The 60,948-nt window shown below is 41.4% G+C and overlaps 4 protein-coding genes across 5 annotated transcripts; 1 reads left to right on the top strand and 3 right to left on the bottom strand.

Annotated features, from left to right (window-relative positions):
• Nucleotides 1-4,188: 4,188 nt before the first annotated feature.
• rps6kc1 (ribosomal protein S6 kinase polypeptide 1) lies at nt 4,189-25,259 on the bottom strand. The gene is made up of 16 exons (XM_084001209.1): nt 25,089-25,259; nt 23,969-24,004; nt 22,926-23,046; nt 22,613-22,728; nt 22,437-22,530; nt 22,295-22,348; nt 21,754-22,176; nt 21,271-21,395; nt 20,800-20,898; nt 18,793-18,840; nt 18,051-18,183; nt 14,779-16,422; nt 13,499-13,588; nt 8,473-8,555; nt 6,596-6,691; nt 4,189-5,840 (listed from the first exon to the last, which is right to left on the bottom strand). The coding sequence occupies exons 1-16, from the start codon at nt 25,188-25,190 to the stop codon at nt 5,739-5,741; spliced, it is 3,366 nt and encodes a 1,121-aa protein (XP_083857335.1). The 5' UTR covers nt 25,191-25,259; the 3' UTR covers nt 4,189-5,738.
• A 2,508-nt stretch (nt 25,260-27,767) lies between these two features.
• Nucleotides 27,768-31,488, bottom strand: moxd1l (monooxygenase, DBH-like 1, like; the record flags this gene model as incomplete). Its single annotated transcript, XM_084000264.1, has 11 exons — nt 27,768-27,890; nt 28,099-28,158; nt 28,291-28,387; nt 28,549-28,637; nt 28,748-28,920; nt 29,057-29,159; nt 29,285-29,440; nt 29,809-29,892; nt 30,062-30,214; nt 30,953-31,099; nt 31,213-31,488. The coding sequence occupies 11 exons, from the start codon at nt 31,486-31,488 to the stop codon at nt 27,768-27,770; spliced, it is 1,461 nt and encodes a 486-aa protein (XP_083856390.1).
• Nucleotides 31,489-35,386: 3,898 nt separating this feature from the next.
• On the top strand, nt 35,387-51,764 carry snx9b (sorting nexin 9b). 2 transcript variants are annotated; one of them, XM_084001118.1, is made up of 19 exons: nt 35,387-35,706; nt 37,116-37,202; nt 38,231-38,305; nt 39,401-39,523; nt 41,340-41,502; nt 42,775-42,828; nt 44,055-44,193; nt 44,524-44,608; nt 44,904-45,029; nt 45,180-45,297; nt 45,389-45,519; nt 45,638-45,741; nt 45,870-45,973; nt 46,159-46,236; nt 47,196-47,272; nt 48,383-48,472; nt 48,913-49,027; nt 49,132-49,223; nt 49,373-51,764. In XM_084001118.1, exons 1-19 carry the CDS (start codon nt 35,695-35,697, stop codon nt 49,418-49,420), a joined length of 1,821 nt encoding a protein of 606 aa, XP_083857244.1. In that variant the 5' UTR covers nt 35,387-35,694; the 3' UTR covers nt 49,421-51,764. The 2 variants fall into 2 exon arrangements, with proteins under 2 accessions (XP_083857244.1, XP_083857245.1); XM_084001119.1 differs by lacking the exon at nt 42,775-42,828 and having other exon boundaries at nt 49,373-51,179.
• A 770-nt stretch (nt 51,765-52,534) lies between these two features.
• Nucleotides 52,535-57,761, bottom strand: LOC311007927 (angiopoietin-related protein 7; the record flags this gene model as incomplete). Its single annotated transcript, XM_084001345.1, has 8 exons — nt 52,535-52,681; nt 52,756-52,951; nt 53,054-53,270; nt 54,496-54,630; nt 54,738-54,852; nt 54,956-55,075; nt 56,534-56,749; nt 57,606-57,761. The coding sequence occupies 8 exons, from the start codon at nt 57,759-57,761 to the stop codon at nt 52,535-52,537; spliced, it is 1,302 nt and encodes a 433-aa protein (XP_083857471.1).
• Between the last annotated feature and the right edge of the window lie 3,187 nt (nt 57,762-60,948).

Genomic DNA, 60,948 nt, shown 5'->3' on the forward strand with positions numbered 1-60,948 from the left:
GGTAACTCAACACTGATTTTCTACAACTGAACACTAGTGGGTTTTGTTTGTGGCTTTGCTTTTTCTTCACTACCGTATATTGATATTGTTTGGTCATGATCCCTTCCCTAAGGATGACACTGGACACTGGCTGCTGCTTGTTACACTACAAAACCACATTAAGCAATGGGCAGAAACTGTCTGGATGGAATGAAATATTAGAAGTCATCGTTTCTGAAAGTGAATAAAGTGAAATTTCCAGTGACACTAGCTTCTTTTTGTTGTGACATGTCACGATGCACAATCTTATACTCCCAAGTGTAAGTGAAAAGGAAAGTAAAGGCGTGCGTCAGAGAAAACTAACTGATTTACTGTCACTTTCCCTGAGTGTCCTCAAGTTAAATAAAGAGAGTCTATAAAATCAGCCTTAAAAAGAACTGCTCAAGCGCTGCAATAAATTATTCACTTCACTGTTTTTACAGTGCGGCTCACCTGCACCTCATATACTACTCTTAATGCTGCTGTTGACTCTGTGGCTCGTGTGTGTGCCTGCACAGTGGTAAAGATGTGTGTGTTTTTGTGTGTATGGGGGCGGAAGGGTGGTGGGGGGATAATGAAGAGGCATTGTGTCTCTTCATAATGACATCATGGCTCTGACAGAAGCTGGAGAAGATGCCCGAGGTCTCAGAGCAGACCTCTTCAGTTTGGCGCAAGTGTATATGTGTGTCATGTGTGTGTGAGAGAGAGAGAGAGAGAAAGAGAATGTGTGTGTGTGTCCATCCCTGGGCTACAGGAGTCCTCCTGGGCTTTGTGAACGAAAGTCAAACCGTCAAAGACAAAAACAAAACCTGACCACCAGCAATATGAAGCAGAGGGCAGGCCATTTGGCTGCTGCCCGCTCACTGGTGCCTCTGTGAAAGCGATGGGTGCGAGGGCTGAGGGGAGGCACATCTGAGGGGAGAGAGAGAGCGAGAGGTGGGAAAAGAGCACAGGGAAACAGAACGAGTGAGAGAGAAAGAGAGGGAGGTCCAGGAAGTTGCAGAAGGGGTTCAGGGGTCAATTCGGCCTGCAGGCCTGGGTGACGCTTTCAGGGCTCTTAACAAGAGGCCTGTATTGCATCATGGCGTCCTTGGCATGTCCTCTTAATCTTGCCTCTGACCAGACGGATTCTTCCCTGTGGCTTTGTACACACACAAAGACACACATATGTAAAACACACGCACCTTGGTTCTTTGTGTGTGAGGAGGAGCCAAATATACAGTGGTGGAAAAGTACTAGTAAAGTGTAAAAGTGCCCGCACAACTATTTCAGAATAACTCAGTTACTGTTGTTCTTCATTGTTGAACCTAAGAATTGTGCACAAGGAGAGTTTCACTGCTTTAAGTGGTTGAGGTGGAGTTAGTTTAACAAACTTAAGTTAAGTCGCAAGGGTCACAGGATGAATCCACTGTGGTGAAAAGTAAAAGTTCTGTTACATCCATCTATATTCATTATTTGGCTTTACAATCTTTCATTGTTTGGAAAATAGTGGTTAATTTGTCCTCTTTTGTCCTCACAATATTTCAAATCAAAAGCATCTTCGAGAGAACCACTGACTCCTGCATGTCTCAAACTTGGCAGAGGGCCCCGAAAACACTTGTTTAATGCATAGCGCTGTATTTCAAGTGTCTCCTTTTATGTGAAATCTGCAACATAAATACAGACAAAACTGTAACTGCTGATAGCAAAGGAAAAAGTACAATATTTCACTCAGTACAAATATAGAGAAGCAGAAAAAAGAATTACCGTTTGAAACATTTACTGAACTGCACCACAGTGGACAAAATAAAATAAAATGAAGGCTTGTTTTATTGGCTACTATTGTAATTGGCTCATACAAGAAAATATTTAACACAATGTGAACCTTCAGTGCGCGGCATATACAAAAATTCTTCTTGTAGCAGAATAAAATGTGCTTGGGGGGATTTGGCGGCAAAAGCAGTGAGGGCACATCTCCCATCTCCGCTGAGTAAGATTGACAGGTTTCTTCTCTGAGCTGAAGTGAACCTCTCGCCCCGCGCATGTGTGTAATGAGAGACAGGTCTAATGACGAGCACTAATCAGCCCAGACTCTTGACCCTGTGGCAGTGAGGCTGACACAAGGGAACACACTTCAACGCTGCTAACAAGTGCTCTGACCTGTGTGTGCACGTGTGTACAGATGAGCATGTGTCATTTCGGGTAATAAGAGACGGTGCAGGAATGAGTTCACATTCAGTTCACACTACACTACCCAGAATCAGGCCCAGATTAAAAATGCAGGGGCCCTTCGGCACAAAATCTTGGAGCCCCTCGGTCCTCAATCCTCTCTCCTCACGCCCCAAAGTTTTTAGAAATATAGATCAGAGGTTGTAATCTATTTGGAAACACCTGTGGCTTGTGCAGGATTTACACCGAAGAGCAATATCAACACCTGCACATTTTATCATACAGGATTTGCAACAAAACAACACAACAGCAACAACATCTATATATATTTTTCTACAATAGGCCTATATAACTGAATGGGAAACAGATGCACATACTGCCCAATGATTCAGATCCATCCACACATACAGAGAGAGAGAGAGAGATGAAGTCATAGTGCTCTGTTTAGATAGATCTATGACAAATGTATGCAACCTGTATCATACCGTTTTCAGCACAGACAGAATGATACAATGTCCCAAAAAAAAAATCAAGCAATGTCAACCACTTCTCAAAACACAATCATGTTACCTGAAATTAGGATAGTTTACAGTATTATGAGAAAGCCTACCTGGTTTGACGGTCTTCTCCTGGAAAATCCAAATCCAAATCTGCCAGTTCAGACTCCATCGCCAGTACGGAAGAGTTCATTCAAGCCCGGTTGTCTCATCCTTATTCTTCAGTTCGTAAATTGATCACAATTTACGAAAACGGGCTTTAAGTAATAAGTAAATAAAAGTAATGAACTGGTAACTTTGCTTAGGTGGAGATGAAGACAGGGCGGTTGAAGGTGTCTTCTGCAGGGCTGTAGACTCATGTCCATGTTGTTGTTGTTGTTAGCTAAACGAAACTTGCCGCCATTATTCTCTTCCGCGTTAGCTCGTCGCTAATGCTAACAAACCGAGTAGCGGACTTATAAAAACAACGTTTTCGTTTATCGTTATCATTTACTTTTTTGTCTTTCTCTTTGATGTTCCACGCCTCCGTCATTTGTTTGCAACGATGTTTTAGAAAGTATGTAACAACAGCCATCTTTGCTGTTAAATTCCCACGGTCGCCACTTGACATCTGACCTCATACGTCATCAGGTTAAATATGGACACACACGGACACACACACAGAAAAAAATATTTTGTTTCTGCAAAGTACGTTTGAGTTTATTGTTGTTGTTTTTTCAACATACACACTCAAAAAGGTTATGTAATAATTTGATTTAAAGAATAACAATAAAATTACAAAGTTGTTGGGTGTCTGAGGACCCCTACAGGTCAGAGGTCCCTGGGCACCTTACCTTGTAAAATTAAAATTTTCTTGAAAATGGGAAAATATTGTAAATCACATCTGTAAAGAAATTATCACAAAGGAGTAAGTATTAAAATGATCATATTAATGTACAAAATAAATCAGCTTTATTTCCAAAAGCCAGAATCCTTCCTGTATTACCATTTTTATTTTACTCTTGTGATGAGCCACAGTTTTCCACTCACATCTACCTCTGTACCAGTGGTTTATGAATGAATGTTGGGTTCAAATACCAACACTTTTCACTTTACCTGTAAGTTTGCCATTATTTTATTGTGAATATGCATCTCCTTCAAGATTTAACATTAGTGAATCGGCTGTTTCTCTGTAGTCCTCAGTGCACTTTTATGTTGGCTGCTGCTTAAAAAAAAAGCAGCTCAAAAGAGTTAAATAAATTAAACACAAACAGCAAGTATCAATGAGTGCTGAGTATTTATATCATACTATGTGTTTGTGTGTGTGTGTGTGCGTGCGTGCTGGCTCATATTACAGTCACGTTGACACTCAGGAGGAGTGACAGCAGCTTTCTAGGAGTATCATCAGTCCAGCTGATAACGGAGAGGCCGTAGCCTCAGAGCAAACACACACAACACACAGTGTACAAAGGGAGCATCACTGCTGTTCATGTACTCATCCAGGTATGTTTATTGTTTTCCAGAATGCACTGACAGACAGGCACAGACGTACAGCACAGACAAGAGTGAGCATTCAATAGAAACCAGAAAAAAAAATCTGATCTCACTGTGGTGGTTATGTCTGGTAAAAAGGGTTAATAGGTGAAGTATGGACCTTGTAATTTATAGATATGTTAGTTAACACTACAGTGCAGCTTCTACAGTGAGAGATTATCCAAGTATTGTTAAGAGAAATGTGGTTGTCTCCTCTGATTATACAAGCTATGATATATGGCATGTAATGTGACCATGAAAATGTTTACCATATCATTCAAACATCACAGATAGTATTAAATCAGGATTAAGATCTACATGGCAGGTTAGCAGATGTGTTGCTCTAACACAAAACACACAATCAAATAAAGAAAAATTTGATTGATGAGGCAGTAAGTGATTGACAAGTTGGACATGATCAAGGCTGGGAACACCTGGGTGTACCTTTCACTCAGCACAACATCCGTTAAAAGGTATATTTACAAAACACTATTTATTGTTCGATAGATTTTTCATCGTATTAAATATATTACATAAATCATATTCTTACATGCACAAAAATGCGATGTTGTACAGTACAGAGAGCTTCCTCTGATATTCATAAAATCAACTACAATCTGTAAAAGGACTGGTTTCAAAGACGTGGCTCAAGCCTTATTATTATCTTTTCTGAATGAAAAAGTCTCACTGTCCACACAGACAGAAGGCTTTCTTTGTTTAACTGGACCTTTATTTAGTTAGAAACCATTAAGTAACTCAGTCATTATATAAATAATTCTAAATTCAGAATCAAAACATATCTCCTAACTCACAAGTTTTTGTTCAGTCACCTTGCATAGTGTCCATCTGTTACCTGGTTGGCAGTAAAATGGATCGACAAAAAAAAAAAAAAGAAGTTAGGAAATGAGTATAATCAGTGTTGTATTTCTTTCTAGATCAGAACAACACAACCTCAGCATCAAAGCAAAACACAACCTGTCTCAGTTTAATCTCAATGTGCTCCGTGAGGAATGACATGAGTGTTATAGGTGGCAACAAATTGCACTGGGGTCTTTGGGAAAGGTGACTTCAGCCGGTGTCAGTTAGACTGGATAACATACAGTACTCAATTAATGCAATGAAAACAGGACCTAATGTCACCTCTCACTTCCAGTCGTGTCATTTTGGCTTGCAGCTACTGTATGAGGAGTGTAAAAGCAACAATGCTGTAGTGGATCATCACTCAGTACAAGCACTTACTGTATAAATTATTGCACCACACGTGTTGTGAAGTGTTCCCTGCACCACAAAAAGTTACACAGTAAACCCTCTACAAGATAAAGAAATTAGCCATTTACAGGGAAGGTAATACTGCTGCTTGGCAAAGTCTATAAAAATAAAAAAACAAATCTGGCAAGTACATGGGGACTAATGGCCATACACATAATGGGAGATGTGTGCAGAAATGCATAATCTGGATTTACTGTACATCTGCTTGTGTGTCCAGTCTGAAAGGAGTTCATTCAGGACTGCCAGTTTCCCAGCACGCAATTTTGCTTCCTGCAGTCCCACAATGCCCAGCGTCTACTTGGGCCAGTCTACTCTGGCAAAGAACGGGTGGGATTTAATATCATCCACACCTCCTGCTCCGGCCCCGAGTCTCTCCATTGGGTTGTACTGGAGCAGCTGCACAGGACAGAGATGAAAAGAAACACAAAATATTAATTTAACAAGCTACAACGCGATTCTTATACAGTATCTGAACAAGAAAACCTGATTTCAGCAGAAGCATTTCTCAGCCAGGGAGCTAAGTATGCTGCACCACTGTTATGGAGTGTAATGACTAATGAGCTGTACTCCCAGAGCCCAGACAACAGGAAGTCCAGATTAAAATTTTACAGCTTAAGTATCAAGGGATACTGTAATGCTCTAGAGTCTATATGTCCAGTCCTTCGCCGCACAACGACACTGGGTTCATGGCAGATTTGTACAAATTGAGCAGAGATAAATCCAGGCTAACCATGTTAATACACATCTAAAGATTGCCAGTTTTCGGGATTTGCCGTTAGTGTTTAAGATATTAGCATGGTGCAAGCTGTCATTAAGCAAATGTCCACCACGTGTTGCGTACATTTGCTCATCTGTCATAATCTATCACCAAACACAAATTCCTAGTCATTTTAAGCTGTTACAGTGATGCGTCGTGTTTCGACTCTTATTTTAGGAATATCTTTGGTGATGAATTATCTCTTTGCTCTTAACTTGGATTTTCTGCTGATGAAATGATGTGTTCTGTGTGTGTGTGTGTGTGTGTGTGTGTGTGTGTGTGTGTGTGTGTGTGTGTGTGTGTGTGTGTGTGTGTGTGTGTGTTCAACAAGTTTCACTTTTCTGTTTTGACTTTCATGCAGAAAAAAGCAACAAACGGCACACAGCGCTCTCACCTGCTCCAGCAGAGATCTGGCCTCCTCTGAAACAGACTCGGGGATGTTGAGAGCCGTGTGGCGACCGATTCCTGCTGGATGGCACCGGAGCAGAGACTGCGTAGAGGGGAGGAGGGGTGGAAAGAGGAGAGATACATAACCATTAATTTAAAACAAAGACACACTGGGAGCTGAGGGGACGGATATAATGACACCCGCAGTGCCTAGGTCAATGTGAGAACATGTGGGACTGGACAAATAGGAGGAGACCAAAGAGCCAGAGCACCTGAAACAACACTGATCGCACAAACTACAACAAGGGCATGAATTCACCACTGTTGCTCTTTCTCGGAACTGCTGTGTGTGTGTGTGTCAGAGAGTGAGACTCACAGAAAAGATGACATGGAAAAGTGTATTGTTTTTGGTAAGTTTGCTCTGTGTTTACACACAGTAGCCTTACTGGAATGGCCGACAGTTAGTCAGCAGTAAAGGTACAGCTTATTGATTTGTTTTCCACAGTAAAATTCAATAAGATGAAACATTTCAGTTAAAGAGAAACTGTTGCACTCACAGAGTAATAATAAAGTAAAACCCATCCCAGAAGAGAGTAAGAGGGAGCACCAGACCTGCAAGTACTTTTCCAACCAGAGAAATAGTCCTATTACTAAAATAATTGACAATAATGACTGTAATCACTGTAGACTGCAACTGCGCATCTTTCGATGCATCTACATCTACAAACTGAAAGGCTACAGCAGAACACGTGTGGCAGGAGAAAGACGCAAACTGCTTGTGTGTTTGTGTTGGGGAACCCTGTGTGTTTTTTCCATCAGTGAGGTCGGTTGCCTCTCCCTCTCTCTCTCTCTCCTCTCCCTCTCTCCCCCTCTCCTGATACGTGCTGCAGGAGTTCTGGCTAGGTTCCTAGCTGCAGTCAAGACTGCTCCAGGCAAGATCTTATCCTGCAAGGATCAAGAGACACTATGTACGCCTGTGTGTGTGTATCCTTGCCAGGACTGTTCCCAGACATAATCATCAAAGGAGACATCTGTGTGACTGAGTTTGTTTTTGTTGTTTTTTTTTCTCCTCTCAGGTAAGTGTGGATGTGTATTGTTTAACATACTAACACTAACCTAACACCCCAAGTCATGTTTGGGCCATTGAAGGGAACGACTGATGGCTGATACAAAAGTATGCCCACTGGCAATCAGTTAGAATTTATTCAAATTTAATAGACAATGAAAAATTGGATGGATGGGCTGCACCTGCACTGGGCGTCTGTCTGTGTGCGCTTCTGTGTGTCTATGTGTCCTTCAAGAGAGCAAGTTATAATTAGCATGTGCGTGTGTTTGTGTACATGCAGACAACAGTTGAATATGCAGGTGTTGTCTTGCAAACATGATTTTTTTCCCCCCCGTTTTCCCAAGCCTGTCTTGAAAGACGAGACGGTCCCTCAGACTGTCCTGATGCCGGAACCAGTCGAGTTGCGGCACCTTCGAGAGCTGCCCCAGTCTTCACCTTCCACGCCGATCGGAGGTCGACGTACTCCGAGCCCAGCGCTGCTCCAGGAGCCAGCAAACAGGGGCCCGGAGAGAGCTGACCCCCTGGCCCAGCAGATGGAGCTCAGGCTGGGGGAGAAAGTCACACCGACACCCCTGGCACTCCCCGAGAACCAGAGTAAGAGACGGCAGCCAAGACGCACCTCGCACACATACTGTAGGCGCACACACACACTCAAACAACTCACACACAAACAGACACGCGCACAGAAGCACACACAACCTGGCACGACCATAAAGAGTGTGAGAGAGTTGAAAGCCAAGACACCTACAGACATCCCACAACACCTTAGCAACAAAGATAACATTTTTTTTTTTTTTTAAATACTTTTTTTGACTCACCATGCCGGTCAGGAGCTCAAACAGGATGGCGCCCAAACTCCACCAATCACACGCTGCCGTTTCCTCACTGATACCTCCCACCTCTGAAACAAGACCAAAGCGGCAGAATAGACAGACTGAATCAATAAATTAACAAACACAGAAATAGCTTATGTGTTGGGGAAAAACATAGGTGAGAATAATCAACTAGTGATGAATAGAAAATGAGAGAATAATTAAAAATGTATAACTAAAAATCCTTTATTGATTGGTTTACAAGCTGCTCCAGGTATCCTGCTTTCAAACCCTCAACATTAAACACTTTCAGAATGACATCTTGGATTATTTAATATTTCATTGAACCCACACGATCGATTCAACACGAGCACAAAAACATGGACACGCTTCCTCCCTCTCTCTCACAAACACACATACACACAAGTGTGTCTCATAAAAGGGTTATTTGCATAATAAAAAAGCAGTTAAATTGAGGAAACCGTCTGTGCCGCAACTTCACACCATCTGCATGACCTGACCTCAAACACACACGCATATAATATAGACGCGCACACACACACTAAGACATGGGAAAATAGGAACGTGAGAACAAACAAACGTTTCCTTTCAGCTTTCTTTACCCTTGTACTTATTTTTAGCTTCTGAAAAATAATCATCACACACCAGAGCTGCATTTATCGATTATTTTATCAATTGATTCATCTGCTGATTACTTTCTCAAAAGATTCATGTTTGGTCTATAAATAGTGGCATATTAGTAAATCACAGTGCTGTTTTGAACACACCAAACTAAATTCATTTGACAATGACAGATAAAGATGCAACAATTTTGGCATCTTCGCTTGAGCAATTACTTTATCAGAATAAACTTCTGTGAGCTGACTTATTGCTAAAGCTGTAGCTCATGGCCACATTCTGTGAGATTCAGACAACCAGCTCAGTTGAAGGCTGTTGGGATCCATAGTAGCGTATTCAAGCAAGACGTAGAAACCAAGATTGATACATGTTTGCTGGTGTCACAAGTGTATGTTTCTGTGTGTGTGTGTGTGTGTGTGTGTGTGTGTGTGTGTGTGTGTGTGTGTGTGTGTGTGTGTGTGTGTGTGTGTGAGAGCTCCACTGGGTACCAGATGGCCTCTTGTGCCATTCAGCTTCCCTCCGCTCTGCTCTCTCCAGAGGGAGGAGGGCGCCTGGTCACCCAGAGGGCCGGGACCCTGGGTCACTGCTGCGTGTGCCCAGAGACCAGGCTCCTCAGCTGCGGGAGCGTAAGAGACAAAGACCCCTCGTCTCCTGGAGGCTGCTGGGAACTCCAGAGGCCTGTGTGGCTCTCTTGCAGCCAAGGTTAGAGAGGGCTATGATATGACTTGCACGTTTTGTACTCACACAAATACACACACACACGTACACAGCCAACTGAGCAACCAGTCTTCAGGGCTCCCCAGGACTAGTGTTTTGACAGCCAAGGAGAGAAGATCGTCATTGAACAGACTAGTGATACCTGCGTAGTTATAAGCTGGGGGGTGGTGGAGATACTGGACACACACACACACGTCTCAGAGCAAGGTCGATGTCATCACAATGGATTAATGTCTAAGGAGCTGCAGGGAGAGTACAGTGGAGCTGGCTACACTTACCGCTCTGTCAGAGCAAGGCAGGGAGAAAGGGAGACAGAGAGAAAGAGGATGGGAAAGGAGAATTAACTGCATCCACAGGCCATGGGTCACTCAAAGCCCACTGACAGAGCACTCTGTATGTGGACGTTTTCAAATTTGACGAAACTGCCTCCGAAGTGACATTTTCTTTCTCGTAACTGCACATCAATAACTTTCAAATAAATCAAGGGGAACGCTAAGAAAACAAAAGGATACTGAGGAGCTCAGACACACCACTACAACAATACCGTGTGTTCACCTTGTGGCCTCTTCTTCCCTTTCCCCTGCAACAATGCAGTTCCCCTCCTGCTTTGTATCTTAATCACACTCCATCTCCTCCCTCCTGGGGGCCATAAGGAACTTTCTCTCTTCTCCTCTTAGACCGACTTCCCTAAAAACTTAACTGACAGTCATTGTTGAAAGAGGAAGTAAAGTGTACGCAGGTAGGAAGTAAGGAGGGATCATTGTGCGATGTTCCAAGACTGTGAGTGTGAGTCTTGCAAGCTGGCGAGACTCTGTTGAAACGCAGCCAACCCTTGACATAGGTAAATTAATTATATATTAAAAACAGTTGTATGTGTCATCTGTACAGTGGAGGGCGGGTAAAAATATGTAAATAATAACGGAGAAGTTGAAGAGTAGAGTTTCTTCCCTGGAAATCTTTTCAAAACAATGAGATGACAGCTAAACATAAAAAGGGGAACTGAACTTTATCTTGCAATAGATCATCCTCTGGCTGAGCAGGTAAGAGAAAAAAACAAAAAAAACAGAGAAAACAAACGGCGAGTATGAAGTTTTAGGTCCCAGAAACAGACACGTTACCTCAGAGAGGAAGAATATTGAATTTCCCCTTTCTTAGACATTGAAGACAATTGGTTTTGGCCTTGCTTCCCTCTTAACAGAACAATAAACAATACAGATTTCTGGTCAAATTAGGTTGCGTCACACTGTCCCTCAACAGCTTGTTTTTTTCCCTTCTTATTAGAGAACAAGCCATGTGATGTTTATCAGAAATGATGAGATGGTGCGAAAATAAATAAGCAGAAGCGTAGAATAAAGAGATTAACACCCCGCTACTGTATTTTCCGAGTCCACTCCTTTGTTTTTTTTCTCGATGTGAACGTGTGTTTTAAAAAACATGTTTCCCTCCTTCTTATAGAGCTACACACACACACATATAAATGCACACAAGTGCACATACGGTCACAGCAGACCCCCTGCTAGCTTTCTGGCAAACAGTCATAAATCTGTCATCAGGAATGAAGCCATCGCTAGAGCTGACCCTGTCTGGATAAACAGCAATACATAACAAGGGCAGGAGAGACACACATAGTCACTAACCTCTGTGTTAGTGTGAGTGGGTGTGTTAGTGTTCACAAACACATATATCTACAGATAAAAACCTGTATCTAGAATCTGAGGAATTTACAAGAAAGTAAAAAAAAAAAAAAAAGATAAACAAAAAAAAAGAGGAGATATGACTTTGTAATTTGTGATCCCATAATGACAAAAAGGTGAGCGGAATGAAGGACAAGAAAAAGATAGAGAAAGTTGCCAGTGCTCGAGTTGGAACTGTCAGTTGATGTAGAAGTGAACCCTTCACTTAATAACAGCATAACACGCCCCCTGCTGGCCGCTGATGTGCATCACATCCATTGATCCACAAGGGATCAACAGTCGTTTAACTAACAGGACCTTTCACACCTGGGCTGAGGTCAGCTCACTTCCACTTCACGTTACCAGCACCACCCCCAATATGCATTACTGGGGACTGTTATTCTAATGTTAAAATCCACACTTAACCGATGTAGAATTAAATACTAAAAAGTTAATTAAGACAATGGATTAAACGTTTAAGTTTGCATTCTTAAATGATTAAAAAACAGATTACAGACTCTTTTTTTTCTTATTATTTATTCTAAACATTAACCTTTTGAACTGATCTATAATAATCTAGAGATGATCTGATAATTGTTACACCGGGGTAATGCTGAAGACTAAAAGTTATTATTTGTTTTTTCAATAGTGTTCCTAATCCGCTTTTCTTACCAAACCTACCAACACCACACTATAACTAGAGTAAAAAAAAAACTCAATGTTTTTAATTACATGACCAGATATATAAAACAGTGACTCGGCTTAGCTCTTTGGTTGTAAGCCACAATAAACATCTCCTTGTGTCGAGCTTTATTCCTGCGTCTTTAGGTCATCTTCAGCTGGCCACTGCCACATATGCCTCCATGTGCTTCTATTTCCATTAGTAGGCTTTTAAACAAGCTGTTGCTAAGGGGAAAAAAATGCACACTTTGGATATTAGATGGAGCATTTGTTGCTTTCAGATTTATTACAACGGTGTCATACTGTATGTTCTAGACACAAGGAGGATTTAAATCTGAAGTGACCTTCCTGGCTTGAGAGAGAGGATGAATATGAGAGAATAGCTTAATATAAGTGCGTGGGAGAGTGAATGAGTGTGGGGGTCATTGTGTACGTCTCTGAGTGTGTCCATGTTTTTTTCAGCAAACAGTTACCCATCCTGCGTATTTAAAAAAGATGTCATTAAACACATCAAATTTAATCTAACCAAGAGCCCAAGTGTGAAGCCATATGCTTAAAGCAGCAACATATTGGAAAAGTTATCCACCCATAGATGCCAAATGCATGTGTAGGCACGGACACATAACACACACACACACAAACACCCGCCACACACAGAAGTGCTAAGTAGGGACACGGACTGTAGTCTAGCAGCAGTTTGTTTTAAGCAGCTTTTAAACAGCATGCCAGAGCTGCCACAAGCTTGCTGGGGGCAACACATGGGGTTGCCACACTAATGGCACACTGTTGCACAACAGCACACTCTACAGGACAACACAAGTACTACAACACAATCCAGCATCCTCAAAGCTGCAAGTTTGTGAAAGAAAAGACATTTCCCACGTATTCTGCAGGTATTAATTAATGTGACTAGTAAGTAATCAAACCACATAACAACGCTGTGTAGTTTGTTCACCTTGTGTATTGTTTGCAAACGGCGCCTTGAACCTCATGAAACAACAGGACAGAATGGAGGAGCACCTTTGCATAGGGATTTATGTTCATCTAAGAGCCAAAAATAATCAGTGTTCATTTGTTTCTTCCCATTTCAGTAGTGTGTGTGTGTGTGTGTGTGTACACTATGCATGGTTTATTCATGTCTGGCTATGAATGAGAGTTTTGTGACCATGGGAATGTGGCCTACTTATGGCCCTGCATGCCTGCATAGAATTAACCCCACGTAAGCCTACGAGCTGACAATCCATCACACCCAAAATTAGGTTCTTAATTAAGCTCAGAAGCTAATGGTAAATAAGAAAAACAGAAATCTATGTATATCTCACCTGGTGCACAGTACATGTTGGCGATGGCCTCTTTGTCACAGGACTCCTCCACGTCACTCCAGCTACAAAAGTAGGTGATCTGAACATGACCTGAAGAGAGAGGAAAGATAGAAATTGTTCAGCTCAGAGTCCAAGTAGGAAACCTGCATCTAATGCTCTGCCTCTTGTCAACCCCTGACAGTCAAGTGTCACTCTGAAATTCTACTTTTCAAACTGTTTATTCACCTTTAGAGCATTTCCTTCCTCCGTTCCTTTCTGCCTCTCTAAATCTCTCTGCGAGTTTTTCAAGCACACAGCCCCGGTGATTACTCCTGTTTAGCGGCTACCCGTTAACGCTATCATTAGAACTAATGGTGTCATTAGGTAGCCGTGGCCATTAGCCTGGGCTAGCCAGACTGATGCACCACACTATGCTGTTGATGGGCCCTTTAGAACAATAATTACCACCAGGGAGACGAAAACAGCCACTCAGCTAATTAGACGCTTGTTGATAACGAGGTGGAGAAAGATGATTGTAGGACGACAAAAGAAGAAGTTGAGGGGGAATCTGTGACCTCCTGGTAAAACAACACTTTCCCTTCTGGAAGAGCCTCCATTTTGGTAACTGGATTAGATCATGGCTGACTGAAGGAGACAGTCGCTCTTTCAAATACACCTGACGAGATGCTGATGTCACACTTTAAATAAGTATTTGCTTTTTTGCTGGAGAAAACATCCCTAAAAACATGACGCAGTACAGCAGCTTCAGTGGGACTTGATTTTATACTTGTGAGAGAAAGATGAGCACGGTCTGTAAATCTCACTCTCACTAAGCCTTTTGGTGATAATCAAACAAACCGTTGATCAGCACATGATTGTGTGTTGAAACTCTTGATGAATTTAAACTTGAAACACAACGGCATGGAGCCCTCACTATGTATGGAGTATGGACAGATGCACTAATGCAACTGCAGCACCATAGTAAGTCTGAGAGTTATTTGTTTTCCATTTTTAGTTTTGCTTTACTTTTTAAAGGGCCAGCTGGTATGCACATACTTTGCACTTGGCTATCCACATTTTTTTTTTTTTTTTTTGATTGTGTCACCAATAATATTAGATTTCTGATTTTCCTGATCATCTTTCCATAGACTCCATCACTGAGAAACAATTTTAGGCACATATGTCATCTCTGTGTGTACAATAAAACACCCAAGAAGAACTAAACATGACTAGTACAAACGGTAGGAACAGTATGAATGAGTTTCTTTTCAGAAATTCCTGGCCCCTGTTTAATGTCTTACCTCGGTGGTCGAGCAATATGTTGTTGGGGTTCAGGTCTCGACAGATGATGCCCTCCTGGTGCAGAGAATCCAGGGCCGTCACCATCTCTACCGCCCAGCACCGCACAAACTCCTCTGGGATATGAACTTGGGATGCAGCCAGCGACAGTTCGTCCAGCTCTGCAAACAGCCGTGATACTTCTTTATCAAATTCGCTGCCACCTGTATCGCTAACAACTCTTGATGATTCACCATCAAGATCTAATAAACTCTCAACCACCGCACAGGCCTCGGACCCATTTGTAACAGAGACAGAGTCTGTGCTGGGGTCTGTGTTTACTCTTGCATCTGCCTCTGGATTCTCGCTACGAGGGTCAGTATCTGGAGGGCCTGCATCAAGGGGGAGGTCGTCGTTTTGGCATTCGGATTCAACGACCATTTTGTCGGAGGCCTCTTGCCCAAATGCCACGCCGTAGTCGTCCCACAGTGAATGTAGCGGAGAACAAGATGCAGCGCTGGTGTCGCAGGTTGCAGAGGCTGTACACAGAGATGAAAGCTCCTGCTCCGGCGGCTGCTCCTCTCCGTCCTCGGACTGGCTGTGGAGCTGTAAAACATCAGGCTGGATGAACTTCTGAGGAGAGGCCGTGGCCTCGAAGCCAAGGCACACTCCCGAAGTCTCTAATTCCTCCTGCGACGAGTCTACAGTCCCACCCACTACCGGGAGGTTGACCAAAAGATCTGGCGGGTGACCGTCGTCCTCCACTACTGCTTCTTTGAATGAAATGACTGGCACGGACTCATTGGAGCCTTTATCGCTGCAGTCCAACCACCAAAGCTCTGAGCTGTGGCCTTTGACCTCCTGAGCCAGCTCCGGAGGATCGTCGGTGACATCCAAGCCCAGGTCGGATGTAGAAAAGAGCGGTGCCTGCTTCTGAGGAGGGCGCTGCTCTCCCAGGTCGATGCAGGTGACCTCGCTTGCGCTGTCTTTGCTGTCGATGCGGAAAAACTCCATTGGCGTGTGCTTGGACTGATCCAGGGACAAAGGCACAGCAGGGGAGGGTAAAGGACTAAAAACGTCGCCGTGGTCGTGTCCCTCGCCAAGGTCTTGCTCGCTGTCCTGGGCGGGGCCACGTTTGGTGGACGGCTCGGTGAAGAAGCCAAGTTCCTGAGAGCTGAGAGGCGAAGAGAGGCTGTCGTTGCTCAGCAGCGAGCGGCTACGCGAGGAAGGGGTGGTCGTCGGGACGGGCACCTCCAGCGACAGCATTTCACGTTCACTCTTCTCTTCTTCCCCCTCTACTGTGTCTGGTTCTACTTTCTCTTGTTCGTACTCATTGCAAAGCGTCAAGTAACTGTTGGTGCACTCTTCCTCGGAGGTGGCTCCGGAGTCGGCCTGGGCCCCGGTTTGTTCAATAAGCCGGGGAGGAAGAACGCTCTTGCGGGGAGACGAAGTGAGGTTTTCTCCTTTCTTCAGTACCTCTGAGACTGAATCAGAGCCAGCGACTGGCCCTGAACCAGAACTGGTAGAAACGACATCCAGCTGTGGCAAAGCATGTTGCGGAGAGTGCACAGCCGCTGTGTGGCTTTTCTGGATGAAGGGGATGTCAAAGCTCTCGTCTGGACTTGAACTACGCAGGTACTTTCCAATGTGAGACCACAGTTTCCCACCTAAAGGAAGAAAGACCACGGCATTAAATTCAAAAAAGAAGATAGAGACGAAGGCATTAAAAAAAAAAAAAAACAGCTGTCCCATGTGCTACATTTTGCTCCTGGGATAAAGTTACATTGTTAAAGCGTATCTCTATAAACATAAGCAGATGTATCATTCATAGATGTTAAAAATATATGAACTGGGCTTGTTACAATGTAGCAACACTGTACTACAGAAACCACCTCACTATGAGGCCTGAATGTGTTTCAAGTATTCAACATGTTAATAAAAAATATAAATCGATATATAAAAAGTGTTTTAAAAAAAAGGGTCTTAAGCAAAAAAATACAAGACCAACTTAAAACCCCATACCGTTACCCCATTCATTTTTATTTGCTATATAACTAAACTGATTTCTAACTGATCATAGTACCACAAAGTACTGCCACAGAAAGAGAATCAGAGCCTGCGTCACCTGATTTGCCCAGTAACCTGTCCATGTCTCCTTTCCAACCACCATTCAAGAGATCAGTGTTACACAGCAGTAAATTACAGGCACATGAAAAAAATTCACGGAAAAAGAAAGTGGTGCTCTCTCCTGTGTGATTGATTTAATTTCAGTGTGATGGAAGTACAAAACAGGAATGTGCAAAAGGGACCTTTAGCTCCTGACTTTAGTTTCTGAGGGTCCTTGGTTACTGGGACTATTTGGTGAAAAGGGGTCATTAGTTTCCACTTAGGGATGAGGGACCAAGGTAAACAATAACAACTGTGACTAAAACCAATTTGGCTAAATGGGGTTGGGTTGGTGTGTATTTTAGGTTTCCCCGCGTAATGTTAGTGTTTTGACTTCTCTCTGTCTTACACACACATGCATGGACACAGACATGCACATACACACACACAGGGGCATACAGATACACACACAGCTGTAGTGTGAGCAATTGGAAGCCAGCATCTGTTGTGTGTGATGAGAATGGATAGGGAGTTCACAGTGATGATAATGATAGCGGGGCAGCTCGATGGCTTAGAAAGTAAAACCATCCATATGTTGTTTTGTCCAATGTCACTCAGGTCACTGCCTCCCGCCGTCTGCCTGTCTATCCTCATTCAACCCATCAGCTGCTAACAGCATACTATAGAGGCATAAGGAGCGACCCTTGGTTTTCTCAATAACAGTGGTGAAACTATGCTTTTCCTGGTATTGGATAAAGCTTTATTAAATTGTGTTTAACAGCTCCATATAATATTGAATACTGTCCACTAATAATAGCACAGGGTGGTTATGGAGTATACCAGATTGAATAGGTTATAGGGCATTAAAAAATATGGCTGCATTTCACTGTATGCGCTCAACCCACATGCACACAATCTACACACACATCCTAGAGTGAGTGGGATGTAAGGAGGCCCAGGTGTTGGCATAGCTAATGAAGCATGGTGCCACCTGGTATTCAGAATAATGACCTGTGACACACACCCATCTCTATCAAACATCTGTCTGGAACAAGGGCAGAGAGAGAGAGAGAGAGATAGGAGGCGGGGGGGGGGGGGACACCAGATAGAAGAAGGGGAAAAGACAGAAGGTACAGAAGACAAAAGAGGGAGGACGAAACGAGAGAGGACGAGACATGCGCATCTTTACCTTCAGCGTACTGCAGCAGAAGGAAAACCGTGTCTTCAGAGACGACGAACTTTCTCAGCTGCACCATGTGGGGCACGGAGTGAGGCATGATGGTCCTCTTAGTCCGCCCACAGTCACTGCTCTTCCTCAGACCCTAAAATGAGGAGAGAGAAGATGGAAGGAGGTAAGTAATTAAAAGTTGAGCGAGGAAAGTAATAAAAGACAGTGGATTTAAGGACAAGGAGAAGGAAAAAGTAAAGTTAACCCAAATAACGAGGGTATGGATCGGAGGATGAAGAAGACGGAAAGCGTTTAGGTTGGGTTAAGACTCAATGTTTAAAAAAAAAAAGAGAGAGAAAGGGACTGTGGCAAAGGAGAAAGCTCCCATTAACGAAGTGCCAACTATGCCCCATGGCAACCCAAAGTCACTGGATTCATCAAGCCACATACAGCGCGTGACTTTAAAAGAGCCACATAAATCCATCAGCGCTACACGTAAAGTTCACATTGGCCACGACGAGTGTGTGTAGGCATGTGCGCACGTGTGTGTAGTCATCTGTGCCTGCGCTGTGCGTTGGCATCTGGCACACGTCTCACACCTGAGAGCAGAGGAGCTGACAGGGACAGGCCCATTAGAATCAATTACACCGGTCACACACAGGGGCTTCTGGCACACTTCACACTTACAGTCAGGAAGACAAGGATGAGGAGCGAGCACACGCACATACACACACACGCGCACACACACACACATTACACTTACTTTCAGGATGAACGTCTCTTCTGTTCTCTTGTCCATGACCAGAAGAACCTGTGATGGAAGAGTGCCATTAATTGCCACGTATGAACAGACAGTCTAAACACAGTGTAAAATGATGCAGTGGTTATGTCCTCCAGAGCGACTGGGTCAGGGCACACATAAGGGTCACAGCAAGATAAATGTAGGTCCCTAAATTATGCCAGAAAAACTGGCATTAACATGTCGGCTCCTGCTGTGCTCAGCAAACCAAGTCCAAGTATAATAGCAAAAAAAAAAAAGAGGAGGGAAAAAAAAGAGCAGCAAAAAAGGTGACAGAATTAACACATATTTTCATAAATAAATTACACTGAAAACAAATTAGTTCATCCATTCATTAGGTGATTAATAGAAAAATGAAATTACTATAGTTTCTGATAATGTGATATCCTATCTCTCCTTTTTTCTTTTTATCATTTTTAGCCGGTGTTTCTTTAAGTTGTGGATAGATGTTTGATCGGATTAATTGGAAAAATTACACTTTTCACAATTTTTGAACATATCGTAGACTTAACAAGAGAAAACAATACTGATAAAATAATCATTCCTGAAAATAAACATTAGGTCCGTATTTTAAAATGGGAAATATGAGCAATCTACAAGCCGGACTGCCGGTCGTTTATATCATGTTCACATGAGATGCACACATGTTTCTTGAAAAATGTGTAATGCGCAATTTGTCACAACAAAGGCGTTCATGCTCATCAATCCAACCTTTAAATCCCCAAATTCCTCCCATCTGCACTCTGACTCCTACAACAACAAATAAAAGCAGCTTCTACCATCTCATCTCACTTCCCTTGACTCTCTCTCTCCCTTCCTTCCTAATGTCTTTCCTTCCTCCTGCTTTCAAAGCCTTCTTTTTGCTCTGACATCTCCATTGCTCTTCTGCTCCCTCGCTGTCTCAGGGGAGAGCTTGAGCATATGTGTGCGACCCGGTGTGTGTTTGTGTTTTGTGTGTAGTGTTGTGCGTGCGTGCGTATGTTTTCTGGGTGCGTTCTCTCCATGTGACCCTGGCTGGGACCAAACAGGTGCAGGCTAAATGGATATGAATGGAGCTGTGAGTAAACAGAGTGGCAGTGCTAGCCAGGGCGCTAATATAATTAAGACACAAACATCAGGAAAGGGGGGATTTGGAGAGGGGGGCAGAAGGGAGGGGGACACTAGGGTGAGGAGCTCTCTCCATCTGTCCCCTCTGTCCCCATTAAAAGTGAAAGGAGGAAGGAGGAGGAGGAGAGAGAGGAGAGGAGAGCCGCTTCATTTCTGGACGGCTTAGTTTTGCTTTGTGTGTGTTTTATTACTGTGCTTTGACTTGTCTCTGACATATTGTGGATTTTGCGTACACCTCTGTATAGTAACACGTGTTGGTGTTGTGTCAACATTTTCCTTGGGGTTTAGTGTGTGTGTGTGTGTGTGTGTGTGTGTGTGCGTGTGTGTATATAGGATGAGCATCATTGACTCAATGTTGTGTGTTGCTTTCTGAGCTGCCTGCCAAGTCATTTCATGGCTGAGTGGTGAAGTTGCTTCGCCAGCAGCTGGTTGAGAGGACCAGCAACCCAAACTGACCTTGTGGTAGCCATAACTGACGCTAAACATACACACACACGGCCCTTAGTATACCATAGCCAGTAAATCTATTACACTTTATTGCTTCAGATAAAAGAGATGGTTGAAGAAGGGAAGGACATCAGGAGGAGGAGAAAGTTGAAGAGTTGACCTGGGTTGGAGAAAAGGACTAAACAAATGAGAGTCTGATGAACCCAAGTGTCATTATTTTTGTTGGCTTAAAAAACATCTCCACATATTTAGTTTAATTTTGAAGGACAAAATTCAGATTTTGCATCCACTTATTTTATACACGGATATATTTTTGTTGCAAACAGGCAGGAAAAGGACACAGCGTTTGAATAACATAAAAATAAATATCACAGAATTTGGTAGCAAGTTATAAACCTTACAACATCATTAACTGACCTTATCTATGACCCCCAACACTCTGTAAGCCCTCAGCTCCTCCGACGGACTCTGCTGGCCTCCTCTGCTGGTGGAAGGGCAGCACTGTGCCCCCAAAGCCTTGGGAGAAAAAGAATGAAGTGTTTTAATGGTGTGCAATTCTCTCATTTGGATTACTTTCAGGTATTGTGACCTTTTGCAACATGTAGCCCGAGTAATATGTGATAGTCCCAAAGCAGACAATGTCTAATATGAACAAAACAGCACTGGTCAACACTTTGTATTGTTAATGTGCATTTCAAAAGGTGGATTTAATATTTTTTTTCACCACATATTTGCTGTGATGTTTTCATGTACAGTAATGAATCCCACCGCACTCCAATATACTGCTTCAAGTGCTTTCAGGACCATGTTGGATGCAAGGATATGAAGTAGATTTGCATAATCTGATATACACAGCGTGAGGGCCAACGACACTTCCCTCCCACTCACCGCTGTTTGTGTTGACCCTTGACCCATGTTGCTTCTCAGATACTGACTGGATATCTGTTCTGCACGCATCAGATACTCTGCAGTCTTCTTCTTCACTGCCTCTCTCCGCGTGGGACTGGGCTCACCTGAAATAAGAGGTGAGTGAAAACATTACAATAGTGTTTTTTTTCCCCTTCTTCAACAGAGCAGCTTCTTGAACTCTGTGGAGTTCAAGATTTCTGGCGAAACAGTGTTTTAGTAGTGTGATAAGCGAATAAACTGTCTCAGCAGAAAGACATCTATAGTTGCCTCTCAGTATTAAGAAATAGAGTTTAAAGCTATATCAATTTGTGTTACTTTGGATTAGTAACAGCAAGATGCTCGAGGGAACTGGTTGCAGAGTCTAAATCATGCCATACCTGTGGAATGTGGAGGATTTTAATGGATTTACAGAAACTGCCCAGGTCTTATAAAAAAAAAAAACCCTGACACCCAGCAACTCACCCTGCACTCCTTGCAGCAGCAGGTCCACTCCACTGCGATAGTAAGAAAAAGCTGCCTGGTAATCCTGCTCTGTCTCCTTCTGTACAGCCACACAGATGAGTTCGCCGGCTTTGTCTAGGTAGTCTGACTTTGAGTCCTTGGGGTTGCCACCGCCGGCTTTCTTCAAACTGCCGGAGAAGAGCGGCGTCCGGCCTGGCCAGCTGACCTCTGGGTTCGGGGCTGAGGAGGCAGGGACAGGCGCGGGAGATGGGGTACGGCGGTCGTGCAGGGAGGGCAAGCGAGGACTGCAGCTGCTGCTAATGTTGGTAGCTCCCCCCTGTGGCTGGTTTGGGGAGGTGCGGCCTGAGGCCATGCCATCATCTAGCTCAGCCAAAGAGTCTGTATCCACAGCCAGGGAGGTCAGGTCGCTGTCACTGGACGGCCCTGGAGAGGGGAGAACGCTAGGGTCAGTTTGGACAGATACATACACAACACATACGTACTCAATATATATTATCAACAATCTGATGTATTTCCAATAGAAAAATAAAAAAAACTGTACCTCCATACTCTGATGTGATGGTCAAATCCTCTGCACCACTGATGTCTCTTTGAACTGAAAAACATTTCCACACATCTCTGAGCAAGTGTGAATTTTAAAGCCACAGTAAATTAAGAGAGTGAGTAAGTGTCTGTAGCGCTACCATCAGAGCTGCAGTCTGATAAACTGTCTGCCAGGAAATCCAAAAAGGGCTCCGCTGGGCCGATCAGTTCTGAGCCGTCGTGGACCTCACCACCCTGGAATAATATTTCAAACATTGCAGTTCATAGTATTTCTGTTAAGGATGTGCTTTTTTGTGTGTGTGTGTTTGTATTGTACCTTGAAGAAGTCTTGGATGTGCTGACTATTGTAGAGAGCAGGGATATTGGCAGAGAACTGCAGCAGATCCTCAGAGCACTGTCTTCTCTCCTCAATCACAGAGTCATCAAAACGACCTGTGTGCGCACACAAGGACAGACACAAAGACAAAACTCCTTTTAGTTGAGTATTTCCAGTACAATATCACTGGGGGGAAAAAGGTTAAGTTACAAGAGGACACATCAAAATCAAATTAAAAAGATCTCTGTATATTAAGTCTAGTGCAAACATTAGGGCCATTATGTGGCACAGGGGGAAGTGAGGAGTTTCTTACCAAAGACTTTGGCCTTGGCAAAGGGGGGAAACAGCTCCGACTGGCTACATACATTCTTGTGCAGCTGCCAGAGATTCTGATGAAGCTTCCTGAAATCACTGTATCTCTTCCATACTGTTATCTACAGAGACAAAGAGAGAGACAGAGAGCTATAACAGATAATACACACTCTGTAAGGTGAGCTACCAGGTTGACCAACTATCTGAATAATTCAGGGATTCATTGTGTCTTTTTTGTGACCTTCCTCTTTACTCAGTGACTACTTAACTACTTCCTAAAATTCACAACTTTCTCACACAAACTTGGACGAATTAGTTCCTTCAATGTCAAATAAAATAAAACACAAAGTAACGTTTCTTGACTGGGCAGTCGGTGTTTTAGACAAACTGGCCATCACTCCTAAAACGGGAGCACCACTAATGGTGGTATGTGGGTTTCAGGCAAAACTCGCTGTCACTGTGTATCTAAGACACACATGCAGTAATTGACATCATGCTGGCTGCATTAGCACTGGTTCCAGGCAGGGCTGCATTCCTCAGTGGGACCCAATGAACGAGAGTTTGTTCGTGCATTTCTGCTACGTGTTCTTGATACATTTTGAGGAAGACAGCAATAATATTTAAAACACAAAACAGTTTTAAAATCTTTAAAATGGCACAATGGAAAGTTATCGCTCAAAATCTGGATTTAGAGGATGTGGCAAAGCATTCCTTATCATTAAATCTGCGGACAACAACAGCCTACATGTCAGTAAGAGACAGACAGTGAGCTTCCGATGTAAAAAAAAAAGTATATTGTACAGTATGTATGGGAAAGTCAAATCCCTAAATTCTTCAGGTTTTCACCAAATTCTTGATTATTTTTTGTAAACATTTTCAATAAATAAAGCAGAATTTTAAATGTTTGTCATATGGTCTAAACCAATTTAGGCTGAGGAAAATTCCCCCCGAGATTACATCAAACATGTTTCCAAAAAAAAGTCAACTGTTTGCCAAAGATCTGCACACTGACAAAATTACCAAATGAAAATAATAACGGCTTACCTCTTGGACATCCTCTGGGTTCTTCCTGGAGATTATCTGTGTGGAAGAGGGAGAGGAAAGCTAAAGGCTTTGGAAAACTTTTACAGTATGTGACTCCTGTTTAGAAAATCTAAGATAACCGAGATGGTCTTTGCTACAAGGACTTTGTTGTGGGACTATCACAAGTATGATCCGGCCCGGGACACAGCTCTGAGTGTGACAATGAGTGCTTTATAGAGCAAGTGACGGAAATCTCGAGAGTTACAACGAGACATCACCAACATTCATAACAAGCAGGATCTCAGGCAGGCGGAGACAAAGAAACTCAGCCTGTCCTTGTCCTACAATAAGTTATGGGGGATGTGCCCATATAGCCTAGCTGTGAACAAACAAACCAAGAATCACTGAACCCACAAATGATTGGAGGTCTGACTGAACTGAGGTGTGGATATTTCTTTTCATTTCATCATCAGAGGACTTTCTTTTCCTTGTCAACACTGGATCTGTGAGTTGCAGCCTCTTCTCAGTGGGGACAGAGACCCTATGCCTCATTTTTTCCAGAACTGCAAAGGAAGGTTGTTTCTATTTGAACTATATTTTTCGCTTAGCTTTAAGAGAAAAATTCATGGATTTGATGTCATTGATATGCTGGTTAGAAAGTGAAACCAGTCAATCCTGTAGCGTTGATAATCAGGATGCACCTAAAGAGTTCAATATCTCTCGAGTATTTCACTAGAAATCCTGTCACAAAATATATTGTCAGTGCAAACTTACTGTTTCTTCCTCCTAAACTAGGGCTCTTAGTTATCCAGCAGCCAGTTAACACCGGGTTAACACAGCGTTTGTATCGGATTCAGTCAATGTGGCTAACATTGCTAATGTATTTTAGCAAGTAGACAACCCACTAGAGATAAAAAACCTCAGATATTATAACATATTAATGTCTAAACGGGTCTGATAGTTACATCTACGGTGTTCACAAAAGCTGTCAGCTGATAATAAAGAGGGTTGAGTAACGTTACTCGTGTTTACATCATATTAGCTTTGCTAGCTAGCTAACAGCCAGCTAACAACAGCTCACATTAGCATCGCTGCTGCCGAGGTGCCCACTCTCCCTCTCTTCTCTTTCTCTTTCACTTACCCTTGCGGTGACTTTGTACACGGTGTAGCCTTTCTGGTGTTTTTTCGGGTCTGTGACTGTATAAAACCGAGCAAGTTCTCCTCTGTCCCGCTGCGATATCATTCTGATAGTGACAACATTGCCAAAGCTACTAGCCGGCTAGCCGTTCACATTCATTCCCTGACAGCAGAGTGACAGCAGGCCAGGAAATAAGTTAGAGCGCCCCCCTCAGGACAGACCGAGGTACTGCCTTCACCACCAGCCACTATTGTTTTGGACCAAAATAATATCATGATAGTGAATAAAAAGAACTTTGAATTTTTCCTTTAGTTTTTTAATGAATTACAGTTAATTAACTATCCTTTTACAACATATATTATGAACAACCTAACCTAACCTTTACTGTGTTTGTTGTGCATCTGGTGTTGTATGTATGTATGTATGTAATGTAAATGTTGTCTGATGTCTCTGTGCTGTTTGTCGGCTGTATGATTTCTCTTGCCCTCTTGGTAAAATAGTTTCCCTATGTGGGATCAATAAAGCTTACCTAACCTAACCTATCCTCAAATTTCTTGATTAAAAAAAAGGTTCAATTTCAACAGTAGCCTATTATGCCTCTTCTGTCTTCTTTACACTGGGCAAATTCATCCTGAGGGCCGAATTGGACCCTGTGCCAGGCCAGTTTTGGCCCACGGGCTTGACATCCCTGTTTTAGACAGTACGACACGAGTATAATATGATCTCTGAAATGTGTACTTTATTAAGTAATTGGCACGTTTATCAAGAACCATTCATTATGTTATGATGTGTGTCAGTGCCATATAGCTATTGAGTTGGGCTATAGTGCTTGCTGGTTTATGGCTTGCTGAGACACTTGAAAATAACAGACACCTTTAATTTCATCAGTAACACCTGTGATCCTGCAAATTAAACACTAGGCCTATGTCTTATTCATATTAATACAAATCAAGCTCATTGTCGATTGCTGATTGTCGATTACTGAAATGGCTCAGACTAAGACTATGAGGGGTAATATCATTATAGCCAAGCTAGATGTAATGTAATGAATGTAAATATTCCATTATAAATGTACTACATATAACCAACCATGTTGTGCTTTAATGAAACAAAGTTCAAAGTGCAATAGCAGTGTAAATCTGTAAATCAATATGACAGTTGCTGAATAATATGACTCCCAATCCATGATTAAAGGTAAATACCAGAGAGAGAAAAATATGATATAGAGATGAAAAAATGTAATGTGGTATGCACTCTGTCTAGTAAAGTTGAATATAGGCAATAAATTATTTGTCAATCAAAAGAGATTTATGAGCTGTGATTTCCCTCATCTAGACTGCAATGAACTGGATCTGTCAGTCATGTACTACATTTACATTGTTACAATCCAAAGCAGCAAAAGCATGATTCCTGCTGGCCCCATGGTCCATGATGTATAGATTCTGCTTGATGCGTTAGTAGTCTTACAAGTAACAGTCGGAGTCTCCATCATCTCCCTGATGGTGCCATTAAAAATCTGTCCAAAGTTGAACTGTCAAGATAAAAACACAAAAACATCTCTTTTTATGGTAGCTACTGCAGAAAGCAAACAAAAACTCAACTGCAACTTTAATGCAATATACACATACTGCAACAAACTCACACAGTAATATTAGTCACATAATTATTTAATTCATGGCAATCATCAGATCCACATACTTTGGTTATGCCCAAAACTGGAAACGTTCTGGGAAGAAGACGTTTGTGTGGAAATATTACAGTGGACCCAATGGTGGCTCTACTAGGTCTATTACCAACAGGCATCGAAGGAAGAGCCAAAAAAGATATTTTACAAATACTACTAGCAACAGCAATTAAATGCATTAAGGTGGTTGAAGCCTGACCCTCCGTAATATGTGGACTGAAAAAATAAAGGAAATATATCAAATTGAACAAATAACATACTCCCTGAGACTTCAAAAAGATATAGGCCTATATATTCACTAGAAGGTGGAGCCCTGCCATGGGTATACTGTTACGGTGAGGAATCCATAAAATATGAATCTGATCTATATTATTAATCTGATATATATATATTTAAATATATATATATATATATATATATATATATATATATATATATATATATATATATATATATATATATATATATATATATATATATATATATATATATATATATATATTCTATTTTCTTTTATCTCATTTTGTTTTACTTTATTTTTTCTTTCTGTAATTATAGTCTCTGTCTCCTTTGTTGTATCAACATTGTTATCATGTTCCTATAAGCACTACTGTACATTGTATTGAAAAACTCAAATCTGTATGTATGATGTGAATGAAACTGAAATAAAAAGTTTTTAAAATTTTATTTTAAAAAATTAAAAAATATTATTTTACTTTGATGGATTGGAGGTAGAGAAGAAACAATGTTACATTACTTACATCATCATCAGAGACCAAGTGAATATGTGGCATTGTATTCACCAAACTCTGGTACTGATTGACTTCATCCTGGTTTGTTGTCTCTGCAGACAACCTGTCAGAAATAAGAGGAGAGCAACTCTGACAAAATATCATGGGAAGATACACCTCCCTGAAAATATAGCCTACATCTAATGTATGGATACTGTAATCATCTGTAGATTCAGTCTTAGCACAAAATTGACAGCGCATCAGGCCTTACAGGTAGCTTGAATTTCCTAGAGCCCATCCATTTGGGTAACTAGTACACGTTGTGACGTTGATCGCAGGATAGTGAAACAGAAAGGCCAGGCACATCTCATCAGTGGTTGCTAACCCCATCTGAAGGAGCAAAATGTGAAACATGGCAGGCATTAAAAAAAACAACAAGCTTCTCTTTTTAATTGTGGATGACTTTAAAACAGATTGTATGATGGCAGAGGATTATAGGAGCCAGGCACTCTTTTGATCTGTATGTTTATCTGCAGCAGTTTTAAAATTACAATGCGTTGTTTGTTTGAATGATGCAGGTGATACAGTGTTTACCCACCTCAGTGGCTTTCGCACGATCAGTAGTGTTGTAGGTGCACTCCACTGAAATCTCATCACCCTGTAATGGGTTAAAGTGATGTGCATCATAAACTACACAGTACTGTTAATATCAGATTGTTTTAATAGCTAAAACAACTACAAAACTGCCTTTTAACATGTGGGCATAATGCACAGTATAGAAGAGACTTACCGGCTTGATGGTTTTGATTTTTCCAGAACTGATAATCTGCTGTATCTCAAAGTTGTAGTTTTCATCCAAGCCCAAGAAGTCGATCTGTTTTCCATTTCTACAGAGAACAGGTATGAAATAAGAGGACCGCAAAATTGGCATCAAATTCTATTCAAAACTGAATTTTATCAATTCATGAATCTTTTTTTTTTTTTTTTTTTTTTTTTACTTCTACAGCTTACATATTGGCTGATCTAAAGCAAATTATTAATTTCATACCTGTAATGGCCAACTCTGACTTTCCTGCCAGCCAAGTGAGTGTGCATCATCACAGCGAACACTTGAAGATCAGGCACAGGACCCATCACCTATTAGTGTGAAGTAAAGAGAATCAAGAGCACAGAGAACATCTTCTTAACTTGCCTCCAGTGACCACCTTTGCAATTGTAAATCCATATAATCTTTCTGCATACAGTACCTGAGAAAAGAGAGAGGTATTGCACACGCCGTAGGTGTGAAAAAGAGGGGCTTTTGGAGGGATGTTGTACTTTATGTAACTAAGCGGCATGACACCTGCAGACAGGATGCCCACATCATGTTGCCGCAGTTGGGAAGTATAGTGCAGTCTCAGTCCTGAGCTGTCTGTCTTGCCTGTACGGAGAGAGACAGAAGTTTAAAAATGTTGTATCTTGGTCATGTGATGATGAGACTAGAGAACAAACAAGAGATGGTATACTGTATGTCATGTCAGTATGATTGGCTGTTATAAAAATGTAGGGGTATGTACCTGCTACAAGTTGTGGGTTATTGTAATGGACCTCCAGCCTGTAGTATCTGTCTTTGTTATCACCACCAAAAGGAATACCTGCATTTTCCGGAAAGTCAAATACCTGTGGTTTCAGGGAAAAATCAGCTTGTATAAGCACATCGCTGACATCAAATTAAAACATAATGAATCAAGAAATGTTAAATGATAGGACTAAAACTAGAGCATGGACGCTTAATTTGTCTTCACCTCTCCTCCCACTGCCCAAGTGGCCACCACCCCGAAGCAGGAATCCACGATATCGCCCATGAAGCACGCATCGTTGTACGTTTCTGTCACAAAGTGGGGGCACTGGTACAGCAGCATGTGGTGGACGATGTCAGGGTGCTCAATCACTGGTTCAATCTGAGTTAAAGTGAGTTAAAGTTTTTGTACAAAAGGTTTTAAGAATGACAACTAAAGAAAATCATACTATTTTTTCCACTTTGGGAACTAGATTTATATTAGATAATGTTACCTCCACTGTAACGTTGGAATACAATGGTTTTTTTTTTTATTGTGACCATGTGATTTATTCTTTATAGATAAAGTGTATATCTTGTCAAAATTTTACTTCCAAACATATCACTATGAAAATTAAACTTTTATAGGAATAACAAGAGGAATGTGTCTAAAAACAAAATTATTCCTACTTTATGGGCAACAGTGTACATTGTAACAATTTGTTGTTTTTTGTCAGGGTGGTAATTGTAACATAAAGAAAGTATGATTACCTGATATATGTGATGTTTTGTCAGTAAGTTTGGAAATTTCATGACCGTGCAGTGGTAGTAGGTATGAATGGGAGGGATAGTGATCTGTGACAAAACAAAGATGTGGATTAATAAAACACATTTCATTCTGCAGCATTTCCATTCTTTCATCCAACCTGTATGTTGAATAGCCTATGTATGTGATACACTCCAGTAAAATAGCAATAGAGGGTAAAAGGATAAAGAGAATATAAAAGTTTACGGTTATTCTTACATTGTCCACTCTGACACTGAGATAGTTTTGACTAGGTGAGGACGTCTTGACCCTATAGTTCAGCAGGTTGACGTCCTTGGTGCCTCTGTAAGACCTATGGTAGCCGATCTCATCTGTTGCTCCGTAAGCATAGATGAGCTTAATGGTTTTATCCTGTTAGAGAAAACAACAGTGAACATGAAAGGAGTTTCATGAGTGGAAAGGAAAGGATTCAAGTACTGAACAAAGACAATGCCCTGACTCTGCAGTTTACTGTGCACAGCTACATGTCAACATGTGCAGCTGGGTTTTATTACAAAAACCGTATAGCATTTCAGGTGTTCAATGGGAAACAAAATGTTATGGAACTCAGTGTGACCATTGTGTTCTTATCTGAAACCGCCCAATCAACGCCGATATAAAGGGTCATTCAGGTGGACGTGAGACAAAACAACTGCAATAACATTCTTTACATGGTGGCGTGCAGGAAACCTGAGCTTTACATTGGGAATTGGAACAACAATACAAAAGACTATACAAATAATGAGACACGACAAAGGGGATTGAGCAAGTGATTCAGGTTAACGCTAATGTGAGGCGTTCTGGTTACCATGGAAATGACAGTCTCTTAGGTAATGCGCTTCATTAGTTTGATAGGATATTACCCTGTTTGTTTGGTGTTTTTTGTTTCATGCTGAATACAGTAAGGTTTGTGAGATTATATGAAAATACCAATCATCACCAAACACCAATTGACCTACTCAATGAAAAATAAAACTGAACTGGTAGACATAACAATCAATCACAATTTCAACTAAAAGAAATCTTTTCAGATCACAACAATAACTCCTCACCAATATGTTTTCTTAAAAGTTGTGTTGGTAAGGAGGAGGCAGTAACAAAATGACTTACAGTGATATGGAAGTCTTTGTCATCACAGGTCTGAATGGACCTCTGAAACTTCATGATGGTTTGACCTCCACTTTCAGTCAGAGACAGGAGAGTGTAGCTCTGCTGTTCATCCATCGAAGGCATGGTGTTTCCTGTGCCGTATAGATCCTATTGGACAAAAACAGAAGAAAACAACAACAATATTTGCCCATCATTGTGTCATGTCCGCTGTAGAAATTAAAAAACACACACTCATCCATGTGGTAGTGGCTGTGGCTTACAGAGAAGTAGCTTCCACTGGATTTGTATCCCCCTATGACCATATCTGCACCCTTCATTCCTCCGTTCGGACTCAGGCCGAAGCCTATCCAGCCTGTCGTGTTGACGGACAGTTCAAACACAATGTTTCCTTCCACATTATCAAAGCCCCACTTCAAACAAACCAGGTCATCACTGTCCAGGTACACCATGAAGGGCATGGAGGGGTCGGATGCCGCTGCTCCTTCGGTCCTGGCCAGGAGCAGGCAGAGGAGAGCAGGGAGCAGAGAGCAGCGCATGATGTCTCTGTGAAGTTGGAAATCTTCAAACTGAACTCACTGTCTGCAAACTTGGCGAAACTCCCTCCCACCTTGGACACACCTGCACTGCTAGATGAACTCAGGTGATACAGGCGAAAAAGTGCCAAGTCATTTCGCACTAGGCCCTTTGAGAACAACGGACACCACGCAGCACTTCTTACTGTGAATGTTCATATTTTAATTTCACTTTAGTTTAAAATGAAAGGATTTCCTCAAAGTTCGTTCTCAGTGTTCAAACAGAACAGTGACACTGGCTGTGGGCTCTGGTACATACTTACAATAAACTGTATCCTCTTTCACCTCCTCCGTCATATCAACCTGTTCCCCCAGTTTTTTTGACAGGCAAATGAGACCACTGCTGGACTCAGGTGTTTGATGTATGAGGAGGTGATGAGGGAGTAAGTGACGAAAGCCAGACAAAAGGTATACCTCCTATCCCCTTTCCCTCTCTTTGTCACCTTCCTATATGTATAACAATTGATTCCTATGGGAATGTATGGTGGATTTATTCTTTGAGAGTTGTATCCTGACTTTTCAACTCCTAACATACCAGCGGACACTTCAACTATCTACTGTGAGCTTAAAATATTCTGGGCACTTCAGATAAAGTTTTAAATTGATTTCATGTAGTTGTAGTTCAACTGACACTTCAGCTGCTTTCGTTCCTCACTTTTCTAAACGTCATCTGGCACTACAGGGCCTGAATTTGAAATTCAGCATTTCACCTCAGCTGACACTTTAACTACCATTTTACATCTCAGATTAGAGGGAGGCTAATTAATTGCTTTGGTTGATTAATTGGCACCGATAGCACACTGAAATAAATAAATTGTTATTGGCAAAAATATTGCCTCTGATTCTGGCTGATGGCTGTGTGCACCCTCCACCTGTTGCACAGTCAGGCAAAAAGTAGTTGGGGGTAACGCTGAGATCATTTATATTTAAACAGGGCTTGACATTAATATTAATTAACTAAATACAAATGAGCTTTCTACAGATGAGGTGTCTGCATTGTCCTGGTGATTTCAACAGAGGAGGGGACATTTTAATATGTTCATAGTGTTTACACTATTTTCATTGTTAGAAAAACACACTTCGAATCTATTTTCCTTAAATGCTACATATTCTAGTTTTGCAGTGAAAAGCAGAGAGGTAGGCTACTATAGAGTGGGTCAACAATATTGAGCATGAGGGATGATCACTCTGTTGCCAGTTTGTCTTAAGCTAAAACTAATGCCACCTAAAACAAAAGCCCATATATTTGTGGTGTTTCTGATACTTTTCCTATGCCTATTGATATAAATGGCGTACAAAATAAGAGACTGTTGGACTAGACTGCATTATTTGTAGCTCGATACACTGACAGTGTGTATTGACCACCACACAGGTATGTCTTTAAATGCAGTAGCGCACTGACCCCAGCAGAGGCCGACTGAAGCATTAGAAATGAGCCCAGGGTCACTCCCTTTGAGCCGTTGTGCCAGCTGTGAGCTGTCAGCAACAGTAAACACACGGGAGCCGCCTTGACATCAGAATAATACACCGGAACTTAATGACTATTAGTTTGGGTATGTAGGCCATAGAATAAAAAACAATAACAGAAGAAAGAGTAGGTGCAGTAGGACCCTCTGAAAATGCTTATATTATGGAATTTAGTCCATTAATCAGCTACAAAATTAACCCATAAGGACCCACGGTGACACGGGTGTCACACCGCCTTCAAGTGTCCTGGAAAGCCCCTTACACATATTGATGTTGAACTTTTAACTCATGAAGTCCCTAAGTGACATCTACTCAACATCCTGGTGCAGTCACATGACTCTCTGTGAATCTCTCTATCCATGACAACATTTCCAAGATGGTGGCCAGCAGAGTTGGCAAATTTCACAGAGGCAGCTACTTTTGAAAAGCTTGCTTTCTGTCAATAAAATAAGCCACCACCCATTTCACAATGCAAATCCTTTTATAACATGTCCCTTGTTGTATTTAACCTGTTCTGACCTCATTTTTTGAAGAAACTCATATAAAACAACTTAAGAAAATATTGCTGTGACATATACGTCACATCGGGCCTTAGCCTTAAAAAAGTCTGGAAAAATACCATGTGACGCCTATGTCACAATGAGAAAAATGGGAAAGAACTGCTCAATTAAATTAGGTGATTCAGGTATTTTGAATTAATATACTCTATGTTGTTCAATTTAAAACATAATTTAAAAATGTTAACATAAAAATAATGTAAAATTCAATCAATATTTAATAAAATGATATATCAGTCCGGAAATTGAACCACAGATTTAGCAGAGACACTTTTCTCAGTAAATGAACAAGATTTTAGTATCCCATGCTGGTCCCATATTAATGTAATTATGCTTTTTTGCTGTATTTTCTGTAACAAAATAGGATACAGTGTTCAGGATGCACTAACGATCATCAGACGTGCAATAGATGTTGTATACAGAACAACAAATACAGCAAAGAAGAATGAGAGTTTACATAAGAAAATATTAGGAAACAAATAAGAAAAGTTAACACAGTCAAACAGTCATGAACCAGGTTTGAGACAAGGGTTCTGGACTGCTGTACTGATGGAAGAGAGGGTCCCATGTGGTGCATTGTGAGAGAAGGACATTTTACCCAGCTCAGTTCTGACGAATGGAATATGACCCAACAATCAGTTCTGTGAGTGGGTACCAATGTTTTGTGATTTCATAGTTAACAGAGATGATAAATAAGGAGACAATAACTCTGACAGGGCTTTAAAAATTGATAAAAACCAATGCTGTTTTCCCCTTACTGTCAGAAATGACCAGCCGACATTTTGATAAAGAGTGCCGTGATGAGTATTATATGAAGCATTGGAAATGAAATGTAAGGCTGAGTGGTAAACAGCATCCAGTGGAATCAAAGTGGAACTAGCAGCTCTTCCATAGATGTCATCTCCATACTCTAAAACAGAGAAAAAATAGTGTCTCCAATTTTTTTCCTGTGGTGAGTAGGGAAACGGTGCTTATTTCTGTATAGAAAGCCAAGTATTGTTCTTAGTTTAGCAATGAGGGTGGTGATATGGTGCTTAAAATTAAGACAACTGTCCATCCAGATGCCAAGGTATTTGTAGTTGGAAAGAAAATTGTGGTTGCACAGCTTTTAAGGCTTCAGTAACTGGTTAAAGCCTTCAATATGAGGCAATATTCGCATTTCTATAGTGTTTGCCCTTTTTTGTTGTGAAACTTGTCTTAAAAAGGTGTTAATAGTAACCAGCAAATTTGTAATTTTGATATATGTTATGGAAATGCAAATAAAAGGTCAAATTTGTGTTACAGAGCAAAAGAAAATGTTAAGCCCATTTATTTTCAAGTGAAAATTTAAGTTACCAAAAAGGCCCGATGTGACATATATGTAACATTCCAGATCTCTGACAATAGGTGGCGCTATTTCAAAAAAAACTTCAAAAATGTGTTCCATGCATTCCACTTGGTCTGTGTTTCACCCCACTTAATTTTCCTTCAAGTATAAATGGGTCTGGGTTCTTATGGGTTAAAATCAATAATGATAATGTGGTTATTATTGTTATTATTATTATTATTAATAATAATAATATTATCACTAACTTCATTATTCTTTAGCATACCTCTTGTTCTTCTTCCTATTAGCCTATAATAATTCTCAACACTGTGTTATTGTTTCGATGATATAAATATTGAGTATGACCTTTATTCTGAATTATGGAATCTATGGAATGGAGGCCAATCTTATGTTTTCTAAACATCTTTTAGTTTCTTGCTTGGTGGTCTTTATTATTTGAACTCGTCCAGTCTGCAGGGTCCTATCAGACGGAGACTACCTTTCCGGTTTCTCTCTCCGTGGTGCAGGTCACTCCCTCTGTACTGTCAGCAGCTCTGTACGCGGTTCAAACTTACAGTCGCACTTCTTCAGCCTTGTAGCCACCGACGCTCTTCTCCGTGGTTTCTTCCTTTCTTTTTGGGGATTTTAACGTGAAGCAACAGTGTTTTCATCAGCGTGTTAAAGTGTGGCGCCTCTCCACCGACAGGAATCACCTTATTTTCTTCGCTCTCGGCTGAAAAAAAAAAAGCGACGAGAAGAGGGGGGAAATGTCCAGCTGAGGGTTGGAAATCCTGAAAACCGCAGGGCCTGTGTTTGTAATGATTGATCAATGCTTCGACAATGGCGCTAAAGGTAAAAAGTCTGACAACTTTTCAGTGCTGTTTTTACATAAACCCAGCTGTATACATGGCTGTCTCCTCTACTTTCTTACTCCCAGTGTTGTTTTTAAACGAGAGCTGTTGAGGAGTTGCAGTTTCTCGCAGTAGGTTTACAGTTAACACTTCTTCGCTCGGTATAAGCGACACGAGAAGAGTTAGAAACTTGTAACTTTTCTGCTTCAGTCGCGTTTGGTGGCGGCTCACCACGCATGTTTTTACAGTACGTAAGAAAGCGGTGTTTTCTGCTATACATGGAAAATGTGTCTCATTAAGAAAGTGTCTTGTGACATTTTACTACCTTTCCAGTGCGGGTCATGTCTACCTCTATTGCATTCTGGGTAATGTAGTCCTCGGCTTGTGTGCCGCTTTGTCAATTCATCGCAATGGGCACTTATAGTATAGGCGCGTTTAACTATAGGCTACAATTGCAATCTGATAGTTTTACAATACACAATCTCTTAATGAAGCTTACAATCATCAGTTTGTGGTAAAATTATTTTAGAGATCAGTTTATTCAACTTAATGATCAGAGAGTGTAGCTGTCATCTTATTCAGAAGTGTTGTTGTTTAACCTGCTTTTATTAATATAAACAGGGTGACTAAAATAGTAGATGCATTGGTCAGTTCAGGTCAATGCAGTTCTCTCATTGTTCTTGGTAAAAAATAATATCTGAGCCAGCAGATCTGAGCTGAGGCTGCATGGGGCTAGAAACTCATAGTTCCTGTTAAACACACCATTCACCTTCCTTGACCCTTGGGAGGTGGCAAACCCACACAGAAATAATAGGTCTCTGTTCAATGAGGTTCAAATAGCCTTGCATTCCATGTCATTGATTAATAGACAGAGTTAGTCACACTTAAGTTAATGTTGTTTTGATAACAGATGGCATGTTGGCTGGCGAAATGGCCAAATGAATGCACAGTCAAATTTATGAAAAATGAGTGATTAGGCTGGAAAATAATATGGTAAGTCACAAAGCAAAAATATATTCAGAATAGCTCACTAGTATGATGACTTCTCAAGGTTGAATGTCTATATCCATTTGTACGTATAGTGTTTGCATGCATTAGCAGATGTGGGTCAGTGTTAAAGGAACCACAGGCTCCGGTTACACACAGAACTACGTAGATAACATGATGGTTCTGGTCTTGTTTTTGCTTGTTAGTGATATTTGGTTAGTGAGTCTGCATAACAAACCCAGAAGAACGAGTTTGGTCTGTTTCCATTGTGCCTGTATGCCATGGTTCTATACTGATTAATGTGTCACTGGCAGTGTTTGTCGGTCCATTCATATTCACATACAAATATATGTGCAAATGCTGGTTTTGAAAGGAGGTCATTAAACATATAGTTTTTGTGTTTGTTTTCATGTTCATGTTCAGGCACAGGTTTTATACGACTTCATTGCTGAGTCTGGAAACAACGAACTGACGGTGAAAGAAGGCGAAACAGTCACTGTCACCAATCAGGTAAATCCATATACTTAAGTGTCTGCCTCTGATCTTAGAGGTAGCTATAATAGACAAGTGTGTTATAGCTTTAGTTGAATGTTCACGAAGCTCTTCCTTGTAACTTTGTTATCGACCAGCCCTGTAAACGATCCACCTCACATGACCTCAGGTTGTCTATAAACACTGAGTGTCACAAACGCATACACAGGAAGGAAGGAGGGAGAAAACAGGGAGGGGGAAAAAGAGCATGATGTCATTACAGCGAGTCGCCAACAGTTCAAAGGTCACTGGCTGTGTGCTGACCTACATAGTTCTCTAATCAACGTCTGCCTTAAGCCAACCAGAACCTACTGTATCAGGAAAACAGAATATTCTGCACTAAATAAACTGTGACTGTAGGAATTTGTCCTGGGTGCGTTCAGTGTTTACGGAAACTTTGGTAACCTGGTTATTGTCAAGAGTTTTGCTCCAACCTGAACTCCTTAACAACATATAAATACCAATCCTACTAATCCATGATAGTGGTTATGAATTAAGAGGAACATATGTATCATAAGAGCTACTTTCTTCAGGAAAGTGCATGTCTAGATCAGTTATGTCATGCAGTATTAGTCACTATTGCTGTGGCAGTGGAGCAATGGGATCAAAGGGTTGGCCTTCCTTGGAGCAAAAAATTTGTGATTTGAACTCAAACTGAAATACATTATATATAAATCCATTTAATTTAGTTACCACTTATATCCAGCAGTCATGCCCACAGCCACAGCAGCAAAACAGGATTAGCTCTCTCACTGCAAAGCCCGCGCGCACTCTTGCTATCAGTCCCGCACGCTCAATTTGGCTCAATCAAAAATACTGCAGAGAAGGAAAAGCTGGAGCAATCTGATTCTGTCAAGCTGCCGACAAATGTGGGTTTTAGGGTAATCAGGTTATTGCAGTGTAAGTAAACATGTTCTTCCTGTTAATGTGATGGAGACATCCACTCTCTTCTGGTCTGAGTGGATCGCTGTCGCTCCCTCTAACATGTTGTGTTGGGTCTCACTCAGAATATTGGAGGTGGTTGGATCGAAGCACAGAACTCTAGAGGGGAGGTTGGACTGGTGCCGGAGGACTACATCGAGGTGAGTTAGACAGTCACATAGTGTAGTGTGTTGCCTATTCACCACACACACATCTCACATCACACACAGTGTTTGAATTATATTCACCTCCAGGAAATTGATCAACAAAGCCGTGTCCCCTCACGCTCTGAAGTCGAGATGCACAATACGTACTACTCATCTCTGAGCAAAAACTGTTTTTTTTTTAACGTTTCACCCTCTCAGAGCATCTATCACTATAATATTTGTCACCACAGATAACGACACCTATCTGCCTACTGTGATGCAGTCTCTCGTCTGAAAGTAAAAATCACAACAGGATGTGCCTCCTTCATGGTTTTGCTGATTAGGGTGTACGTCTGGTGCGAGTGTCCGGTTTGATCCAGAGGCTCTGACTTCATCATGAGGATATGATTCACTCGGAAGACATTCGCAAAGAGACAGAGAGAGAGCTCGATCAAAAGCGTTAAGTCCATGCAGTCTGTTCGACGGTTTCGCCTCATTCTAAACACCACTTAAAGCAACGTTTAACAATGTAGTATCTGTGTGTGCGCACAAGTGGGAGTCTCTGATATTATCCGCCTGCTTAACTCTGCAAACAAGCTCATGTGGATGTGTGTGTTTATCTGACCTCAAGTTACCTCTCCAGCTGCCCCAAGACTGTTTTGATTCAGTGTCCAAAGCATAAAAAAAACCCACTGATGACAAATGCACTTGTAACTTATGTAATACCTAATGGAAAACATCAGGACGCGGTCTCTTTCTCAACTAACTCACTTTCTATTTCACTGCACTCTACTGGTAAGAAATAACAAAAACAAAAGGATGCTGCGTGACAAAAATAGCCCAGAGGATTAGGTGTGGCGGTTATGTTGGCACATGATAAAACAAATTCAAATGTGTAAATTAAAGTGTCTCCAGCAGTTGTTATTGCATTTTGGTGAATGTGAGAACGTTTCAGAAGTCATTTTGCAAAACCAGAGAGTGCCAAAGAAACACGATCACATTACCACAGAAGAATGTACCTTTAAAAGTCATCAGATCGCTGTGGAATATCTGGGTTTTTTTTTTTTTCTAATGTGGCTGTTTTTGTCTTTTTCATCCTTTCATCTGTAGTTCGGCAAGGCATTCCCAGCAGCGGCAACCACAGCACCCACTTCAAATGCAGGAAATGCTGGATCTGCAGACCTTGCCTTCTTTGATGCATACGCTCCCGCTGCTGCACCTGCACAAAACCAGGTAATGCACTCGCCTGATGTGGATCTGGGATTATTGAACCCATCAAATGTTATCCTGCTGTCAGACTACAAAGTGAAAAGACACCCCTGACAGACACAACCACTTTTGGGGAAGTAAGTGTACGTACATATATATATATAGTAATTCTTTTCACAGCACACCTGCTACTGTAGGTTCCCTCTATCTCACAATGCAGCATGTGCGATGTTGAAGAAAACGCAAAAAAGGGGAAGTCAGCGATGAACGTTTTACTGACATTCGTGCAGGTTGTGTGAACCCCGGAGATGCAGAAGTGAAAACAGCTGCTGTGGGAGATAGTCACTGTGTGTCATTTAAGACCCACGTGTGTTTTTTAGCTCCCGTTACATCGAACAGAGAGTGAGATCTTTACTTGTTAGCAGACAGGAAGTTCCACAAAAGTGAGCGTACCGCTGGATCAGTAGAAATTTGCAAAGTAAGTGGTTGAGTCAAAGCAGGAAATGTGTCAGCCATCATCCCTCACTCTCTTTCACTCTCTCTCTCTCACCCACGCACACACAGAAACACGTCTGTAACCAGCTTCACTTACACCCATCCCGTAAAACATTCACTGCCGGCTCCTTGTGATGTTGTCACCTTCTTTTCCCCTCAAGGTGGATGTTGGGGGCTTGAGTCCCCAGCCGGAAACCCCCGACACCCCAGTTACCCCCTACCTTTCGTCCCCTGATGAGGTAACCGCCACTTGGGTGGGCGGTGGGCATGGCTAGAGGCATGAACCCAAGCCCTCCCACGCTTACCCAGTGTCTGCCCCCCAAGTCCCCCCTCGTCTCTGATTGGTCTCTTGCTTTGGCAAATCCCCCCCACCCATGATGCCAGCCTTCCTCTTAATGCCTGAACAAAGCATGATCTCATCTTCTCCATTCACCTCGCACCACAATACAGACACAAAGACACTTAGTCACCAATCAACTCCCTCACCTTTCATCTATGTCGTATGAATCATCACCACGGTGGAAAGGTTTAAAGATCACAATCGATGATCCGTAATACCTCACCTGTAATTGACTATTCACACTGGCGAATCATTTGACCACGACACGAATGATCATCAGAATCTCACAAAAAAAAAAAAAGATCATCACCACTTTTTAAAAAGCCACCTTGACTAAATATAATGTTCTTCACTTGTTTTTTTTTTGTCATTGTCATGTCGTTGCAGCAACTTGCACTGGAACCACTTGTCTCATTATTTTTATGTATGTGAATGTGCGTTACATGATGTATCTAGTGACCCAGGCCTGCACCAGTTCTGTGGTCAGGTCGCTCAGTGATTGGGTACTTAACATCAAGTTTACTGCAGCCCGGATAAAGAACATACACACGCATGCCCATGCCCACAAGTTTTTATATTGGTGCATATAGCTGCCTTGCAAGCATGGCATGCAGTTGCATTTTCATCCTGCAAGCACTGTAAAAAAAAAAAAAAAAAAAAAAAATGTATAGTGGTTTGTGAATGGTAGCAGTTGCTTTTACTACTTGTTGTTGTAGTTACTGCATGTGTTAATAGGCATTTATTTAATACCACAAACTACATTGTCATTGTAAAGATGATTGATTGTCTCAACAGACTCCCTGTTTGAGGCCAAAGCTGCCTGATGTCGTGTTTTGAAGAAGCATGTTGTTTTGGAGACTTCTGTCAGCTTCTCATTAAACAGACTCCAAACTGGGCTGGACTCCACTTTGTGTTCTAGTCTCTATGCTCTTTCTCTTTCTCCGTCCTTGATCATTCCTCCGCTCTTTTCATCCCTCACGTTTTCCCTCTGTCTGTCTTATCCAGGCGAGTAACGGTAATGATCCCTGGTCCGTGTGGAACGCGGACCCCTCGGGGGGCTCCAACAACAACTGGGCGTCAAATCCGGAGGGCACCCAAACTGGGAAGGCCGCTGGCGACCCCTGGGCCTCCGTATCGCAGGGCCACCCTCAAGCCTACCAGGGTCCGGGTAAGAGCAGCTTTTGTTGGCCTCATGTTAGAAACATCAGTGAGTGACTTCTGCTATTCAAAACCACACAACAGGAAATATCAGGAAATATAGACTTTGCTGCATGAGTAATTCTTAAACTTTGACTTCAAGTGGTTGTATTTGTTTGCTGTCAGATTTTTAAGATCTCTAAAGTAGCAAATACTCCATTCAAAAAAATGTAGCTGAAAAGAAGCTGTCATGTTGACTGTATCAAGATGTGTTCATGTGTTTTGGAGCCATGTGAAGGTCACACTCTGTTTTTAGCTGCTGGCGTCAGTACCTGGCTAAACTCTTTACAGATAGTTTGTTTATGAACATTTAAACGTGCTGACAGGGCAAAATGCAGTGGATGAGGTTGTTCTGGAAAGTCTAGACTTACAGCTCAGTCATCTGCAGGTGTGAGCTAAATTCACCAAATAATCAGATTAGGAGACACTGGTGTGACGATGCCACAACGTGGTCAGATCATGTGGATTGTGAATAGAGTTGTACCTTTGTAACAGCCTAGTCTGTTGTCAGAATGAGCTGTTGTTGGGATGTTTGTTTCAGACGGGATGGAGATTGATTCATTCTCAGTTTACTACACATCATGTATAAATGTTTTGAGTTGTTTTATGGAAGTATCTCCAGTTCAGCAGGTCTTTGGTTAAAGATCTGTTTGGAGGAAAACAGGATATGCTAAGAAGAGTAGGATATGTCTTGGTCATACAGTATAAGACAGAAAATGATATAAAATCTCAAGATTAAATAAGATGTGCTGAATGTATAATGTTTTGCTTTTTGTTTTGCAGTAAGATTAGACAAGGCGGTTACAAAAAGGGGTATATAGGTCAAGTAGTCCTGGAAAAGATAGGATCTGCATCATACAACAAAATGAGAAAAAAAACCTTCTTTAAACCCAGTAATAATGACCAAGGAGATCTGAAACTAACAGAAATATCATGAAGACACACAGTAATATACAGAAAACAATAATATTCATAGTTCAACCTCTGATAGGGAATTCAAAAAGCATCCAACAGTTATTTGCAAACGCTACTTCAGCCAGCGTCTGCTCAGTCTCTGGTCAGTCCCTCCACAGAGATGCTCCAGTATGTGGACAGGACCATCAGTGGAAAAGTTAGCCTCACACATGACTCACATGGATAAATTACTTGACCTGGTTTTTAAAAAATTCTCCAGTTGTTTTTGTTAAAGCAGAGCAGTTGGGATAAATGGTGAAAAGAGGAATTAACAGATTTTTCCTTTCAGTCTCCCTTGCCAAAGACATCTACCCATATCCTTACCTTATCGATTACACAGCAGGTATCACGTGCACGGCCTGGTGGAAGTTTTTACCTTTATTTTTGTGTGTGGATTGGCAACAGGTTTTCATAAAGATTGATGGATTCTAGCAAATAATTTTAGGAGATGATTTACATTTTTTTAAAAGCATGTTTATATGAGGCATCCAGTGTGAATATATTAACACTATTGATATTAACCCTTTACTAACTTACTTGTGATGTGGAAAATACAGTTGTGACGGGATTATAATGCTTATTTTTAAAAAGTCAAAATCACACTGACTTATTTCAGATTTCAGTTGTAGCTGCTAAAAGTTGTAGCTGACAAAAGATAGAGCAGTAATGATTTGTTTGTATTCCAACTTAAAAAAAAAGATGTTTGTATGGCACACTTGGTGAAATTAATCTCAGAAATTGTGATTGCACTGTGGCTTTTGTGGGACAGATGCAATGCAGAAATACACGCAATACAATGACTTCCTCACAATTGCTTCCTAACATGACTGTTGTGTAGGTGTGGAAATATTGTGATTGCACTTGTCCACAGTCAGATTTTTAAATCTGCCTTTCACCACAGAGTCTGAAGCATGTCCTCTGTGGTTTTAGCATCATAGTCTACTGCTGTCACATGCACATTTTGAAAGTGCACAGATCTAGGGAAAATTATGATATACAAATCGTCATCTTTTTATAGTTGCCTCTAAGAATAGAAATTTCAATCAAGTTTCAAGACTAAACAACAGGATGTATGCTCTTCATTTACATGAGACACTAGGGCTGAAGAGAAATCTTTGAACCCTTGAACACATTTAACCAAACATTAGAACGAGGTCAAATTGCAACATATGTAACTTATTGGTTTCAGTGCGTTTGTGGCAATGAGAAACACAGTCTATCTGTTGGCATACAGCCTGCATGCTATGAAGCTAATGCTAATGCATCCATTAAAAAAAATCTAATCTTATCAAAAATGAAAATAAGAAAAGTTGTATTAAGACAAATAGACATTTTGCCATCACATTACAGTGTTCTGCCATTTAATTTACTTAAGTATTGGAATCATACTGCCACCTTTAGCTGTTTCCATCAATGATTTAGTCTCCTGTCTACCTCTTATTATGGGAAACATCTTTAGTAGCTATCGCTCAGTGGATTGTGAAACACATTGTACAGCTGTGCAGAATGTTTTTTCTTGTGCCTTTGATGGTAAAACTATCAACTGAGTGGGCATGTATCTGTCCACAGGAGCAGAGGATGATGAGTGGGACGATGAGTGGGATGATATGAAATCCACTGGAGGCTACGCCGAGTCAGAGTCTGGAGACGGTGGAGCCATGCAGAGAGGCGGAGCTCACGCAAGCTCAATGAAGATCTCCCTCAACAAGTAAGAGTGAAGCTGTGTTTTGCAGCAGAAAGAGCTCTGGGTACAATGAAGTTTTTGGAAATGTTTGCATTAACCTTTCTTCTCTTCTACACGATGACTTATTCCTGCTTACACCATCTTTCCCTTTTTTTAACTTCATGCTTGCGTCAGCGTTAATATTCACTTCCTTTTAAGAGCCACAGGCACACTTCTATAATGGGGCCCCATTACTGAAGTAATTTGATCTTTGCTGTTGACACTAATGTGCACACAAAAAAGCCTACTTCAAACTCTGTTGATGAGTGAAAGAGATGCATCAGGAGCTTCATTTGTGAATTTCTCTTTGAACAGGTTCCCTGGATTCTCCAAATCTGGACCAGAGCTCTACCTCCTATGCAAGCAGCTCGCCAAGGGCAAAGAAAAGCTACCGATCTATGTAGGTTATCTCTCAATCAATCTGTGCAAGTTGTATGCAATATAGCATGACATATCTTTTTACCAGAAGTAGTGACATGACATGACCCAATAAACCACAAAATATTGAGATTTTCTGTCTATCATTGTCAATAAAAACTTGTTTCTGGCAGATTGTTGAAGTGGTAAGTCTTACCTTACATACAGTGCAGCAAATAGTGTGGCAGCATGGGTTGACATAGTTTCCTTTTTTCCCCAGTGTGATGCATCTTTTATGCCATAAAACTCAGTTTCTGAACCTCATGTTTCATGCTTAGATGGGTGAAGTGGGTCCCGTGTGGTCTTACCCAGAATCTCAGCTAGACTGCGTCGTGGCTGATCCCAAGAAAGGCTCAAAGATGTACGGCCTCAAGAGTTACATCGAGTACCAAGTCACAGCCAGTGTAAGTATCCCGCAGTATTTTCAGCGCTTCAATATTTTTTTTATTAATCTGGCGTGTAAGGGAGCAGCACACATTCTTGTACTGTATGTAAAATGTTCCCTTTTTTACATGAGTGTCTTTAACTTCCCTTTATTGTTTTTTTTATTTTAGACCACAAACCGACCAGTCAATCACAGGTACAAGCACTTTGATTGGCTGTACGAGAGGCTCCTGGACAAATTTGGGTCGGCAATTCCCATCCCGTCTTTGCCGGACAAGCAGGTGACAGGTAAGTGCTTGACTTTTGTCACCAAATAGACATGGCTGAAGTGAGCATGTGAATGAAATCTGTCGTTTTTTTATCCTCATCTCTGTTCCAGGGCGCTTTGAGGAAGAGTTTATTAAGATGCGCATGGAGCGGTTGCAGGGCTGGATGACCAGGATGTGCAGGCATCCAGTTGTTTCCAGCAGTGAGGTTTTCCAGCTTTTTCTCACCTACAAGGATGAGAAGGTATCTCACTCTCAAATAATGTGTCTTTATAAGATCAGTCATCACTGAAAGCTTGGTCTAGATTGCTTTATTTCTTTATTTTGTAATTAAAAAGAGGGATTGATTTTGTTTTGTTCAGGACTGGAAGATGGGGAAGAGAAAAGCAGAGAAAGATGAGACGGTTGGAGTGATGATCTTCTCCACAATAGAGCCTGAAGCTGCAGACCTAGATGTCATAGAAGTGTGAGTTTAGTCAAATTGCAAATTGCAGAACCAGTTTCTTGTGTTCGTTAGTGTTACTGTACATGTTGTTGCACGCCACAGTAAAAAGGGTTTGCTTTATATACGGTACATGTCCTCCTTGTCCTCAGGGAGCAGAAATGTGATCAGTTCAGCAGGTTTACCAAAGCCATGGACGACGGAGTGAAGGAAATCCTCACAGTGGGACACGAGCACTGGAAGAGATGCACAGGCCGTACGTATACAAGACACCAAAGATGAACACATGTTTTACCCTACACAGGCCACACCTTCATCTCATGCTGTAATTACTGTTTATATCAAAGAAAGATTCATTATGTTTCACTGTTTTGTCAACAAAAAAATCTATTCTCACGGTGTGTGTGTGTGTGTTTTCTCATGTTATCTTTCTCTCCACAGCTCTGCCAAAAGAGTACCAGAGGATTGGTAAAGCCTTCCAGAACCTCTCCACTGTCTTCACCGTCAGTGGATACCAAGGTAGGAAACACAGCTAGAAAGTTTTATGGTGCCACGGGGGGCGCTGCTGGGGTGCGATCTCTGTCAACATGGGAATCAAACCCACGACCTTAACATCAAGAGTTACAATCAGACAGACACATGATCATCTCTCTCTTAAAACTGACATTATGGAGCCCAAGTTTCACTTAATCATAGGTCACACACTCACACACCTACACTCAGGTACAGTATAGTGGAGTATAGATGTCCTCACTCACATCATCGTGTCAGCCAATAGCGAACGGAAGACATGATGGCTGTCTGCCATGAGACATGTTTCAGCACTTTGCTTTTTTTTTTTTGATGGGAGTTTCCAACATAATAACAATGAATATTAATAACTTTATTTGTAGCACTTTTAAAAACAAAAATAGAAAGTTTTTACAACAAAAACTGAAATGTTTCCAAACTGGCAACATTTTGCTCACGGCTGACATTACACTATGTAATTATGTATGTATGTATGTGTCTGCCTGTCTGTCTGTCTGAAACACCAAGTCAGCTTGCCCTTAGAGGTTGCCAAGGTTGATTTAACCTGCCTAGTTTTTACTGAGTGAGATTCAGTTGAACTGCACCTTTCAAACTCAGGCTTTCAACTTCAACATCCTAACTGTTATCACATAAAGTTACATGTGACTTTTCTCGTTATTTTGTAGTTATGTTAAAGAGGTTATTGCCTCAGGGCTGTTATTTTGAAAACCTTAGGCATTTTCCCATCAGCAGCAGGCACTTGCTAGTCGTGTCTTGCCACTTTGCTGTCTTTGGCAATCCATTCAAAAGGTTGCTGTAATCACCACATGTTATAATCATAATGTAGACGCCAGAACTAGATGCAATTTACAATGTAGTCATTCATCATGTGGAAATCTTGTTTTGAGATGTTATTGACAAACAGGTACTCTGAAGAAACCCGGTGGTGACATGTTTTCATCCCACAGGCGAGTCGACCTTGACCGATGCCATGACAGCAGCAGGGAAGACGTACGAGGAGATTGCTCTGTTGGTTGCAGAACAGGTAGGTGGTGGCTGCAGTCGTAACACACTGTGATTACATTGCACATGCAACTTCAACAGTTACATAACTGCTCCTGCCTTCGGTATTCTCCGTGTGGGTATTCTTTAGAGATTACCTTTGTGTTCTTATTATATTATTCTCACCCAAAACAGCCTCCATTATATTACTCATGTTTTAAAAACTCAGCACAGTCTCATTCTTCGGTGTATGTATCAGTCGTGGGTGTATGTTTGGTGTGCATTCAAACCCTCTGAAAAGAGGCACCGATGCAGAACTGTTGGTGTCAAAGTTCCTGAAGTTTATTTTAGGCCTTTTTTTATCAACCACATTGTTGTGTGTTCGCTCTCGATTCACAACGCCTCACAATGCCTGCGAACATTTCCTGCTCTGCCGTCGGTGTTTACATCCTAGCTGTTGTGTTTTACTGACCTCTCTAACCCAGCGTCCTGCTCGCGCACGCCGCCCTCTGTAAAGGAAGAGGTCATGGAAAATTTATCTCCAGTATTTCCGAAATCTGTGTTTTGACCTACTATTTGAATATGGCACAGCAAATCCAAATAATACACGCTCTGTGTAGTCTGATCAGTCTGGCGTGTTATAAAATATACTGGGACCTTTTTTTGTTTTGTTTTGATGTCCCGGCAGCTTCCAAAGGGAGGAGGATTCATCTGGTAAGCTTGTGCTGACATTTGGTCAGAGCTCCTGTAGAGTTGTTGGCTTTAGTTAAGCATCGCCTGTGATACAGTTTACAGAATAGTGAGGAAGCCAATGTTTGGACATGATTCATTTACATGCTAGAGCTGTCTGCCTGAGAGGACACTTCCCTTATTAAGTTTTTTATTGCACTTATAATATACTGTAGAATAAATATAGCTACATATTTTATTCCCTAACCGACTCACTGATCAGCCCGCTCTTTACTAGATGTTGAGCTGAATCCAGGGTCTTTTAGTGTACAGAGTGTTGGCTCCCTGTTTTCTATCTTATCAGTTTCAAATCCGTCTACTTTATCTCTCTGTCACTTTTTGTCCTAAAACACTTTTTCCTTTTACATTAATCTTTCTTGTCTGTGTGTGTGTGTGTGTTTGTTTCCTTTGTGTCACTCTCCAGCCCAGGAAAGACCTCCACTTCCTCATGGAGACCAACAATGAATACAAGGGTCTTCTTGGATGCTTCCCAGACACCATTGGAGTCCATAAGGTACAGCAGGAAATGTAATGGGATGTATCCATAATGTTAAAATTGAGTTGTTGTGGATCAAACTTCCTGATTACCAAATTAAGATAGACTGTACCGCACAAAACATATAGCTAGTTATTACGTGGAGATTAGTTGTAAATATTTCTGCTCATTAGCTGCCATGTGTTAACTGTTGGTGGCATATTGACAAAGCTAATATTAGTTTGCCCACTTAGAATGAAGAAAATAATATATGGACCTGCCTAACCTTAAACTTGTTCAAAACACAAAAATACATGTGTACAAACTTTGTAACAAAGATATCAATCTGTCACTTTTCTTTTTTTTCTTTTCTTTTTTTTTTAATTCTTCACCTTATCTGGATACAGATATCTCTTTAGATCATTTCCTGCCCTAATGCAATATGGCTCATGACTCCTGTGTTGTTTCTTTTCATACAGGCAGCCATAGACAAGGTGAAGGAGGGCGACAAGCTGGTAGCCACCAGTAAAATTACCCCTCAGGACAAAGTCACCATGGCAAAGCGAGTCAGCACCATGTCTTACGCTTTACAAGGTACCACACACACACACTCTTCATGCAGAGGAGGCGGTGAAGTAGCGCAGTTTATCTTGACACCGTTGCCCGATCTTAATGGTTTCCCCTCTTCTCTGCCTCAGCTGAGATGAACCACTTCCATAGCAACCGTATCTATGACTACAACCGAGTCATGCAGTTGTATCTGGAGGAGCAAGTGAAGTTTTACGAGACGGTAAAGACGTTTTTTTAATCACAGTATATTAGAGTCTGTAACAGTCTGTCCTTTCTGTTGCCTTATTACCTGTGGAGCAGCTGGATACCAAACCATCTCGACCGCCCTCTGAGTTTGTTTTTTTTTCTCTTCTTCTTCTGAACCCCCAGATTGCTGCAAAGCTGAGACAAGCGCACGGTCAGTTCACTACAATGTGAAAAAAAAGCCTTCAGTCTCGCACTACAAGACAAGAAGAGTTGAACCAGCTCAACATCCAAAATATTCTTGCTTATCCTGCATACTTTTCTCTCCATGTAATTTAAATTTCACTTCTCTCTTTGTGTCGCTCTTACCTCATCTCTTCCCTCACTGCTCGTGCCAGCAGTCCCAGCTCATGGTGTTACTTTTGTCCGCTGCACTCAGACAGTCTATGAGCATGTGCAGCAGCTGAAAAGGCTTTGGCACTTTTTTTTTTTTTTTTTTTTTTTTTTTAGTGTCAGCAACGGGAGCAGAATGAGAAACACTATGTACACACATCCTTTCCTCTGCCCAAGGTCCAAGAGCTTGTGACACAGGAAGTAAACATCCCAGTCACAGTTTGTGACCATGCATTGCTTCATTGTATGAGTCACACGCCACAGCTATTGGTAGAAACATGCAATACTCTGCAGATTTTTCAATCTTTATTTCCATGGATTGTTTTCTAACAAGTTAAAGGAATTGATCTACACATGTAGCAAAACTGTTTTCAGCACAGTAGTGATGTACTGACAATATAAAACCAAAGCCATTCTCTCTCCTGTCAGTAGCGACAGCCGGGGAGCTGATTACTAAAGGTAGCTTTGACAGCATATCAGAGCTTTACTGCCTGTTTTTCAGCCAATGCAAAGTTTGTTTAAATGATTTTTTTTCCTTCAGTAAATACTGTCAACATTCGCGAGTCGCCTGACATCATTAGTCCAAGCAGTGGAGCGTTACTTCGAGAGTCCGACAGTCTTGGAAGAGTTGGCAAAGGCGGAGTGTGTGTCCTCTGTATGTCCACCGCTGGCAGTGCCAAGCACTCTTTCATCCTGCACTTCCTCAAAAGCTAACAGGAAGCTCCACCTCCTTCCTGTCTTGCCCACGTGCCTTGCCCCCTCTGAGGAAGATAGAAAAACTTTTGAGTTATTTGCCCCCCAGCCTGCGCACCGTGACACTGCAGTTTACATTTCAGCACGGGAGAGGAAAATGTGGTGTAAACGATGCTCAGGTTGAGGCCTGTCATTTTAAACATTGTACATTTAAGCCAAAAGTCACAGAATCAGTACCTTCCTGCAGACGTTGCCAAACGTGATTCCTTTTTTTCTTGCCGTTCAGTCTGCTTTTTGACCAGATAATGGTGTTTTATATGAAGGAGTAACAGCAATGTTACTGTAAGAATCTGAACTATAAGCTGAGTTTGGGACAGGGCCGTGGATCCTGTCACGTATGCAGTCTCTCTTCTTTGCTTTTCACCGCTCAGTTTTCAATCAGTTGCTAATCTTCACTTTTTGTTTTCTTATCACATGATACGTGAGAAATATATATACATATATATATATATATATATATATATCAGGTGCTTCTTGTCATTGAGATACTATTTTATGTATAGAAGTATTTTCAATACAGTGCAACTCAGAGAGGAGCAGAACTTCTGTTTGATTTATTAAACAATGATTTGTATTCATTGGGACTTAATGTTTTTTTGCGCGTGAGTGTGTTGAAAGAAACCTTGTCTTGTTCTCTGTATGGTTCGGAGTGTACAACACACTACGCATTCTCTGGCCTTTTCACAGTAAAGCCCTTATTCGCACCAGCAGATTCTTACGTAGAGATGGATAGGAATGAGAATGAGTCGGCAGCCTGTGCGAAGGGTCAAAGAGTGTGTTTGTGCAGGCTTGTGTTGGAGGAAGTGAAAGAGCCCTTTTACCCCACTTTCTGCTCTCGCTGCCATCAGGTGCAGCTGGATGCGTATGCCGCGAGGAGATCTTATACAACAGACAGTACATGCATTCTGATATTTGTTACTCATTTCAAGTTTATGTCCTCTTTGTGCATGTGGCTGGGGCTTTAACAGAGATAGGTGCACAACTTCTTTAAAATTTAACTTAATTTTTTTGATCTTTCACTCTCTAAACTCTTGTAAAACACTGGCAATTTTAATTTCAGGTTGTAAAAGTGTTTAAAGTGCAACCTGTGGCCTCTTTTTCAGTTGGCCTGCAGACGTTACCTCAACATGTGCCTGCTATACTGACACAAATGTGCTAACGTGCTAAAAGGTCTGTGAAAACTCCGGTGTGAAGTAATTTGAATGTAAGTAACTAACATTGCACATTTGCAACAGTCAAACAGTCATTTGTGTATAATTGCTGATAAGAGTTATCTGTTATTTCAGGCTGCTGGTCTGATAATGGTTTCATACTTGAATCAGAAATATCTTTAGATCTTGAAGCATCCTGTCTATGTGAAATAGTCTCGTCTGTGACATCAAGTACATGAAACATGTAGTCTTTATTGCACAGCACATGTATGTATACACAATCCTCCATCTTCTCTGAGTCTATACACAGTGAGACAATAGCACTTATCAAGTCAAAGGGTTGGGGTCTTTTTGTCTAATACAATTCAGTGTTGTTATAAATAATTGATAGTGTTAATACACAGATTATTTCAATAGAAATTTACACATTTTAATAAAGTCATCGTTGGCTGGAATGGAAAGTCGTACAATATAGATGTATCGTAAAAAGCACATGCACACAGTGTATGCAAAGCATCCAGTAAACAGTCTCACATGCTCTGCCATTGAGTTGTACATGCCTCCTCTCAGTGTTTGATACTGTACGCCCCTTCACACTGTCAACAAGTCGTACAAAACCTGCCTCTTTATTTTGGCAGAGTTACTACAGTAATAGTGTGTCCAGTATCAAACTAGAGGTAGAAAATAGAAGTACAAAATAAGGAAGAACTCACTTCCCATGACTGAGTGAAAAATGTCCATGTCCCAAAAAGAAATCTAAAGTGTGTGTTTCCAAAAGATAAGCAGCAGAAAATGAGTCCATATCTTGTGACGAACATCAATCGTACCAGCCTTATTTGCACATAAAATCAATCTGAAAGTAGTTGTAGAGACGCCGTGTCCACAGGATCGTCTGTAGGTTCACTCGCTACAAAAAACTGTTGACTGTTGACGTAACTGACATTCACTTCCCTCTTGAAGAGCTCTGTCGATAAAAACATCAATGGACGCCGCCATCAATCTTATAAAAGTTTTGTTCCCGCATCCCAACCGTTGTCAGGGTGACGGTAGCTCAGGGCGACAAATGGGACCTGAAGCTGCCTGGTCTGATCATCATGCTGACTTTTCGTAGAGAGTAATAGTCAGAGTCTCTCCAGGAGTACCAAACTATCCCGTCGGGACCCAGCGGCCCCCGGCCTTTAGGGGTGTAGTGGCCTCCCTGCAAGATAAAGAAGAGGTAAAGACACATGACTTCAATTAAATAATTAAAGCAACAGTTAGTCTGTGTCTTACCCTGTAGTAGACGCCATTAAGGTTGGCATAGAAGCACTGGTTGTACCACCAACCGCCATGAGAGATCTCAGCACAGATGTTACCACTGTCTGGTGTACTGAAGCCCTGCTTGTCGTGGTACCAGCTGAATGAGTCCTGCACTGTGCCACTGAAGCCTGACACATGGAGACGGTACTGATGCTCCTCATCATCTACACTGCACACACACATATAGAGGAACAGTAAAATATAATGCATGACAAACAGGTGGTTGTGCCTGTGTTTGTTACTTGCTTGCACACAAGGGTATGACACCGACCTGAAGCTCTGGTAAACGGCATGTTTGTGCTTATTGGTCCAGTCCTCCAGGTTGATGCGGAGGCTGTAGTCCCCCTGGGTGCTCAGCTCGTGTATGTGGTCATTTCCCAGCCAGAACTCTGAGTGCAGGTCCCCGAAACCGTCCCTGTATTCCCTCCAGCTGCGGTCAAAGCTCACAGAGCCGTCAACTCGCCGCTGGATCACAGTCCAGCCACCACCTGAGGCAAAGAGAAGGCCAAGGGAGGGAAGCGTATGCCATGTTTAACCGAGGACAGCAGGTCAGCCACACATTAGTGTCACATTAGTGTTGCTCAGTGACACTAAAATCGGTGTGTGCATGCCAACACTGACTGATTCAGTTTAATTACAGTCAAACCCATACAGAAATATAATATAGATTTATGTCCTTGTTTTGAGAGTGATAATGCCACATATACCTATCACGTGTTACTTTCACATATATACATCCCCTTTATTAAGATAGCCTACATTTATAAGATATCGAAAATACCCATAGACAAAATGGGTACAGTTACTTTATGATTAATATTCCATTAATCAAATGCATATTAGTGTTTTCAAGTGTTTTTCTTATTCATTTCAGTAGTCTTTTTCTCATTCTGGGGAAGCAGTCTTGTAGATCTAAGTGTATATAATATGAGCATATGTTAAAAGACTTTGTGATGGGGATATATATTTATATATGTATAGAGCACATGTCTATGGTCAGCGGGTATACATAAGTATATTAGTACATACATGTACACTGCCCGGTCAAAAAAGTTACCACTTGGATTTAACTAAGCTAATAGGTAAGAGCCTCCCATTAGATAATTTCTGCATAGATGATTATGTTTCAGCTGGCAATAACTCATTAAACCCTAACTGATGCAGTCTCATTTCTTAAACAAACATGTTGGAAGACACATCCTGTGGTGGTGGAAAAGATGTTAATCTCTTTCAGAAGGGTCAAATTATTGGCATCAAGCAAATAAAGCATCCAAGGAGATTGCTGAGACTGCTTAAATTGGGTTAAGAATTGTCCAACACATTATTAAAAACTGGAAGGATAGTGGGGAACCATCATCTTCAAGGAAGAAATGTGGTTCAATGTGACCACATTTCCTCCAGTCCAGACCTTAACCCCATTGAGAATCTTTGAAAAATTATTGCAACTCTGGATGGAAATAAATGTTGTGACATTGCAGAAGCTTATCGAAATGATGTCACAGCAAATGTGTGCCGTAATCAAAGCTACAGGCAGTCCAATGAATTTTTTGTTTTGGGGCAATGTATTTGTATGGGCAACGCATACCATTTTTACCATGGGTTTATTCATTTATTTTAGGCCTGCATACATGTCATATATACATTACATTAGAGGCAATTTTCTACCCATGTGTAATGTGTCATGCATGGATCGTGTGTGTATATGTGGCTCACCGTCTGTGTCCATATCACAGTAAACCTCCACAGGCATGCCGGCCAGTGATGGCACCACAGTGTAGAGGCCTGATCTCCTCACTCCATTGTAGTAGATGGAGGCACAGTCAACGGGACAGTTCCTCACATGCTGCTCTGGAGGAAGAAAATGAGAGACAGGATGTGTAAACAAGTGAGTAAGTAAACCAACAAGGGGAGTCTGGCTCCCTCTGCTGGAGGAATCAGTGTGTACAAGTGTGTACCTGGGTTCAGCGCCTCTTGAGCACTCATGAGAGGGTTGGGACGGACGATGTTGATCAAACAACCAGGGCTTCTTTTTACTTTGTTCACCAAAAGTGTCAGATTATGGAGTTGGTTCTAAACAAGGAGACAAACACATCACACATCACACTATCAAGACAACTAACATTTAGGAAATTGCTCAAACCATGTTCGTTAGGCACAAGGAAACCTAGTCCACCTGTAGGTCCAGGATCAGAGTGCCCTGAAGGTGCAGCAGGGTGGTGGCTTCAGCATAGTGCAGCTCCAAGTCATGAAAACGCTCTTCCAAGGAGACGTTCAGATGGTGTCTCTCTTCACTCTGACATTTTTACAGATACAGATACAGAAGACTTTATTGTTCCTCGAAGGGCAATGCAGTTTCTACAGTCCACCGTGACCATGCACATACAGTCAATCACACACAGCCTAACACACGTAGCAGAGTTAGCATGATGGGACATAGGAATGTACAAATAAATCTCATGTATATATAAATAAAAACTCATAATACACAAAGGCAATTGTCAATGAAGTGCAATAATAAAATAATGCAGAGAGCAGAATAAATAACAATGGTAAGAATAAAGAGATAAAAAAGATTCACGTGGTCAGCTCTGCATTTAACAGCATGACCGCTTTTCCACACAAACACACAGAAACAGAAACATCCACTTATTGTGTGTCACAGAGCACACAAACTATCATCAATTTTAGTGATATATAAAAAGTGTCAGTTTTGATCTTAGCATTTTAGTCACATTTTTGACAAGGTAAGACTCATTCAACATAAGTTTTCCATACAGTGACTTCAATGTTTATTGCTTGTTTACTCTGTTTTGACATGACGTAAAAATTTAGTGTGCTGAAATGTTACTAAAATGTTACTCCCTCACCCGTCCTCATGCAACACCAGAGTGGAGGGCACTCACTTTAGGCGGCTTGCTTAATTAAAATCCACTAAAAGTAATGAATACTCTAGTTTTTCTACTTTATCTCTCTGCACACATTAGAATAAAAATAACCAGGACAAACCAAAGAAGTTCAACAAGTCCTCTGTTTTAAAACCTAAAGACACTTCTGTACAGTATGTGGTCTATTCCTGGCCTGGATACGGAGGATAACACTAACTCCCATTACCTGTACCCTCACCCTGTAGCCCTCTCCTCTGCCCTCTTTAATGTACAACACATGAGGTGTTTCGACCAGCCACCCGTGGCCACTGGCCGCTCCAGCTGAGAGTCTTTGTTTGTGTGGGCTCGTTGCCTGAGACGCATGAGGCAACACGTGGAAGAGTAGGAGGCTAATCCTGTTAGTTGCTAAGGTCAAGGACATGCTAGGGAGGGGGGGGTGAAGACAGCTTGATGACCAGGCTCAACATTACAGTGCAGAAGTCTACGCAAGAAATAATGTCTTGTCCATGCTCTAACCTGCAGACACTGACATTAAACAGCTGGTCAGACTGTTCGGAACAGTCTTGGTGAAGTGAAAGACAACAAAGGCTTATTTGATCAACTATTTAAGTCTGAAAAGGCCCTAGGCTGTCTAGTCTGGCTCTAAAGTGGTATATCGAATACCAAACATTCACTCAACAACAGATTTACAAGAGCAAACAAAGTTTACTGTCCAAATGAGGAGTTCTGTTATATGTCTATGAAAAAGTCACTTTTACACAGCATCCACTGAGGCTCCAGGGAGACAAGAGCAAGTGTCCAAAGCAGCTGAAAGGATTGTTACTGATACTTGACCCAGGTCTGCTAAGTCGATATGGGAATCTCACCTGCAGCTCGAGGACTTTGATGCGGTGGCGGTGGTTCCTCAGCTCCTCCTGCAGCTCAGAGATGGTCTCCTTCAGAGCCATGATCTGCTGTTTCCTCTCCTCGTTCTCGTGCAGCCAGTAGGAGACCTCGTCGGTGCAGCGAAACATATCTGGACATCTCTGCTCGTCCAGCTGAGGCAGCGTGGCCACCAGGCGACACATCCCGTTCTCCAACATCTGTGATTTGATCAAGACTAAATCAGCTTCTTTTCAGACAGGGAAGAGTGTGCCTGATGATTCCCACAGACTCCAAATCAAAATATTGAACTGTCTACTTTTTACCCCCCCATTATCCTGCCCTTAGAGAAAGAAACAATAAGACAATAATTATACCATAAATGCTTCAGGTTTGACTCATATTAATAAATTCATTATTCTCATGGTCATTTACTTCTGCAGTAATGGAAAGTTGCTGAGTGCATGTACTGAAGTACTGTACTTACACTAATATGATTCTGAGATATTTGTACTATAGCCTACTATAATATTTTCAGTTCAAGCCACAGCACCAACAGCACCATTACACCATTTATGTAACTGAGGCTCAAGGACATGAAAGTATTCAATATTAGAATAAAAGATGAAATATGAACACCGATCTCTGTGTCAGATCTTTTTTATGGCTTTGATCTGCCACATTCATCATCTCAACACCCCAAAGACTATCCCAGAGTTTGGAGACCACTGGACTAAACTCATTGCATCTTAACTAGCTCCTACAGTTACACAATATTACATCAGTACTAACAATCTAGTATCATATTTGATAATGTATCAAGGGAAGCATATATAGATGTTTACTTGAAATAAACAAATCTCCATTATTTTTGCTTAAATAAAGGATAAGCATGTCTTCCTCCACTTCTGTTCCTCCACATGTTTAAATGTCTGACAGCTAGTCCACTTTTTCAGTGTTGTGAAGTTGGAAATCAAACATAATTATGAATTCTGCTAAGCTGACATATTGTTCCACAGAGTCAAGCAGCAGTTATAAACTTCACCTGTGTGCTTTCTGTGTTTACATCATCATTACCTGGTTAGTGTACTCCCCACACTGGGACCCACCACCATTGCGCTGGGAGGTAGCGTTCAGCTCGTCTGCTTTGGTCTCTGGGAGCAACACGATGAGGATACAGAGGGCAGAGCACATGCTCCAGCCCGGGGGGTTGGTTAAGGACAGGAGAGACATTGTTGCCGGTTAGTCCCGGTTAGTCTGTCCCTGCCTTGTGTGTGAGAGAGGGGGTGGGACTCCAGTGTGTATCAGGCTCTGCTGGCTCTCCCTGCAGGGTTAGCAACACAAACAAATTAATATACTATATCACTTTAATAGAGTATTGTCTAATTCATGAAATTATATAAAAAGAAATTCATGTTCTCTCTCTTTGTCACATCTCTTCGCCTTTGTCTCAGTAATGAGACATGAACGTAGGAAAGTGAGATTAAGAGGGAGGTGATCCCCTCGGTCTATCACATTACTTTGGTTTGTCCTCAGGTAGCTCAGTAAACACACACACACATGTTCACACACGCCACCTACTCGCTTAGCCAAACTGAGATTCTGGCTTCAACAAATCTAGATTAGGTACTAGGTAGTCGTCATTGTTTTATAACCTATTAAATCTAAGCCAATAAATCATAAAGGCAATGAATAAAGATAACAGGACACAGTGTCTGTGTTCTCTCACTTCCTGTGGAGGAACAAACATGTTTACTTTACTGTGCACCTGTAGCACCTGTGGTAATGGTGGTGTACTCACCCTGGTTACAGAGCATCTCCAACCCCATCCCTGGCCCATTTCAGGCTGAGGGGTTATCTCCATTTTCTTCTCCTCCTTCTCTGTCACTCCTCCTGAGTTGCTTTCTCTCACACTCTGTGAGACTCATGCTCATCTACCGTCTCTCTCACTCTCTCTCTCTCTCGAAATCTCGCTCTCTCTGTATCTTAGTCTCATAATCCACCTCTAAGAGGATTCGCAGTGACTGAGAGGCAGACAAACAGAGAAGCACTAATAAAAAAAATAGCAAGAGAAAATGCTGTCAGAAAAAGTGTCATTTTTTTTCCTTCATGCAACTACAGTATTAACTCATTGTGCTGTTTCGGCTTTCTTTACTTATTACATCAGATACTGCAGCCATATGTTCTGAATTGTGTTTCATGCTTATAAAACATTTTGGAATTTACTCACTATTGTTGTTAATTAAATCATTGCATTGTGGACTAATAACAGGCATAGGGAAGACATAAATTGCAACAAAATATTTTACATATTTTAAAAAGTCACAACAATGAAGATGTATGGGGTCAATTCACCGCTGAGAAAAGTAAAGCGCATATTATATTCATCAACAAAACACCCACATATCTTCACATAAGTATCACCTCCAGGCACAGTAATCCTGCTCAAAGCCAGTGGTAATGAAGGCTGATGTGAGTGGGAGTATGAGGGGTGCTGATCCTATTACAGTAGCCAAGCCGCTCTTTCCATCTTTATACCGTTGACTATGGCTCTTAAACATTCACTGTCACAGTTTTTATTAAGACATTAAGCTGCTGCTGATGGCCCTGTTCTTATGTGTCTTTGGGCGCCATTATAACGTAGCTTTTAAAAATTCAACATTGTATTGGGGCTGTAGCTACAATATAGATTTATGGTACTGCCTGAGGCATCTCTGTCAGTGTAATTTGTATTTAAACGGGCCTGGGAGTGGAAAACGGAGCGATCATGCACTTTTCAAAGAGTTCAGCTGTTATACGGAGTCAGGATTCAGCACATTACAAAATGATAGTGCAGTGTTTAACTATTGCAAATAAAGGTGTGCATATTAGGTCTCAGGGATGTAAAATATCCTTCATTAAATGTTTTTCTATGGTGCTGATCCAGGATAATGATACAACAGAAACCCTACATGTAGAGCCACATGGTGGCACCATGTTACAACTCAGACCTGCTGGTCTTGACTGTGGCGATAAGGAGCTTCCTCACTGATGGAGCAGACACACAATACAGACATCACACAGGTCTGCAAAGACTGGTGGTTTGTAGTAATAAAAATGATAAACTTTATTTATAGAGCACTTATCAAACAACTGTAGCCTACAAAGTGCTTTACTGAGAAAGTTAGGGTAATGGTTCAAAACCCCCGACAAAATCAAGTAAGAAATTGGGGACAAAATTAAACATTAGAATGCCAATGAAACTGGCGGAGCTGTATGGAAACAAGCTATGGGAAAATGACAGAAAACCTGCAGCTCAGCTAAAACCAGGGAATGTTATCTGGGCACAGTCAAATAGTTTCATTCCAGCTGATCGTCCTGGTCATTTTTAATCATAATTTTCAAAAATGACCAAAAAATTACACACCCATGATAAAGAATTAGTACACATTGATTTTTTCAAGGCAGCCAACAATATTTTAGCCACACAGCATTTTGAGTTTGATAAACTGCTGTTTGCTCAGTTGGCATCAACATAGTCAGACTCAGACACAACGACATCTGCTTGAGGATCAATAGTTGCTGATGGATTTGTTTTACAGTCTTACTGTAATTATCATTGGAAACCACAATGAAACACATTTTATAGACTAGATACAACCTCATTCCTAATGGTTGTATGCCTCCACCAACCAGCCAAATACAATAGTTACATCAATTCTACAGCCTGAACTGGCAACTATACAGGACGGCCACGATTTCAATTTGCCTTTATTTCTTGAGGCAATTTCTTTTAAAGACTTTATCATATTTATCTGAGGCTAAAATGTACTGCAGGGAACAGAAACTAATCACTTGGTCATCACTTGTCTATTACTTGGAAAAGAAAACGTCTAACATTGATGTTGGCTATGTAACATTAACAAAACTTGCAAATAGTTCCTTTAAGGACAGTGGAAAGGTGAAGTTTATTATTTCTTAAATTATGGACTTTATTCAAACCGTCTGCTGCAAAATTAATTTAAATTTTTGACTTAATTTACAACTTGGGAAACAGAGATAACTTCACATTAAAGCCAAACCAGTAACGCTGTTCACAGGTACATTTCATGCATTTAAATCGATTCGCCATGTTGAATTATTCATCATACACACACAAAAAAAAGTAGGAAAACATTTGTCATGATTCAAAGTGGCTATTTGCGACACGCTGACATCAAGCTGAAAGCAGAGGTTCAGTGATGTGACAGCTTGACAGGATGCAGGTCATGGAGTTGATGTTTTAAGAAGGAGGTGGAAAGCGAGGGGATGGCGGCGGTGGGAGGTATGTCACTATTTGTGTTGGGAACATGACGCACGTGTAGAACAACATGATGAGAGCTCAGGAGCGGATAAATAGAATTTGAATTGATCTATCCTGCTCTCTTCTCCTGACAAACAA

This window comes from Trachurus trachurus (assembly GCF_905171665.1).
Source record: "Trachurus trachurus genome assembly, chromosome: 24".
In the NCBI taxonomy this organism is placed as follows: Eukaryota; Metazoa; Chordata; class Actinopteri; order Carangiformes; family Carangidae; genus Trachurus; species Trachurus trachurus.

Coding starts and splice junctions, on each gene's coding strand:
- rps6kc1 (XM_084001209.1), bottom strand. CDS start 25,190: ATGATATCGCAGCGGGACAGAGGAGAACTTGCTCGGTTTTATACAGTC. Junction 20,899..21,270: donor AAGGGTCAACACAAACAGCG/GTGAGTGGGAGG, acceptor TTTTCTCCCAAG/GCTTTGGGGGCACAGTGCTG. Junction 8,556..13,498: donor CAACATGTACTGTGCACCAG/GTGAGATATACA, acceptor GTCTTGTTTCAG/AGGTGGGAGGTATCAGTGAG.
- snx9b (XM_084001118.1), top strand. Junction 44,609..44,903: donor AAGAAAAGCTACCGATCTAT/GTAGGTTATCTC, acceptor TTTCATGCTTAG/ATGGGTGAAGTGGGTCCCGT. Junction 45,520..45,637: donor TCACCTACAAGGATGAGAAG/GTATCTCACTCT, acceptor TGTTTTGTTCAG/GACTGGAAGATGGGGAAGAG.